General features: G+C 48.3%; 4 protein-coding genes across 9 annotated transcripts in view; 2 read left to right on the forward strand and 2 right to left on the reverse strand.

The window, feature by feature from the left end:
- Nucleotides 1-18,731: 18,731 nt before the first annotated feature.
- LOC309640135 (uncharacterized protein) lies at nucleotides 18,732-22,074 on the reverse strand. The gene is made up of 3 exons (XM_082418446.1): nucleotides 21,644-22,074; nucleotides 21,043-21,124; nucleotides 18,732-20,945 (listed from the first exon to the last, which is right to left on the reverse strand). The coding sequence occupies exons 1-3, from the start codon at nucleotides 22,003-22,005 to the stop codon at nucleotides 20,856-20,858; spliced, it is 534 nt and encodes a 177-aa protein (XP_082274572.1). The 5' UTR covers nucleotides 22,006-22,074; the 3' UTR covers nucleotides 18,732-20,855.
- On the forward strand, nucleotides 22,024-44,634 carry MSI1 (musashi RNA binding protein 1). Of its 4 annotated transcripts, none has more exons than XM_082418442.1 (15): nucleotides 22,024-22,135; nucleotides 22,305-22,345; nucleotides 22,908-22,989; nucleotides 23,088-23,172; nucleotides 26,051-26,092; nucleotides 27,568-27,660; nucleotides 31,258-31,306; nucleotides 32,471-32,553; nucleotides 33,045-33,162; nucleotides 35,732-35,812; nucleotides 37,028-37,084; nucleotides 39,890-39,958; nucleotides 40,758-40,945; nucleotides 41,398-41,461; nucleotides 42,818-44,634. In XM_082418442.1, the coding sequence occupies exons 1-14, from the start codon at nucleotides 22,077-22,079 to the stop codon at nucleotides 41,437-41,439; spliced, it is 1,089 nt and encodes a 362-aa protein (XP_082274568.1). In that variant the 5' UTR covers nucleotides 22,024-22,076; the 3' UTR covers nucleotides 41,440-41,461; nucleotides 42,818-44,634. The 4 variants fall into 4 exon arrangements, with proteins under 4 accessions (XP_082274568.1, XP_082274569.1, XP_082274570.1 ...); XM_082418443.1 differs by having other exon boundaries at nucleotides 40,791-40,945; XM_082418444.1 differs by lacking the exon at nucleotides 37,028-37,084.
- Nucleotides 44,635-49,977: 5,343 nt separating this feature from the next.
- Nucleotides 49,978-60,556, forward strand: PLA2G1B (phospholipase A2 group IB). The gene is made up of 4 exons (XM_082418447.1): nucleotides 49,978-51,867; nucleotides 54,502-54,661; nucleotides 55,156-55,283; nucleotides 60,124-60,556. Exons 1-4 carry the CDS (start codon nucleotides 51,834-51,836, stop codon nucleotides 60,240-60,242), a joined length of 441 nt encoding a protein of 146 aa, XP_082274573.1. The 5' UTR covers nucleotides 49,978-51,833; the 3' UTR covers nucleotides 60,243-60,556.
- Nucleotides 60,557-66,547: 5,991 nt separating this feature from the next.
- Nucleotides 66,548-69,403, reverse strand: part of SIRT4 (sirtuin 4) — a 10,073-nt gene continuing 7,217 nt past the window's right edge. For all 3 annotated transcript variants that reach the window (XM_082418450.1, XM_082418449.1, XM_082418448.1), the window contains one exon: nucleotides 66,548-67,838. The gene's annotated coding sequence lies outside the window, so the exon portion shown is untranslated. The remainder of the gene's footprint in view (nucleotides 67,839-69,403) is intronic.

The following is a 69,403-nucleotide window of genomic DNA, read 5'->3' on the forward strand; positions in this document are numbered from 1 at the left end:
GCCACCACAGTGAGAAGCCTGCACACCACAACAAAGAATAGCCCCTGCTTGCCACAACTAGGGAAAGCCCTCGCACAGCAACAAAAACCCAACGCAGCCAAAATAAATTAATTAATTAATTAAAAGAAAAAAAAAACCCTCACAGCATCCACTCCCATCTTATAGATGAAGAGACTGAATCTCAAAGAGGTCAGGAAAGAGGGGATTTGAAACTAAGGGGTCATTCAACAGCATGGTTGAATCTCCAAACTAGCATTTGAGCGAAAAAAGCCAGACACAAAAGAGTACACATTGTATGATTTCATTTATATGAAATTCTAGAAAATGCAAACTAACCTATAGTGACAGAAAGCAGATCAGTGGTTGCCTGGGAACCAGGGTGGGAGAGCGGGCACTGACTGCAAAGGGGCACAGGAGAACTTTTTGGGGAGATGGAAATGTTTTACATCTGACAGGGATGCTAGTTCCATGGGTGTATGCATTTGCCAGTCCTCATTGAACTGGACACTTAAGATGGGTGCATTTTATTTCATGTAAATTGTATCTCAATAAAGTTGATTGTTTTTAAAGGGGAAAAAATTGTGCACCAGACTCCGGAGCACTCCCGAGCCCTGCAACCCTTCTTATATTATTTGAGTGTCTGATTTCAAGCTCATTTGTGGGCAGAAACTGTATCAGATTCACCTTTAGGTTTTCCTCCCTCTTCCCTCTCCCAGGGCCTAGCAAAATGTTCTCAAACCCAGTAGTGCCGATCAACAAATATACCTTGGGCACCTTTATTTGTGCTGGGTGCTGAGGTCACAGACCTATCCCTCTAGTGGGGAAAACAGAAGAAAATGGGCAAATAGACACAATAAGACAGTGCAGTCAATGTTCTGAGGGGGTAAGTGAGACATCAGGGATGTGCCAGCTGGGTCACAGTAATGAATCCTGAACAGAGCCTGGAAGCTTGCACAGTGGGGAGGATGCCTGGGCTCTGGAATCTACTGCCTGCGTTCAAATCCTCACTCTGCCCCTTGCTAGCTGTGTGACCCTCAGTTCCCGCCTCTGGAAAGTGGAGATCATAGCCGCTCCCACCTAGAGGGCTGTTGTGAGGATAAAAGAAGACAGGTAACGTCACATGCTTAGCACAGAGAGCATAGTAAGCGTTCAATAATTGTCAGCTGTTCCTACTATGATGGAAGGCGGCACACACAGTGAGAGAGGGGGAGTCCCTACCTGACCTGGGAGTGGGAGGGGAGTCAGGGATGCTTTCCCAGAGAGGTGATAACTTGGAAGAAGAGTTTAAGTGGCCAGTTTAAATGGCCATGGGGGCAGGAGAGTGGGAACAGCTTGGAGCAAATGCTCAATAAATATTTGTTCAATAAATAAAAAAAAATAAAGACTGCAAGGCCTGCCTGTAACCAGGGAGACAGAAGGCCTGACAGGGCAGACTGGGGCATCCTCAGGAGACTGGATGTGGGTGGCAGACCCCACTGGCAGGCTCCACACCTTTCTGGGCTACGGCCTTCCTTGGCTTGGTCCGACCCCACCCTGTGCCCTGCCCAGTGCCCCTGAAGGGATCTGGACACCCCCCCAGACCTGAGGCCTGGAGCCCACAGGAGGGGGAACGGTGGGGCGGGCTGGCGGGGCGGCGGTCCTCCTGGGCCTTAGGGCCTCTCCCCCTAAGGAGAATGGGCCGAGTACCCGCGAGGCGCCGTGCCCCCGTTTGTCCAAGCCACAAAGGGTCGGGATCAATGGAAGGCGGGAGCGGCCGAGGGGCCTCCTCTTTGTGCGCCTGTCTCAGGCCTGTTTGCGCCGCCGTCTCCGCGCCCCCATTGATCAGGCATGTGGAAAGATTCCGCCTCCCGGACTCCCTTTGTGGCCGCGTTGCCAGGCTGCGCCCGGCGTGACTGCACCGCGCCGGGCGCTCCCGCCTGCGGTGGGCACCGGGCTGCGAGACCGGGTGGGGTCCCGAGAGGCTAGGGTTGCCAGATTTAGCAAATAAAAATACAGGACGCCCAAATAAATGTGAATTTCTGGTAAACACACAAAAGCAAAGAAAAAAAAAAAAATCAGCGCATGTCCCAAATATTGCATGGGACATACTTATACCTTAAAAGTGTTCGGTTTTTTATCTGAAATTCAAATTTCACTAGGCTTCCTGTATGTTTATCTGGCACTCTACGAAAAGGGGAAGCGGAATAAAACTTAGGTTGGATACTTCTCCCAACTTCAGTCACTGGAGTTTTTTTGCTTTTGCTTTTTGGCCATATCTGCATATGCCCTGAACTATTTATTCACTATTTTTCTTTAAATGAATTTATTATTTTTAAACTTAAATTATTAACAGTGATCTACTGGTGCAAACATTACATACATCAACTTGAATAAATATTAAATGTACCTCCAGATGCATTTTTACCTACGCAGACACCCATGTGATCACACCAGATCAAGATATACTGTATTTCCATCACCCCAGAAGGTTCCCTGTTGAGACCCTCCCCAGTTGGCAGCCACTAATCTGACTTCCCTCTGTTCTTGAACTTCATATAAATGGAATTGTATAGTATGTACTCTCTTGAATCTGGCTTCTTTCATCCAATATTCTGTCTGTGAGTTTCATCCACTTTGTGGCTTGGATCAGTAAGTTTATTCCATTGTATGACTGTACCACGGTTTGTTCATCCATTCTATTGTTGATGGATGTCTCAGCTGTTCCCCGGTTTTTGGCTACTATGAATAACACTGCTATGACCAGACTTGTGCAAGTCATTGTATGGATGTAAATATATTTAACCTAAGCAATACTATTTGTGAATTCATAGGCTTGAAATGCCAGTTTTATTATTTTTTTTCTCTTGCACATTAAATATATAACTATTACACATGTTTATGTGAGCATCTTTCATACCAACCAAGCTCACCTTCTGCACGGTGGATGGCTACATGCCAAACTGCAGAATAGAGGTTAAGAGAACAGGCCAGCTCGGGGTGGATCCTGGGCAAGTGAATTTGCTCCTTTGAGCCTCAGTTTCTTCATCTGTAAAATGGAGATGATAATGATAATTACCTCCCAGGATGGTTGAAAGGCAAAATAGGATAATGCCGTAAAAAAGGACTCAGCACAAGGCTGACACACTACACTAGGGCTACTATCAAGCTCTGGATTGATAGTAGCGACTGATGAGCTGGGTATGTTCAATGCCAGCTCTCATTCCATCTGCATTTCAATCCTTTGTGATAGGTACTATTATCATCAACCTATTTTACTGATGAGGAAACTGAGGCTCTGGGAGGCAGTCACTTGCTCATGATGGCATAGTTAGTAAGTGGCCAAGCCCCAGTTTCCAGATGGGGGGCAGGAAGGACCCAGGAAAGATGAGGCTCAGTGCCAGAAATGAGAGTGAGCTATAAGGAGGAACTGGGTACCTTCTCCTCCTGCATCTGCATCTCCCACCAGCACCCATTCCACAGGCAAGCAGGTGACAATAAGATCCATTTCTCTTTGGAGAGTGGAAAGAGCTGGGCTGGACATTTCTAGGAGAGGCCAAGCATCCCAGCCACCAGGCAGGGTGGAAGACAGACAGGGCGAGTCCTATGGGGTAGGTTGGAGCGGGGAGGCAGAGGAAGCAGGAAGCAGGAGGAAAAGGCCGGCTCCCTTGCAGAACTACAGCCACAGCCGCTGGGCAGAGCCCGGCATCACTACCTGCCATCTGAAGGGCACGGGAACTGCTGATCTCAGGCGATTAGCATAACAATCCTCGATCCCACGTCCTCAGGGCCCAAAGCTGGGTCTGCACAATCCCATTTCGAGCCAGCTCTTTCTTTAGCTGGCTAATTATGGGGGGGGTGGGGGGGGTGGCGGGCGCAGAGAGGGAGGGGGACACAATCTTCTTAAAGGGACCCTGCACCCAGGGCCCAGGCTGGAGCTGGGAGCAGGAAAAGGCCCCAATAATACCTTCAGCTCTGGCAAAGTGTGGGTGCCATCACCCCAGGCCATAGGGAAAATGATTATCCTCACTAGGGATTTCAAAGTGATTGTTTCAATCCTCCTTGGCTCCATTAGTGCACAACTGTAGGATATGTCCTGTCTGACATCCTGGTGCATGGCACAGAGTAGGTGCTCGAATACATAGCTAAAGCACAGAGCCCCTGGCTTCAGAACACAGGACTCTACCTACCCATACAATGAGGCCCTGAGCTGGTCCTAATTGAGGGCCTCATCTTTGCGCATCCCTCATAGTCTTTCTTCTGCCCATTCCTACCCTCAGGATGCTGAATCTCTCCTTGCCCCTCCAGCCTCCTGACACCGGAAGTCAAAGAAAGACTTTGGATGAGAATGGGCGGAGCACAGGGATAGAGCTGGTTTCAAATCCTAACTCTGCTGCTTATCGCCTGTGTGATCTTGGGCAAGTCTCTTAACCACTCTGAGGTTCAGTTTTCTCATCTGTAATATGGGGACAATCAAAACCTGTTTCAGGGGAATTCCCTGGAGGTCCAGTGGTTAGGACTCCGTGCTTTCACTGCCAAGGGCAAGTGTTCAATCCCTGGTCGGGCAACTAAGATCCCACAAGCCACCCGGCGCAATCCCCCTGCAAAAAAAAACAAAAAACAAAGCCTGTTTCAAACATTATTTATAAGCATTCACTAAAATACCATATGGGAGTGCCTGTCACATGGTTGGGGACAAGCAAATGGGAATCCTTTCTCCGCCTTCCATAGAAATATCTACTGTGCTATTACCTACGTGGCTATTTTTTTATCAGGTGCTCATTATATGCCTATCTTTGCTCAGTGCTTACATTCTCTCTTCAACTCTCAAAATACCCCTGCGAAGTGGGTTCTGTACTGTTTGAAGAAGAGGAAAATGAAGGCAGAGAGTGACTAGCCCAAGGCCACCCAACTAGAAAGTTTCAAAGGGAGTCATGAGCCCAGCTGACCCTAAAAACCATGGCTCTGGGGGCTGGGAAGTGACAGCAGCCACTGCCCCTTTCCTCAGGTCTCTTGATCATCTGCTGTGTGTTAAGTTTTGTGCTGAGTGCTGGGGACAGGGATGGGCACAAGATGGACATAGTCCATCATTCTGCTCTCCTGGAGTTGGAATCTGACAATAGGCAAGTAATTTCTGTAAGTGATAAGGGCCTTGAAGACAGTAAAACAAGGTGATGAGCTAGAATCATGGGGGTCCAAGAAGACTTCTCTTGAGGAAGTGATACTTGAACTTCAGGATAGCTGTGGGAAGATTGGAGGGGAGCCAGGTTGAGGGAAGAGCAAGTGCAAAGCACTTCCCTGGTGGTGCAGTGGTTAAGAATCCGCCTGCCAATGCAGGCGGACACGGGTTCCATCCTGGTCCGGGAAGATCCCACATGCCGCGGAGCAACTAGCCCGTGCGCCACAACTACTGATCCTGCGCTCTAGAGCCCATGAGCCACACCTACTGAGCCTGCGGGCTGCAACTACTGAAGCCCGCGAGCCTAGAGCCTGTGCTCCGAAACAAGAGAAGCCACCGCAGTGAGAAGCCCGTGCACAACAACGAAGAGTAGCCCCTGCTCGCTGCAACCAGAGGAAGCCCACACCCAGCAACAAAGACCCAATGCAGCCAAAAAAAAAAAAAAAAGAGCAAGTGCAAAGATCCTGGGGCAGGGTGGAGCTTGGGGTATCCCAGGAGCCAAAAGGCAGCATTGTGCCTGCAGCATGGGAGAGAGGGTGAGGGTGGTGGGAAGAGGTTGGGGAGGGAGGAAGGGCCTTAACCAGGCAAGGCTTATGGGATTTGGTAAGAAGCGTGCTTTTCTTCCCTCCCTCCCTCCCTCTTTCCCTCCCTCCCTCCCTCCTACCCTCTTTCCCTCCTTCCTTCTTTCCTCCCTCCCTCCCTCCCTCCTTCCCTCCCTCCCTCCCTTCCTTCCTCCCTCCCTCCCTCCTTTCCTCCCTCTCTCTCTTCCTTCCTTCCTCCCTCCCTCCCTTCCTTCCTTCCTTCCTTTTCTTCCCTCGGCACCTACTATTTTCCAAGCACTGAGCCAGGGGGTGGGAGCCTGTGAGTTTCTCCATGCTTCTCCCTCTTTTCCCATCTCCCCTCCTTTCCCCTCCCCCTCCTCTACTGAACTGCTCCCCCACCCCCACTGGTCCAGCTCTTCCCCCTCCACCCCACCCCATCCCCTCCCCCTGACAATGAGAAAGAACCCTGAGCCCAGCTCTCCCTTGCATTGTCCCTTTAAGGAATCCCTAAATCTGGACACCCCTCTCCTCCCCCACCTGAGAACCAATTAGGGTTCCCAAATTCAAGTAGAGGCTTTTGTGTGTCACGTGTTTGGGGAACAAAGCCCTCTCCGGCAGGAATAAAAGCTTCTATTCAGGAGCCAGTTTGTTCTCATTCTAATCGTTTCCACTCCAGCCTCGCCTCCTTCCTGGGTTCTCAGGGCCGCCCAGCTTGGCCTCACCTTCCCGCCTCAGCACCCTGCATTAGAGCCCTACCCAAAGGCAGGTGGCCACAGGCCCAGGGCTCAACCCACGTTTTCTTCCTGAAAGATCCTATGACGCCAGCCTCTGAGCTGGGTTCAGTGTTTCCCGTGCATCCTCCTGGAAGGCTGTTACAATCCTCAATGCAACCAGAGGAACCTGAGGCTCAGAAGGGTTAGGGAACTTGCCTGAGGTCACACAGCTAGTAAGAGGGGGAGTCTAGACTCTAGAGCATGAGCATTACGCTTCAGTACCCTCAGCTGGTCCCAGAGTAGGGCAGGGTGAGGGAGAAAGGAGCTGTCATTCTCACAAAGCCCACGGGGCCAGGCACCTGCTGGGTATTAAAGACTCCTCACAATGCTGTGTGAAGAAGCAACAACCAAGGTCAAAGTCATGGGCAAGTCTGTGGCAGAACGGGAGTTGGAACTCAGAACTCTGAAGATGGAGAGACGGGAGAGTACTTTCATATAATGGAGCTATTAAGAAGAATGTGTTGAGACTCATAGACATAGAGAACAGACTTGTGGTTGCCAAAGGGGAGGGGGGAGGAAGAAGAATGAACTGGGAGTTTGGGGTTGGTAGATGCAAACTATTACATTTAGAATGAATAAACAACAGGGTCCTAATGTATAGCACAGGGAACTATATTCAATACCTGAGATAAACCATAATGGAAAAGAATATAAAAAAAAGAATGTATATATGTGTATAACTGAGTCACTTTGCTGTACAGCACACATTGGCCCAACATTGTAAATCAACTATACTTCAATGAGAAAAACAGTACACTTAAAAAAAAAAGACTAAAAAGAAAAAATAAACAGCTTAGTTTCAAAAAAAAAAAAGAATGTATTGAAATGGAACAGTCATTGATATATTGCCAAGCAAAAAAGGCAAAACTGAGCATAACATAATCCCATTTGTGTAAGAGAAAAAGGAAACGTCTACACACACACACACACACACACACACACACGTACTGCACATTTCTATACGGGTAGAAAATATTTGAAGATGAATACATAATAAATTGTATCTGTGTTTATTCCCTTTGGGGAGCGGAAATGGGGAGTGGGAAGAGACCTCAGTACCATTCTGTCCTGTTGGAAAAAATATTTTCTTACCACAATCATGTATTTCTTTTATAATAATTAATTTTGTTTTATTGAGGTTAACTTAACCATGTAAAATATACTATTCCATTGCATTTAGTACACTCAAAATGTTGTGCAACATCACTTCTATCTAGTTCCAAAATATTTTCATCACTCCAAAGGCAAACCCCGTTCCTGTTAAGTAGTTACTCCCATTCCACCCTCCTTTGGCCCCTAGCAACTACTAACCTCCTTTTTGTCTCTATGGATTTGCCTGCTCTGGATATTTCACATGAATGGAATCATAAAATATGTGACCTTTTGTCTCTGGCTTCTTTCACTTAGCATCATGTTTTGTTTTAATTAATTAATTTATTTATTTATTTATTTTTGGCTGTGTTGGGTCTTCACTGCTGCACGCGGGCTTTCTCTAGTTGTGGAGAGTGGGGGCTACTCTTCGTCGCAGTGCGTGGGCTTCTCATTGTTGTGGCTTCTCTTGTTGCAGAGCACGGGCTCTAGGCACGCGGGCTTTAGTAGTTGTGGCACGTGGGCTCAGTAGTTGTGGCTCGCAGGCTCTAGAGTGCAGGCTCAGTAGTTGTGGCACACGGGCTTAGTTGCTCCGTGGCACGTGGGATCTTCCTGGACCACGGCTGGAACCCATGTCCCCTGCACTGGCAGGCGGATCCTTAACCACTGCACCACCAGGGAAGTCCCTAACATCATGTTTTTGAAGTTAATCATGTTGTAGCAGGTATCAGTGTTTCATTCCTTTTTATGGTTGAATTATATTCCCCCGTATGGATATACCACAATTTGTTTATCCATTCATTCCTTGATGGACATTTGGGTTGTTTCCATCTTTTGGCAATTGTGAATAGTGCTGCTATAGTCATTTGTGCACAAGTTTTGTTTGAATACCTGTTTTCAATTCTTTTGGGTATATACATAGGAGCTGGGTCATATGGTAATTCTGTTTAACTTTTTGAAGAACTACCAAAGTGCTTTCCACAGCATCAAGCCATTTTACATACCTATGACAATGCATGGAAGATTCCAATTTCTCCACATTCTTACCAGTACTTACAATTTCCCTCTTAAATTTTTTTTTTTTTTTTTTGCTGTAGCCATCCTAGTGTGTGTGAAGTGGTATCTCATTGTGGTTTTGATTTGCATTTTTGTTTGTTATGGTTAATGACGTTGAGCAGCTTTTCATGCACTTATTGGCCATTTGTATATCTTCTTTACAGAAATATCTAGTCATGTCTTCTGTCCATTTTCAATTGGGTGGTTTATCCTTTTATTATTGAGTTGTAGGAGTTCTATATATATTCTGGAGACTAGACCCTTATATATAATTTGCAAATATTTTCTACTATTTTGTCAGTTGTCTTTTCACTTTCTTGATAGTGTCCTTTGATGCACAAAATTTTTAATTTTGATGAAGTCTGTTTATTTTTTCTTTTGTTGTTTGTGCTTTGGGTGACATAATTAAGAACACATTGCCAAATCCAAGGTCACAAAAATTCACTCCTATGTTTTCTTCTAAGAGTTTTATAGTTTTAGGTCTTTGATCTATTTTGGTTTTTTTATTTAAAAAAAATTTTTTTTTTTTTAGTAAATTTATTTATTTATTTATTTATTTTTGGCTGCGTTGGGTCTTCATTGCTGCACGTGGGCTTTCTCTAGTTGTAGTGAGCGGGGGCTCCTCTTCATTGCGGTGCACGGGCTTCTCACTGTGGTGGCTTTGCTTTGTTGCGGAGCACGGGCTCTAGGCATGCAGGCTTCAGTAGTTGTGGCACGTGGACTCAGTAGTTGTGGCTCGCGGGCTCTAGAGCACAGGCTCAGTAGTTGCGGCGCACGGACTTAGTTGCTCCGTGGCATGTGGGATCTTCTCGGACCAGGGCTCGAACCCGTGTCCCCTGCATTGGCAGGTGGATTCTTAACCACTGCGCCACCAGGGAAGCCCCTTCGATCTATTTTGAGTAAATTTTTAAATATAGTGTGAGGTAGGGACCTAACTTCATTGTTTTGCTTCTAGATATTCTATCATAATTGTTTTTAATCCTTGTCCTGGCTGCCTTAACCAATGATCTCCAAACTTTTGTGATCATACATCCCTAAGAGGAAATCACCTTTGAGTCCATATCTCTAGTATATGTAGATGTACTTATTTTATTTATTTATTTATTTTTGGTCACGCCCTGGGCATGTGGGATCTTAGTTCCCTGCCCAAGGATGGAACCCGCACCGCCTGCAGTGGAAGTGCAGAGTCTTAACCTCTGGACTGCCAGGGAAGTCCCTGTAGATATACTTATTTATAAAATATACATGTACAAAATATATATATATATATATATATATACATGAACAATGATAATATCTATGTTATAAAACATACACAAAAGATAATTTTGAAAGATGAGATAGGGAATTCCCTGGCAGTCCTGCGGTTAGAACTCTGCGCTCTCACTGCCGAGGGCCCGGGTTCAATCCCTGGTAGGGAAACTAAGATCCCATGAGCCCCATGGCGGGGCCAAAAAAAAAAAAAAAAATAGATGAAATAGAACAAAATACATCTAGAAGGCCTGGTCTTCTCTTGGTGGATCATCTTCAGTGTTCCCAGGGCTCTCGCCCCTCTCTGGGGCCTGCTGGTCCTGATGACAGAGCAAGGTCAGCAGTCCTTCTAAAGGAACAGCTGGGACTGCTGGCGGGAAGGCCTGGGAGTGAGTGCTCCAGATTGGATCTGACTTCCCTCTTCTGGGTTACAAAATCTGATGTCAGAGGGGCAGGTATTTGAACCCTGGCTCTATCTCCTAACTGTGTAAACTCAGGCAAATGGCTTTGCTTTTCTGAGCCTCAGATAATATAGTTCTTACTTCGTAGGGTGGTTTGTGTTACAAGTGAGTACAGGGTCTGGCACCTGGTAATGTTTCTATAAACAATAACAATGATCATTATTACTATACTAAGGAGCCAGGCCCTAACAGACCTTTTGATCCTCTTCTTCTAGCTAAAGAATTCAAGGCAGGTACCCCTCGTTGGAGGAAGTGAAGGAAGGGATAGGGGAGGGATAGGAGAGGCAATCCTGGAATGGGCAGGCCCACACTCTGAGAAGCAGTGTTGTGTGATGGGTGAGACAGAGGTACCTTGAGTGGAGAGGCCTGGGTGGCCTGCTCTTTCTCTTACCAGCCATGTGACCTTGGCCAGGAATTATACTTGCACCATAGCGTTATCTACTGAGTACATGCAACAGCTTGTGAAAGTGCTTACCCTGCAAGAAGAGCTTGAAACATAACAGTGATTATTAGTATTCCTTGACACCTAAAGAGGGTAATGTGTCTACCACCCTATTTACCTATTTGTTCATTCTATCAAGATTTGTAGCGTGACTTCTATGTGCCAGCCATACGACGGGGAACAGAAGAAAACAGTCCTTAAAACAGCTTATGACCTAGGGATACACAGGTGTTAACCAAGCAATAGGCACACACAAATCCTCACTGTGGCAGGTGCTACAAGGGAGAAGGAGTGGGGAAAAGGCAAAGGAATAAAGGATCAGAGAAGTGATGAGGGAAGGTCTCATGGGGAAGTGACATTTATCCTGAAATGTGAAAGATGGAAAGGAAGGAACCAGGCACAGAAGGGAGGGAGGGATGTTCCTGGGTGGAGGAAGCATGATCAGGCTGGGGAAGGGTGTCTAGGCTAAGGCGAAGATGCTCCAGGTTAAGTAAAGGGTGCTGCAGGCTCAGAGAAGAGGGCTAAGGGCAGGTGCTCCAGGATGGGAACGGATGTTCCTGGCTGGAGGAAGGTGGTTCAAAGGCCCTCAGATGAGGAAGAACTTGGTGATTCCAGGCTCTGTAAGGCCAGTTGATCAAAGAAAAGCAGGGAGGTAGGGTGTGGGGGAGATGAAGCTGGAGAGGGAGGCAGAGACCAGTTTATCTAGAGTTTTCCGGGCCACTGTAAGGGTCTGGATTTTGTTCTACCAGTACAGGAAACTATTGGAGGGTTTTCAGCCAGGGCAGAGGGCAATAGTAGCTGCCAGTATAACAGGTATACATTACAGGCATCTTGCTGAGGGAGTGATACTTGGACTTGGTGGTGGATGAGATGATGCATAGAAGTGATTGGATTCTGGAGTGGCTAAGAACCAGCCTGTGTTAAAAATCTCAACTCCCGGAAATTCCCTGGCAGTCTAGTGGTTAGGACTCCGCTCTTCCACTGCAGGGGGCACAGGTTGTATCTCTGGTAGGGGAACTAAGATCCTCACAAGCCGTGAGGCGCAGCCAAAAGAAAAAACCACCCAGCTCCCTGTTTCTTTGCTGTGTAACCTTAGGATGTTATACATCCATTTAGTGTCTGGGCTTCCTCTCCTGTCAAGTGAAGTTAATAAATGTACCTACCTCAGTTTGGGAGGGAAGACAAAATGAGTCAATTAATGTAAATTGCTTAGCAAAGCACCTGGCACATTGTAAGCATGTGATAGATAAATGGTAATTATAGCTCCTACTCTTACTATTATTGTTGTTCTGTTACGTCGGATAAAGAGAGGTGGGCCTGGTGATGGTATATTTGACTCAAGTCCCAGGTAAAACATTTAGAACTATGCTTGGAACATAACAGACATTTAGTAAGTATTTGCTGAATGAATGAATGAATGCATCTTTCTCTCCATTTCTGGTGAGTGAGTTCCGTCCTGCATCAGTCAACCAACACTGCTTGAGCCTTAATGTAGACCCAGCACCGTGCTAGGCAGTGGGTGTAGGAAATGTATACACAATTTAGTCAACACGGGTGCCCACTGGCTCTCATTCAGGCAGTGCCCACTCCTCTATTTCTGCTTTCTGATCCAGCTCAAATGCCAGTCTTCCTTTTCCTCTCCAACTTTCTGTACTCCCCCTCTCCTGAGCCTGCAAAACTCTCTTAAGTTCTTACGGTCCTCATACTTTACTTGATATATGGTAATTTGTCCCTTTACTGGAGCATAAACCCCTCAAGGACCGGCAGCAAGTCTCATTCAGGTATAGATTCCTCCAAAGGACCTGACTCGGTGGAAAAGGCATATTGGATTAATTCAATGCAAAGTGAAGAGGCAAAGATGGAGCCACTGAGTACTTGGGCAAGACCCTTCTCTCTTTGGATCTCTAAATTTCTCCATCTGTAAAGCAAGAAGTAGATATCAGAGGCTCTTCATGGCAGCTGTTCTCAACCTTTGTGAAATTGGGACACTCCTGGTGGAATGACATTCCCATGTGACGCACAATTCCATGGACATTCAGATAAGACAGCCTGAGGCTCTATATAACCCCAGCTCTTCCTCTGTCTGCCAGGAGAGCAAGTCTGAAGGTCAGGGAGCAAGTGTGATGTTATTTATAGACATAACCTTGAGTCCGTTCTTCCTCATTTGTTTATTTCTTTTTCTTCTTCATTTTGTTCTTTCTTTTTTTAAAGCAAGTGGAGCGTTTTCAAGCTTCAGTAGAGGTATTGGTTAAGACTACCAGGTCAGAAGCCAGAAGGTCTGCATAGAAATCCCTTCTTTGCCACTTCTGAGTTGAGTGACCTTGGACAAGTTCCTGAGCCTGGGTTTTCTGGTCTGCAAAATGGGAGGATCATAGTAGAATCAACCTCAACGGGCTGTGAAGAGGAGTAAATGAGATCATGCAGGAAAGTTCTTAGCACCATCCGGAGCAAATGTCAAGGATTCAGTAAAATTGTCTATATTTACTTTTACTGTGATTAGTTACATGCTACACGTAACACACTAGAAAAATTAGGATACGATGCTGAAGACTGAAAACTAAGCACTTGATTAGCTTCTGCCAAAGTTAATCTTTTGTGGTTTTCTGACCCAGTCTTGAGGGTCCTGAGTACAGGTAGATTTCCCTGCTAAGATGGGAAATAGATTTATGGATGTATCTCATTCTTTCTTTGCCTGGTTACTCTATTCCCACTGTCTCTTCCTATCTTCCTTTTAATTTTTAAAAATTTTGGCTTTTTAGTAAAGTATGATTCTCTTTTTTATTGAGCTATAATTTACATAAAGTGAAATGTACAAATTTTAAGTGCATAGCTTGATGAATTTTATATATAACTACAACCCAAATTAAGATACAGACCTGTGTTGTCTACTAAAGTGACCTCTCACCACATGTGACTACTGAGCACTTGAAATGCAGCTGGTCCAACCTAAGAAGAGCCATAAGGACCAAATATACATCGGATATCAACTAATGTAAAAAATGAATAAAATATATCTTAACAATTGTATGTGGTTGACAGCTCTGGATTACATCTTAGTTCTATTGGACAGTGCTGGTATAGAAGAACATTTTCATCCTCCAGAAAATTTCTTGCTTCCCAGTCAATATCTGCTCCCTTCCTCCCACCCGAGACAAACACTATTGCAACTTCTCTCCCCATGGATTTGTTCTGCCTGTTCCAGAACTTCATATAGATGGAATCATACAGTATGTATTTTTAGGGGTTCAGCTTCTTTTGCTCAACATAATGTTTTTGAAATTCATCCATGTATCAGTCATTTGTCCCTTTTTATTTTTGCGTAGTATTCCATTGTATGAATGTATCATAGTTTATTCATTCTTCTATTAATGGACATTTGGATTGCTTCCAATTTCTGACTATTATGAATAATGCTCTTATGACCATTCTTGAAAAAGTCTTTAAATAGTCTCACCCAAATTACTTTTACTATGTTTTTTGACTGTTAAAATGAATCTGTACCCACAGGAAAAATCCATTCGCATACTAACACACAATGTGTGTCAACCCCCCCTCCCCCGCCCTGTTTGATGTTAATGGTTTATGGTTTGATGTAAATTCTTTCAGACGTTTTCCTCCACCTATAGAATCAAGTGTTATCATTTTTTTTTTTTTTTTTTTTTTTGACCACGCGACATGTGGGATCTTAGTTCCCTGACCAGGGATGGAACCATCACCCCTGCAGTGGAATTGCAGAGTCTTAACCACTGGACCACCAGGGAAGTCCCCAAGTATTACCATTATTAATAAAATTGTCACTTTGCTGCTTCCTCCCTTGGAGATGGCTGCATAACTCTTGATTCTTGCCCTCCTTGTTCTAGAGTCCCTAGAAGACCAAAACTGGAAGAGACTTAGGGATAGCCTAGGGAAGGCAGATATATAGCACTCCTCCTGTATTCCCGTATTAGCTCTATCCATGTCAGACATCGCTAATCAATCACAGCGTTCTATCCTTGCCCTGCCCCAGCCACTACTAATCAACAGGAAAAAAAAATGAAACCAATTTCCCATGTCTGAAATAATTTGGGCGCCGTCCATTTTGCTGATGAATAAACTAGGGCTCAGAGAGGGGAAGAACCTGCTTCAAGGTCGGAGATGGAGCCCCAGGCTCCTGACTCCCTGTCTAATGCTTTTTCTACTACATTCACTGACTCCAAAAACGATTTCCCTGGGATACCTGAAAACCTGGTCTCTAGGGAGAGGGCAATTCATTCCCCAGACAGGACTCATAGATGGGACCCACTCCTCTAGCCAGCCCTTCATCTTTATGCTTTGCCTGAATGTAACCGGAAGCCCCTGCCAACAGACTGGCATCCCTTCCCCCACAGTCACCACGGACAGACCTGCGGTTTCTGTTCTCCAGGTCTGCAGTTTCAGTTTCCCAAAATAAACATTTAAAAAAATAAAGGAGACATGCCCTTAGCATCTTTGTCTTCAGCACTGGAATTGTGGAATTATTAATTGACCAGACTAAATCAAATTGTTAATTACAGCAGAGAGGCGACTTCAGGTGCTGAAACCGTTAAACTCCAAAAGCATCCCCCTTTCACCAACACGTCAAACTGACTCTGGCTGTCATTGGAAGCGACAGTGAGAAAGTGGGAGAGTCAGCAGGTCTGGACAGACTGTGGGTGTTCTCAGCTGGGCAAGCAGAATAGTTTATTTAATTCTCTCCCTGCCCCGGCAAGGGGGAAAAGTCAGAGGGAAAAAACGCAGACAGAATGTAGCGTAACGTTTGAGTCAGGTTGAGCTGGGTTTAGACTGGCCCCGCACATTTGCTAGCCGCGGGACCCTGGCCATATCATTTCTGGTATCCAAGTCTCAGTTTCTTCATCTGTAAAACAGGCATGTTAATAGAACCTACTGCGTTGGATTATCGCAGTGATTAAAATGACTTGCTTAAAAAGCTGTAAATAAAACTCTTGTATTTGGCTCTAGATTATAAGCTCTGCAAGAGTAGGGATAGCTGCCTGTCTAATTCAACATGGTATCCTCCAGTGCTACCACACTGACTGGTTCTAGGCAGGTACTTATTGAACATCTAGTGTAAGGTATGGTCCTGAGCATGGAGATGATGGTGGAAGAGAGTGCAGAGAGGCTTAGCACAGAAACCCTGCCCTTAAGTAGCTCTCATACCAGCCTAACAGACAGTCCAGAACCTCTATAACAAGTGCATTGTTGTATATTAAATAGGTAGATAATATGATGTAGGGGTTCATGGTGGAAATTCTGGCATCAGACTTGAGTTCAAATCTCAGCTCCCCCACTTCCTACCAATCTGATCTTTATTAGCAAGTTTACCTCTCGATGCTTCCGTTTCGGGATCTGTAAAATAGGGGCCTGCCTTATAGAGCTGTTGTAAGGACTGAATGAGTTTCATGAAGCAAAGTGCTTAATACAGTGCCTGGAATGTAGTAATTGCTCAATAAGTCTTAGCTATTACTTTTCCCATTTACTATGTGACTTTGGACAAATTACTAATCTTCTCTAAGACTTGTTTTCTTGGTCAGTAAAATAAAAATACAAGAGTTCCTACCGTGAAGTATTGCTGGGAGAATGAGATGGGAAGATCCCTGAAAAGTGCTTAGCACAATGTCTGGTATATGGAAAGTACTTAATAATTTCTAGATGATAATAATAATAACAATAATGATAAAAACAAGGTGACATGGGGCAAAAGAAAGTCAATCTCATTTTGATGTATAGACACTGGGCTAAGAGAAAGGTTTATAATAGGTAAGGGATTTTTTTTGGTAGCAACTTTATTGAGATATAATTCACATACAGTACAAACTATCCATTTAAAGTTTATAATTCAATAGTTTTTAGTATATTCAAAAAATTGTGCAGCTATCACCATAATCAATTTTAGAATACTATCATCACTCCAGATAGAGACCTGTACCCACTAGCAGTCATTTCCCTTTCCCTTTCCCTAGATCTCCCCCCTCCCCTGACCTCCCGAACGCTAGACAATCACCAGTTTACTTCCCATTTCTGTGGATTTGCCTATTGTAGACACCTCATATAAATGGAATCATACATTATGTGGCCTTTTGTTTCTGGCTTCTTTCACTTAGCATCAAGTCTTCAAGATTCATCCATGTTGTAACAAGTCTCAGTACTGCATTCCTTTGTATGGCCAAATAATATTCCATTGTATAGAGTTGATAGATATTTGACTTGTTTCCACCTTTTGGCTATTATGAATAATGCTGCTATGAACTGTCATGTATAAGTTTTTGTGTGGCTTATGTTTCCATTTCTCTCTGGGGTATATACCTAGGAGTGGAATTGCTGGGTTATATGGTAACTCTATGTTTAACCTTTAGAGGACCTGCTTTTCCAGACTGTTTTCCATAGTGCTATACCATTTTTACATTCCCACCTGCAGTGTACGAAGGATCCAATTTCTCCAGATCCTTACTAACACTTGGTATTATCTATCTTTCTGACTATAGTTATCTCAGTGGGTATGAAGTGATATCTCATTTTGGCTTTGATTTGCACTTTCTTGATGGCTAGTGACGTTGAGCATCTTTTCAGGTGCTTATTGGCCACTTACATATCTTCTTTGGAGAAATGTCTATTCAGATCCTTCGCTCATTTTTTAAAAATTTATTTATTTTTATTTATTTATTTTTGGCTGCACTGGGTCTTCGTTTCTGTGAGCAGGCTTTCTCTAGTTGCGGCAAGTGGGGGCTACTCTTCGTTGCGGTGCACGGGCTTCTCGCTGCGGTGGCTTCTCTGTTTTGGAGCATGCGCTCTAAGTGTGCGGGATTCAGTAGTTGTGGCACACGGGCTCCGTAGTTGTGGCTCGCAGGCTCAGTAGTTGTGGCACACAGGCTTAGTTGCTCCGCGGCATGTGTTATCTTCCCGGACCAGGGCTCGAACCCGTGTCGCCTGCATTGGCAGGCGGATTCTTAACCACTGCACCACCAGGGAAGTACCCCTTTGCTCATTTTTAATTGTGTTATTTATCTTTTTATTATTGAGTTGTATGACTTCTTTATGTATTCTAGATACAAGTCCCTTATCAAATATATGATTTGCAAAATTTTTCTCCTATTCTTTGGGTTGTTTTTTTCACTTTCTTGATGGTGTCCTTTGAAGCACAGATGTTTTAATTTTAATGGTGTCCAACTGATCTATCTTTCTTTTTCCAGTTTTAGGTCTTTGCACCATTTTGAGTTGGCTTTTGTATGCGGTGTGAGGTAGAGGTACCACTTAATTCTTTTGCACGTGGTTATCCAGTTGAAGAGATTGTTCTTCTCCCATTGAATTGTGTTCATACCCTTATCAAAAGATCAGTTGATTGTAAATGTGAGGGTTTATTTCTGGACTCTCAATTCTATTCTATTGATCTATATGTACATCCTTATGCCAGTTCCACACTGTCCTGAAGAGAACTGAATCTGAACTGGACCAAGTTAACTGGACCTGGGAATGCACAGTCACAGTGTCTCCTTACCTCTCCACAGTGCTTCAGAATTTCTAAGGTGTTTTCATATGCATGATCTCACTTAAGTCTTGCAGCAACTCTGAGAGTAAGTGGAAGTCCAGAAGGCTGAGTGGCAAATCCCTAGACTCACCCATCCAGAAACAGTGGTGGTTCCAGGACCAACCTATGGATCCTTTGACTCTTGGTCAAGTGCTCTCATTACCCCCAGCCAATTGCCTGCTGGTCGAGTCCAGGAATTTGGGAAAAGTAAAAAGTATAGAGAGAAATTAGGGCAAAAATGGGGGGAAGGGTATAAAACAGACTGATTATAAATGTTTGGCTCCTAATCAGCTTAACGGTAAATTTTCCGTTCTCCTGCATGGACAAGAAATGGGATGTTCTGGGTAATCCAGTGTTTTGCTTGGGCATTGCATTTTCAAAGAATGAGAACACAGTGAAATACTCTCAACACCAAAACCACACAGGCCGTAATTTAATCTTTAATTTTGTTATTGTTGTCATTCTAGAAGACTCTTTAGTATATTTTAAAGCAGTGTTTCTTCAAGAGTGGTCCAAGGAAAACCTCAGCTATCAGCATCATCGGATAGAGGTGCTTGTTTAAAACTGCAGTTTTCAGAGCCCCCGTCTACTGAAAATCACTGGGTGATTTTTTTTAATGCATGTTAAAGTTTGGGAACCACTGTTTTAGAGCAGGGGAAATCAAATTATGAATATCAATTATCATTGCACTTAAGAGATGCAGAAATTCTGCTTAAATGAGAGTTCTGGATAACAGATTAATGGACCTCATTTCCTTCAATTCTTTGCTGAAACATCACCCTCCCTGTGAGAACTTTCCTGATTTAAAATTGCTTATCACCCTCTCCCCCATGCCTCCCACCCTCCCTAGCCCCCTTCCTTCTCCCCAGTGCTTACCAACATGTAACTGACAAATCACTAATTTATTTATCTATTTATTTATTATCTGACTCCTGTCTCTAGTAAGCAAGTTTCTCCAAGGTAGGTGGTAGGAATATAGCACCTAAGACAGTGTCTGGTAGGTAGAAAGTGTTCAATAAGTATTTGTGGAATGAATGAATGTGCCAAGTTGCATCTTGGTGCTTGGGCGGAATGTCATTTGCCCACTGTATTTCTCGAAAGGATTTTTTAAAGTATAAAGCAATTTATGCTTTAATTCTCTCAGTGATTTTCAGGGTGTGTCATACAAGAGAGAAAGAGCTGGAACCGAATCCTCTAATCTCCTAATTCTGGGGTTTGGGCCAGTTGCTCTAAAGATCGTTTTTTCTTAATACCACTGAGATCTTCAATTTACTGTGAGGATCATCCATTTACAGCTTCATTGTCCTGTGAGGGTTACCTCTAGAAGGACTCCTCACCCCTACTGTGAACAAAGTGGAAGGAAGCAATGAGACTGGGATGAGAACCTGCAGTGAGAACCTGCAGTGGGAGGGGACTTCTGTAAATTCACCCCACACGTGACAGGTAGTGACAACAAGTACAAACTTCCTCCTCTGAGGTCCTGCATGAGGATGCTAATAAATGGATCCTAACTCACCGGGCTTGGCTGGGTCTGCACAAATGACCCTTACCCATTTCCTACCCTCCCAAGAGCACCAGCACCAAAATCGATGCTCATGGGCGCTTTGGGGCTCCCTCCTCCCCGCACCTCCCCACTGGCCCCATTTTACACGCAGGAAGCCTGAAATTTAGACCCAGGAATGATCAGTTCCCTAACACCGGAGGTGCTCTTTGCTGACCCTTATCCATGTCTCTCCCAGGACACACCTGATGTCCCAGTTTGTATTAAGATGGTGAGAAATACCCTGTGTGGGGTGCCCCCCACCCCCAGTCCAGGGGATTCTGAGAAATTGTGAGACCAGTCAGATGATAAAAACAGGAAAAAGCAAGTTTGTTTCTAGTGTTATGCACACAGAGTGGCAGGATATACCTGCTGAGTGTTCCCAGAAGGTCCCTGAGGAAACCATTAACCTGAGTCTCTCCTGTTCTTCTACTAGAGGTGGCTGGGGTGGGGTGGGGGCAGGGAAAATATACTGAGAGGAGGGGGATGGGCATCCTTCCAGAGGTCAGGGTTACGTTGCCCGGAGCTCCTGCACGCGTTAATAAAAGGTGGCTAACTTGAAGATGGAGGTCAAGGTGAGCAAGGGGCTTGTCATCAGGGATTGTCACTGGGTTACACAGAGCGATTGAAGAGTGGGGGGGAAGGAGTGGGAGGTGAGTTGGGAGGGAGGGGTTTGTGTGGCACTGAGACCCCCAGCAGTGTTGGGGATTTGGGGAGGAGTGGCTGCCTTAGCCTCTGACTTTGACCCTTTCTTGGCTGGTTTCAGCCAAGGAATTGAGGAGAGGATATGGATTTGGAGAGGTGGCGGATAGGGAGAGTGGCCTGGGTCCGGAGGTGATCCAGGATGGACTTCCTCGGGGTTCCCAGGCTAGAGGAGGGAGTTTAAGGGGTGGATGAGATGGCCCCCAGGAGCCTGGGGCAAAAGCACTGGAGGATCTCAGAGACCCAGAAGATGGGGGTGTGGGGAGAAGGAAGACGGGAAGGCGTTTGCCTCCATGGGAGTACTCTAAATTGAGACGGACGGAGAGAAGTAACTCCAAACGCAGTGGGTAGGCAGCCTAGGTTCTTCCAATCCGATGGAGTGGGGCTTAGAACTCTGCAAAAAAAAAGAGGGGGGGTCATTCAGAGGGGAAGGTGCACAGCTGAGCCATGGGGCTCCTAACCTGGAAACGGGAGGCTCTGGAGGCGCTGACCTTTCCCCCAGCCTCGGTGGGGAGTTGGGCGGTGAGCCTCTGGAACCTGCTTTCCCGAATCCAGACGGAAGTCCGAGTAGGGCTGACACGAGGGATTGAGGAAAACGGTGGCGACTCCTCACACTGGAGGGGGTTGCGGGCAGCGGCAAACCAAGAACCCGGGCTCGGGGCAGGGGGTTTCTCAACAGACTATAGAGTCCACGGCTGAGGACGGAAAGGATTTGGGGGACCTGAGAGGGATTCTCAGAAAGGGTTGAGGGGAACGGACACGATTTCTACCGCGGTGCTGAATGAAGGCTCTCCGCTCGGGACGCGAGGCACCGAGAGGGTTCCCCGAATTGGATATGGGGGATATGGGACACTGGGAGCGGACTAAGGGCCGCTGAGGGGGGAACTCTAAATTAGGTTCGGCGGAAACTGGGGGCTCGGAGGGTGATTCTTGCTCGGACTGGGGGAATGGAGGGATCCTCACCAGTTGGAACGTGAGGGGATTGGGGTTCTATCTCCCTCCCGACCCAGGGAGATTGGAGACCTCTTAGATTCTGGATAGCGGGGACCTGAGAAGGAGGACTGGGGGGCCCCAGATCCGGAACCGAGCTACCTTGAAGGCACCGGGAAGCGCTTCATTCCGAGAGGGCGTTCCCGCGGCCCGGCCCCCGTGCCGGGGTGGATGGGGGGTGCGGCCGCGCCCAGGTCCCGGCCCGCCTCGGGATTCGGGGTCTCTCTCGCCCTCGGGGACCCGGGAGCCCGGCGGGAGCGGGGTCCCGGCGCCGCCGCCTCCGCGGGCGCCCGGGCGGACCGGCGAGCGCTGGGATTTATGCTCGCAGGGCGGCGGGGGGAGGAGCCGGCAGGTCGGCCCCCGGCGGGCCCTCCCCTCGGCCGTCCCCGCCCGCCCGCCCGAGCGGGGTCGGGGGAGGGGGCAGCATGGCCTGTCCGTCCGGCCCCCTTCGCCGCGCTCCTCATCTGCCCCGCGCCGAGCGCTGCCGCCGCCGCCGCCGCCGCCGCTCCGCTGCCCGCGCCGCCCGCGGCTCCCGATGGAGACTGACGCGCCCCAGCCCGGCCTCGCCTCCCCGGACTCGCCGCACGACCCCTGGTACGGCCCGGCCCGGCCCGGCCCGGCCTTACTGGCCCGCGCCCGCCCCGGCCCCGCCAACATGGCCGATCCGGGTCGGGCCGGGCCTCCCCGGGGCCCGGGCCCGCGCCCCCTGCGCCCGGGCGCCCGGCGCTCACGCGGGCCCTTTGTGTCTCTCCTCCTCCCGCAGCAAGATGTTCATCGGGGGACTCAGTTGGCAGACTACGCAGGGTGAGCGAGCCCGGGAGCGCCCGCCGGCCCGGCTGGGCACCCGGGACCCCCCGGCGCCCCGGAACCGGACACCCCAGCCCGGCCCTGCGCCCCGCTGACCCCGGGCGCCTCCGCGCCCTGTTTCGCGCCCCGCCCGGGGACCCCGAGAGCGCAGAGCGATCGGCTAGCGCGCACGGCCCAGCGGGTGGAGGGGAGGAGATGAGGGGTTCAGGGGGCATCGGGGGGTGGACTGAGCCCCCGGGACCCGCCGGCGGCAGCGCCAACTCCGCTCGCACCTGCGGCTCAAACTTTTGTGAGGCGGCTCCCGGAGCGGCGGGAACCCGGCCGGAGCCGTCCCCCCTCCAGCCCAGCTCGGCCCTCGGCTTCCTGGGGCCCCCAGTGGGCGCCAGGAGGCTCCACGGGAGCCGGGTGAGGACCGGGGGTGGGGGAAGCGGTGGAGAGCGTGCAGCCTGCTTGGCGCGGGGGCGGCCGGGCCGAGCCGGGGTCACTGGGGGCAAAGGACGCGGGAAGGGGGGAAGGGCGCGGGGCGCGGGCTGGTCCGAAGGCGGGTGTGTGGTTACAGAAGGGCTGCGCGAATACTTCGGCCAGTTCGGGGAGGTGAAGGAGTGTCTGGTGATGCGGGACCCCCTGACCAAAAGATCCAGGTGAGCCCCTCACCCCCTCCTCCTGCTCCCGGCTCGCCCCCCTCCGCCGCCACTCACTGCCTTGTAACCATCTGCCTCTCCCTCACTACCGTGCGCAGGGGTTTCGGCTTCGTCACTTTCATGGACCAGGCGGGGGTGGATAAAGTACTGGCGCAATCGCGGCACGAGCTCGACTCCAAAACAGTGAGTGGCCCTCGGGGCTTCGGGGGTCCTTGGGGAGAGGGAGGTCGTTGGAGGAGAGGGTCAGGCCTCTCCCCAGGGGACAGTTGGATGGGGTCCTGAAGGAAGGAGGGAGTTTTCTGAGTAGAAGGGCTGCCACACACTGTAACTTTGTCACTAGAGTTGAGGGGAGACGGAGCAGGAAAGTCCCAGGCCAGCTAGGAGATGTTGCATCCCCCCAACCCCTCCAGTACCGGTGAGGGAAGACGCAGCTACCATCCCCTCCCTGTACATACTAATCTTGATGCCTCAGAGAGGAGCTTGGGGTGGGGCTAGGTCCCTCCCCTAGCCCAAATTGGGTGAGTCAGGGCTGCAGTGACCCACCCGTGGCTTCTCCGAACTCTAACTAGTATTTGGCTCCCCCCACCCCATTACAGACCAATGGCAAAGCATCATTGAATCCCCCTCCCTTCTTCCTTCCCTCCCTCCTCCCCTGACTTTTGGTCAATGAGCTCCTTGCTTTGTGTGGAAGACGTGAACCTGCTTTGCCCATGAAGGGATTTATGAGAAGGGAGCTAGCTTGCCTGGAGACAACCCTTTCCAGCTAGATCTGAGGAGAAGCTGCTTGCTGGGCATTCAAACTCCGGGAACATTTTGCTGCTGTCTCACTGCTCCCCCAGTGTCTTGGGCCCTGCAGGGGGCGCTGGCACAGGCCCCAGCTCAAGGGGAGAGGGAAGAGGAGAAAGCAGAGGAGGGGTTCCTCTGTGATGGGGTGACTGTCTGCCAGGGGGCCGGGACAGTGCGATCTCTCACCACACTCCCCCACTCTCCTCCAGCCCTGGGCCTCCCTGCTTGGGTCAGTCATTGGCTCCTGTTTACCTGCAACAATAGCTGGTTGTGCCCAAGAATTTGTTAAATTACCTCCTGTCCCCAGCTCCTGTTATCTCTGCCCAGTGGCTCCCACTCCTGCTCGCAGTAATGAGCAAATGAGGCCAGGCCTCAACTTTGCCGGCTCTGAAAGGATCTTCTTGGCGCAGACTGAGTGACCCAAGCTGGGAATGGAGAGACAGTGGCCTATTGTTTTTGGTGATTATCTGCCATCAAGCTGCCTGTTCTCCTACCATCCCCTGTCCTCAGAATGCACTGATGGCTTCTGCAGCGCTCAGGAAGCAGAGATTTTGGGGCTGGGGCTGGAGCTGAGGGCGGGGGCATGGAAGATGGATAAGGGGAAGAGAGAGGTGAGGAAGGAGGATGAGACGGGCATCCTTCTGAGATTTGGGACTTGAAAAGGGCAAGGGCTTTGTGTTTGGCATTCTCCAGCCTGGGAAGGGAGGTTTATTGTGGGGAGTCTATTTTGGGTTCTGACTTTCACCTTTTATTTACTTGTTGGGTTTTATGTTGCCAGCTGTGAGTCAGAGTGGAGGTAGGGTGTGTCAGGGATTGGGTGTGCGTGGCTCTGCAGGGCATAGCTTGGGTACCATCTCCCCATCAGTGTCTGCACATGGGGACTGTCTGAGGTGTGCTCTGGCAGCCTCCAGGAGAAATAGAAGGACGAACATGTCCATCGAGGTACGAAATCATACCTTCGGACAGGAGAATGGGCAGCTGTGATTATCCCTGGAGCCCCTTGGCATTTGGGGAGAGAGGAGGCATTGCCCAGTGTGGATTTTGGAGGTTCCTTCTCTGTGGGTAGATTCCAGAGGGGGAACCAGGGAGGCTGGCCCTGGCTTGTGCCATTTGGGCAGTGAGGGACCAGAGCCCGTTGCCTAGAACTAGGCTGAGTTTTGAACGGAAGGAACTCTGGGGAAAGATAGATCTTCCCTGCGATTGGCTGGTGAACTTCTGAGTGGTTTCCACCCATGTGAGTGGCAAGAAGCTCTGAAATGACCGGGCCTCATAGATCGTGCATTGATCACAGTGTCTTGTGCTCTGGCTTTTGCTGTTTGTCAGTACGAATATAGTACCCAGGAGTACCCAGGTGCATCTTGCTTTTCCCCTTTGGTTGTTCACAGCCAAGGGCAAAGGTGGCCTGCTGGTAATAGCACCTTTGTTTGTGCAATGAAGGGCAGTTCACAAAGGAATGCTTTCACCTGCATTATCTCATTTGATTCCCTGCAGCTCCCTCTGGGAAAAGTGGGTGCTATTGTCCCCACTTTGCAGATGGGGGAACTGAGGCTCAGAGGGATCAGGCAAGTTACCAAGATCACAGGCTTGGCCAGGGGCCCAAAGTTTCTGAGTTCAAATCCCGTGTTCTTGCGTGTCACCAAACCTGCGCTCTGCTTCACCCCAAGCCGAGCTGTATTATCAGGGAACTGTTTGTTTGCGGCCTCAAGAAGGGCTGTTAGATGTCGATGGTATTGGGAAAACAGAATTGAGTCTACCCTTGGTGGTTTATGAACTGTTATCTTGAAGCCTTTTTCAGGCAAAGAGTGTTTCCATTCACAAGGCTTCCGAAGTCTGGATCGCATACCTCACCTGGACAGGTATCTGTCAGGCAGGAAGGCCCTCGATATACCTGGTGCTGGAAGGAATAACACTTTGTTTACTTTTTTCTGGTTCTTGCTGAGGGCTAGACAACAAGTGCTTTGTAAGCATTACCTCAAATAATCTGCAGACAGCCCTTTGAGGTGGATGTTAGTATTGGTCCATTTTGCTGGTGAGCTCAAGCCTGAGGCTCAGAGAGGTTAAGTAATTTGTGCAAGCTCTCACAGCTGGGAAGCAGTGTTAAGTGGGATTCGAACCCAACAGCCTGGCTCTAGGGCCTAAATGCTTAACTGTTACATTTTCCTGCCAGAGGCTGTGGTGGTTTCTGTCACCTCTGTGTCCTGGGATGAGAGAGGTCCTCAGATCTTCAGGCTGAGTGTGATAACCAACGCCCCTCTACCTCTTTCTTCCCTTTCAGATTGATCCCAAGGTGGCCTTTCCTCGGCGAGCACAGCCTAAGGTAGGTATGTGTGTGTCTGGGAGCAGCTGTGTACAACCGGCAGTGATTTTCCCAGCATTCCCTTCTATGGAAGAGGCTTCTGGTTGGAGTGTTAATGGCATGGACTGGGATGGGAGGAGGGAAGATTCTTCACGTCCTTGTTCTGTGAATTGCAGACACCATGCATTTTTCCATCTGTTGAGAGAAGGAGGAACCCCTCAGGTGATTCATTGCCCTGTATTTGAAGCCAGTACACTTTGGACCCTGGGTCTAATTCTGACTCTGGAGATCACAGCCTCTGTGCCCAGCACCTCTGGGAGGTCAAACACAGCCCAGACTTACCCTCTGAGGCTGAGCTAAAGTCAGGCCAGGGAGCTACCTCTGACCCCCCCAATTACCACCCCCCGCCTCTGGGGTGAGGTGTGTTGGGCTTGCAGAGTGGGAAGGGACCATGATGTCTGTCACCTGTTATCTTTCAAGTTGGGTGACTGTGGCTGCTCTCCCAAGTATTCTTTTTCCCTGGTGCTGTGGCGAGTTTTTCTGGGTGTATGGAAAACAGATTTCTGAGCAGTTGAGCTATACAGAACTCAAAACTTTTGGTGCAGGACAGGGGCCTATTCCAGGGCCCAGGGCAACTAGCCACATCTTAATTTTTAAGCAGTTGAAAACAGGAGACAGGCGGAAGGCTGACTACAGTACAGAGATCAAGACCCCTGAGACTGCTGATTTATCATGTGTCCTGGGACTAGGTCCCTCTCCAGAAGATCTCAATTCCCCCTTTGCAAGGGGTCGGTGGGAACTAGGATGCTTTAAGATTTTGAGTCATGGCGCCCAGCTCCTGCCACAGCAAAGGGAGAGAGGCAGGTTTTAGGAGACAGGAAAAGGGCATCACTGGAAGAGTCCAGCAGAGGGCCTGAAAGCAATTATGAAGCAGGTATTTGAAGGAAGCCGCACCAGGGAGCACATGGTCGGAATTGGGTTAATTCCATTAAGCAGTTTGGTGACAGAAGGTGCTTTAGTGTTAGGATGGGGCTGGGAATTGCCATGGATTAGCCATGCGCTCCTGGGGTAATTAGGACCATGTGTTCTTCCTAAAACAGGGCTGGGGCCACGGGGCAGCCAGAGGTTGGGTTGGGAGGAGGTTGATGAAGAAAATGTCGGTGTTGAGTTCAGGGGGACCCTGGGATGGGCCTTGGCCTCTCACAGGAGGGGCTGGTGGGGTCTTTGAGGTAGGCTGTAGGTCTGGGTCTCTAAGCCACCCCCTTCCTTACACAGACCCCAGGAAGCGAGCCAGCCAGGGTGTGGGGTACACAGCTGCCCGTTACAGGCCTAGAGGCAGGGGTCCAAGAGGGAGCTCGCGGGGAGGGGGAGCTTCCGAGTAGCTGGGGCCACAGAGAGCTTGTCAGCTGGCGCCCTGGCAGGAGGGCTGGAGCCCCTGCTGGTGGCGGTAGGCCACAGGACTCAGATGCCCACTTTCTCATTCCCTCCCCTAACAGATGGTGACTCGAACGAAGAAGATCTTTGTTGGGGGGCTATCAGTAAACACCACGGTGGAAGACGTGAAGCAGTATTTTGAGCAGTTCGGGAAGGTGGGTCAAAACTGGGGGTGCTGGCTGGGGGGTATGAAAGGCCTGTAGAATTTTGGTCAGTAGCAAGTGGAGCCCAGCCAGGTCATTCCAATTCCTGCAAGAGTTGAAAAGGGGGCTGGGTCCTTTTGTGGGTGAGACTGGGCCAACCCACCGTTCAGGCTCCTGGCCTATCTGTGGGCTTCGGACTCTGGACATGTCCCCAGGGAGAGAAGCCACACAGTAGCTGTCCCTGTTGTTGCCCTTCTCCTGCTTATCTTCATTCTCCTGAGGGAGGCTGTGCTCCCGAAGCCAGTTCAATCCAGTCACCCCTTGGCCTCCTGGGAGTTTGCACCTGTCCAGTCCACAGGCGGTTGTACCTTCCCCCACTCCTTCCTGGTGAGGATGATAAGGAAGCAATAAATATGACTCCCAGTTGTACTCAGGACCCTCCTTGCACAGGTGGGAGCTGAGGGGGAGGGTGCTGATCTCTTAGCTATTGGGGAGGGGCTGAAGAGACCACCCCAAATTCCTGATCAGTCCCGGAGGACTGCTTCTTAGCTCTGAGGTGCATGGAGCTTACATTTCTGGGCCATTTAGTCCATGCAGAAGCAGATGTGGTGACATCAGACAATAGGATGTCCCCAGAAAGGGGAGCAATGTGAACATCAAGGTCCCATGGAGAGATGGCTAGGAGGGGACCAAGTTTTAAGTCTGGGGCTGAAGTAGGGCTGCTGTGCTTAGTGCTGGGGTCCCTGGTCTTTTCTAACGTGAGACAGGCTGCAGGCTGGATCCCACTTTCCCGTCAAGGCTCTTTCAGTTCCCTGTTAGGCAAAGGGCACAGGAGAACGTGGCTTGGGAATGGGATGTGAGCTGGGGACTGGGTGGGTTTCCAGCCCCACCCCTCCGTCTCTAGGGTAGAGGGGGAGAGGGTGGGAGGTCCCCTGGCCAGCGGATGCTGGCTATGCGAGGGCCAGAGGCCTAGGCTCAGGCGCCTCAGCGGGGACCCGGGCACAGGACCCAGGGCAGGTCGGCCGCCTGGGCCCCAGAGGGAAGGGCGCTCCTGGGAAGCAGCAGGCCCCGCTCGGCTCCGGTGGGGTGTCTTTGTGTCTGAGCGCCGAGCATTAGAGCTCGCACTAATCTGATCCAGCAGCTGTGATTGGAGGCCGCCTGCCCCCGGGGCCGGCGTTGCCATGGCAACCGGGCCCCAGGAGAAGCCGTCAGCGGCCGCGTCTTTTGTTCGGGCCTAAATCGGCGTTGGCATGTGAAACCGGCCCGGGGAGGCCAGGGGGAGCTGGAGAATAGGCTGCCAGGGAGCGAGGGGGACAGCCGGGAATGCCAAGGGCCCCGCGGCGGGGGGCCTCCCGCCCGGATCGAGGGGCCGCCGCCGAGGGGGGAACAATGGTCAGCCGCCATGGCTGCCACTCAGGCTTAGCGGCCGCCGAACTTGGCGGCTCCCACTGGTCAGCAGGCCTCGGCCGCCTCCCCTCCCCCCGCCCGAGCCCCCCTGCCCCTGGGTTCCCATGGAGACCAAAGCCTATTAAGGACACTGGGCTGGGAGCCTCTCTCCCCTCAGCTGGCCCCAGGAGGGGGACACTGGTGGGGGTCCCCTGGACCCCCAGCCACTTTCCTTGCTCTGTGCCCTGGCCTCAACCCCGGTGCCCCAGTCTGGGTCTGTCCAGCCAAGGCCCAGGTTGAAGGGTCTGGGGGGGCCAGGGCTGGTAGAGTGGGAAGGTTGGGTGGAGGAAGGGCTGTGGATTTGGGCTGAATCAGTTATGGGTCCAGCAGGAGCTCAAAGCTGCAGGGTGGGGGAGGAGGGTGTGGCTGGTTCATCTACTCATTCGTTCAAAAAATAATCACAGTAGCACAAGTCCAGGTGCTCAGTAGGGTGGTCATGGTCATAACTGGCACAGGCACTGTCTTCATGGAACCTTCAAAGCCAGTGGTGTCCAGCTGTTCTGTCTCTAGCTTTGCCACCCTCCCCCATGTGACTGTGGGTAAGCCCCTCTATAATAAAAGTAATAATAATAATAATAATAATGGCTGTTATTCATTAAGCACTTACTGTATCCCAGGTACTATGAGTTAAGAGTGTTACATGCACTATCTCATTTAACTCCTCCCTATAAGACACTGTTTATACCCATTTTACAGATGAAGAACTTGAATCATAGAGACATAAAGCTGCTTGCCAAGCTTACTTTCCAATTCCAGCCTGTCCTACTCAAAGCTTGTGCTTCTATCACAAGGCTCCTTTCCGGGTTTCTCTTTTCCCTGTGCTAAACATGCATTGTCCTTCCAGTTTGGACGGTCTAGGTAATTTGGAATGTGGGCTCAGAATGGGTCCATAGCATGGGAGTTAGGGTGGCACTGTCCTGCAGGGCCCTGGGGCAGGAGGCTTCTTGGGAAGGGAGATGTAATTTCCCCCTGAGATTCTCCAGGGATCCAGCTGCCTCCTGGCTCAGTGGAGGTGGGGTGGGGGGTATGTGTGTCCTGGTTCTCCCAGGGGAAAGTCAGGGGCCCAGTGCCGCTTGGTGCCTAAGAAGAACTGGAGGACCACCCAGTTCAGGGGCTGCCCTTTCCACTTTAACAAGGCAGATGATGGCCTGGAAAGAGAGCAAAGGAGAGTGGGGAAGAGGCTGTGCCCCAAGGCCTCAGGAAGTTTTCCTTTATCCCTTGGGTGTCTGACCATTTGGGGGAGGGTCAGCAGCTGGAGTGGGATGTGGAGGGGGGAGAGGCAGTATCAGAGGCAGCCCTTGATTTCCACCGAGGATGAATCAGACCTTAGCTTAACCCCATGAGACAGCTGACACTGGCTGAAGAATTAAGAGGGCAAGGAGGGAAGCAGCAGATGTAGGCAAAGGGAAGCTGGGACTGCAGAAGGGAAGCGAAGGACTTTGGCTGTCCATGTATCCAAGAGGATGCCTTGAGGGAGTAGCAAGAAGAGAAGACTGGAGTCCAAGGGATGGGGGATAATGTAGACCCTCCTCCTTCCTCCACCCCTTTCCCCTCCCCCAGTCAGTGGGAGGCAAGAAGCCCAGGCACTGAACTCTACTTGCTTTAATTACAGCCTCTAGCAAAAGGAAACCTCAATTAGAGGAAAAGATCTGTACCATGAGAGGAGAGTTGGGTCTGGATGGAGTAGCTGCTGTCCTCCTGGCCTTTTGCAAAAAGGAAAGAGGTTTTCACTTCCCCGCCTCATATCTTACTACTATATTTTCCCCTCTAGCACCCATTCTATGCCTCCTCCTCCCAGGTTTGATCTGGGATTTGCTGGGTGACCTTGTGTAGGTGACTTCATGTCTCTGAGCCCATTTCCTTATCTACAAAATGAGGATCTTACCATGCAAGGAATATGGAGGAGAGGATGGTGGGGCAAAGTGCCAAGCATATATTTGGTGCTTAATATGTTCAGGCTGGCCCGTTGAGATTTTGGGGGTTGAATGGTAGTGCTGTGGCACCCAGTTGGGGTTGCAGATGGAAAGTTGTCCCCTACCCAGGGAGCAGGTTTAAGATAAAGCCTGGACTGGGCAAGAGGGGAACGGGTGTCGGAGCCCTTGCTCCTGGGTTGTGGTGGAGGCCCCTGTGTCTTGTGGGTCATCCACGGTAGCTCTGTTTCAGGTGGACGATGCCATGCTGATGTTCGACAAAACCACCAACCGGCACCGAGGTGAGTTTGGCCCCCTCCCCCTTCCCAGGCCAGGCTGGGGGCCTGTGGTCAGCCAGGGGGCTACAGGTCACAGCTGCCCTTTCATCTCGCCTCCTGACATCCTATCCCCGAGGATCTGCATCCTCTCCGGGGCCTGGCCTTACAGAAGGCTTTTGTCCCGCCGTTTCCTGTGCTAGAAACTTGCCGAATTGCAGACACCCGAGAGGAGCAGAGGAGCAGACCTCTCCTCCCCTTGCAGCTGAGCCCTCCACCCCCGCCCCAGCCAGTGTCTGCCCAGCCGGTGTCTGCCTGGGCTTACCTTGTCCCTGGTAACCAGAGCTTAGACCGGGCCACCCCCGGGTCAGGCTGACTCCACAGCCCCAGGCAGTCTGCTCCTGCCACTGCCCCCTCGCCCCACCCATCGGCTGAGCCCAGCCCCCAGGACCCTTGCCCCTGAACCTGTGAGCATCTGGGCCACTGGGTGTACACTGCCTGGTTGTTTTTCTCCCAAGGGCCTTGCCTTCTGAGAAATCCCATTCCAGCCCCTGGGGCACACCCAGGAGGAGGCGGGGTTGTTTCTCCAGTGCCTTCAGAGCTTTGGGCCTTTTAGCCTGTTTGGGGAGTGGGGTATGTGCTGGTGTGTGTGTGTGTTTTTTTGTCTGTGCATGTGAGGGTGTCTGTGTCTGAATAGTTTTGTAGATCTAGCGTGTCAGAGTAACTGTACATGTACACAGGGGCCTTTATGCATTTGTGAGCACTGGGGAGTGTCTCTGTGATATATGGGTACGTAGGTGTACCATATATCTGTGTATCTGTGTACAAAAATATATTTGTACACGTTCGTGTGCATTTTTAAAAGCATTTGTGTGTGCTCTTTTCCCCTCCTTGGAAAGCATCTGAGGAAGAGAAAAGGCATGTTGAATGTTGTTTGCATCATAGCTCTGCCTCTTTCTAACTTGCTACGTGGTCTTGGGCAAGTCATTTCGCTGAGCCTTGGTTTTCACATCCGTGATTTGGGAGTTGAAACCCTGTCTCATCGGGTAGTTGAGAGGTTGCTAGGCTGGAAACAAAGCTTCTTGTTAACGCTTAGACACTTGCCTGTGAGGGGGGGAGTGGTGTTATTGGTATGACTTGGGGCTGGGTTTTGACCATGAGCCCGGTTCTGAGCCTGCCTTTGCCCTCTAGGGTTCGGCTTTGTCACGTTTGAGAGCGAGGACATTGTGGAGAAAGTGTGTGAAATCCACTTCCACGAAATCAACAACAAAATGGTGAGCCGGGATTGGATGGGGTGGAGGTGCAGAGGGGGACTAGGGCTCCAGGCTGAGCCAGCCGGGGCTGCTTGGGGGTTCTGCAGGCAGGCAGAGGGGCCTCACAGTCAGTGGGGCAGAGCCAATTCTCCCACCCCCTGAAAATCTGGACAGGAAGACAGTGGCCCACAGCTGTGAGAAAGCATGGCTGGTGGGCTCAGAGGGACCCGGGTTGAAATCCTTACTCGGCCGCTTACTAGTCTAGTCATTGAGCAGATGACTTCCCCTCTCTGAGCCTCAGTTTCCTCATCTGTAAAATGAGAGTGGCAGCAGTACCTCCATCATAGGGTTGGTGTAAGCATTCGATGAACTACTGCTTGCAAAGCTGATCTCTAGCACTCTGTGATCCCTCCAGAAATGGTAACCATGAAATTAACAATAAAGAGGCCTGCCAGGGAATAGGAGGGTGACCTGTGTCTATAGGAGGGAATGACTGCCAGGTCTCATTGCAGGTGGAATGTAAGAAAGCTCAGCCAAAAGAGGTGATGTCACCGACTGGCTCGGCCCGGGGGAGGTCTCGAGTCATGCCCTATGGAATGGACGCCTTCATGCTGGGCATCGGCATGCTGGGTATGTGCTAGGCCTGCATCTGCGGCTTCTTCCTGCCCGAAACTGCTCCCGGGGCTACCAGGGGCTGCATGGGTGTTGCATCTCCTCGGTGGTCTGCCCTCCTGTCTGAGTGGTTGGGTAGGAGTGTGGACCGAGGATCTCAGGTCTGCCCGTCCTAATGAAGGTAGGCCAATTTGGTTGTAGGGTGCTGCCCTCTGGTGGTGACCAAAAGAATGGTCCAGCTGCTCCTCATTAATTGGTCCTTCCGTCCATCCGTCCATTCTATTTGTCCACCCATCTGTCCAGTAAACAGTTATTGAGCAACTATAAATGCCAGGCCCTATGCCAGGAACTACAACAGTGACTTTCCTTGGAGCTTTATGGTCTGGCAGGGGAAAAAAATAAGTAAGAACATAAATAAATGGCTTTAGGATGAGAATTATAGGATGCCAAGGGAGCATGGTCATAGCAAAGCTGACCAAGATTTGGAGAAGCTAAGAAAGAAGTCACATTTAAGCTGAGTCTGTGGGTTGAGTAGGAGCTAGTTACGGGAGGGCAGGGAGCAGGGGAGGGAAAAAGTGGTCAGGCAGATGGAACAGCATTTACAGACACAAAGGCCTCTGGGAAGGTAGAAAGAAGGCTGCTTCTTCTTGTTCATTCAACTAATATTTATTGAGCAGCTTCTGAGAGAGAGGACCTGCCTTCATGGGGGTTCCCATCAAGTGGGAGACAGAAGTGAATGGGCAGCGTCACCACAGTGATTGGAGGCTGTGGGAGGCCCAAGGAGGCACTTAAATCCACCTGGGGGTCAGGGAGGCTCCCTGGAGGAGGTCAAGGTTACCGTGAGCCTTGCAAGTTGAGCACGAATCATCAGTGCTTGGGACCCACGACTGAGGGTGAAAAGTCTGAGCTGGGCCCCCAGGAAGGTCACAGTCTCCCTGGAGAGACAAGATGTATATACACAGAAAGAGAACAGTACAAGGGGGTCTTTATGCTGGGGATGGGGGAGGGGTGCTCTGGGGACTCAGAGGAGGGGGTATAGCATGGGCTAGAGGGTCAGGAGTGGGATCACAGATAGAGGGGGTGAGGAATGTACCCACCAAGTGGAGCATTGTCTTCTCCTGAAGTTTTTTGTTTTAACTTTTTATTTGGAAGTAATTTCAAATTTTCAGAAGAGTTGGAAAAATAAAGTAGTACAAAGACCATACATATACCCTTTCCCATATTCACCTATCGTTTATATCATACCCATTTTGCTTTTATCATTTTCTCTGTATGTGTATGTGTGTACACACACACACACACACACACACAGTACACTTGTGATTTTTCCCTGAATCATTTGAGGGTAAATTACATGCATTATGGCCCTTTACCCTTAGATAATTCACTGTGTGTTTCCCAAGATTAGGGATGTTCTTTCATGAAACCACATTATAATTATCAATTCATACATTTATACTGATACAATATTTTAATCTAATCTATTATCTATTTTCTGATTTTTATCAGTTGATCCCGTAATGTTCTTTATAACTATTTTGTCCTCCAGAACAAGTTCCAGGCTAGAATAAAGTATTGAATTTAGTTGTTCTGTCTCTTTAGCCTCCTGTGGAATATTGAGAAAATTTTCTTTTCAAAGCAATTCATTAGCTGGTTTCACCCCATTTAAAAAGTGGGGGGGGGGGGCGGAAAAGAAAACCTCTAACCAGTAGTGAGAATTGTGGTTAAGAGACTTGGAGCCAGTCAGATCTGAATTTGAATCCCAATTACACCATTATTACTCACTAGGTGATCTTTCTTTCAAAGCTGCAAATATCTATTATAATATATGTATACTAAGTAGCAGGTACCGTGTTGGTGTTTTGGAGAGACAGAAATAAAAGATGGGGAAGACAGAAAATCAGCACTTAAAGAAATCCTGGGATAAGTTCAGATACTGGTCATCAGTGCTATGAAAGGGAAAAACCAGAGTGACATGATAAATATTGAAGGGGAAAAACCAGGGAGGGTGACATGATGAATACTGTAACTGATGAAAGGGAGGTCTCTTGTGTGATGACCTCTCTGAGGAGGTGACATTTGAGCTGCGTCTTGCACAATGAGAAGGACATAGTTATGTGAAAACCCGGGGAAGAGTGTTCCAGGCAGAGGAATCATCATGTGCAAAGGCCCCAGGGTGGGAAAGAGCTTTGTGAATTTGAGAAACAGCAGGGAGGCCAATGTGGCTGGAGCAAAGTGAGAGAGGGGCAGGGTGTATATGAGGACAGGATGGAGGCAGGAGCCAGAGCATGAAGGGCCTTGATAAGAGTTTGGATTATTCTCAGCTAATAAGTGTCACTTCTCTGAGCCTTAGTTTCTCTATCTGTAAAATGGGGCTCCTAATAGTACCTCTTGGGATTCTTATGAGGTTTAAGGAGAGAGTAAAGTGTGCAACAGGCTTTGCACAGGGCTTGGCATGCAGAAGGTATATGGTAAATATGACTGATTATTATTCATGATACAAGGTGGGGAGGGAAATGAGAGGCTCACATCCTTCCCCGCTGAGCTGTAGGTAAGGCATCTGACACTGGTCCCCTTGCCCTATCAGGTTACCCTGGTTTCCAAGCCACGACCTACGCCAGCCGGAGTTATACAGGCCTCGCCCCTGGCTACACCTACCAGTTCCCCGGTAAGTTCTGCCCAGTGTCCCTCTGCTGCCAGCATGTCCCTGGTTCCCGGGCAATCTGACTCCTCACGGGCGGTGTCTGGGGGTGCATGGCATGGGGGAGGTCTGCCTGCTGGAGGCTTGGAAGGAAGGGCATGTCTGAGGAAGGAGCGCCTCTCCCCACCCATCCCCCCTCCCCTCCCCAGAAGCTGGGGGGGGCTCCCCGTGTGGCCCTGCATGGCACCCCTCCCTCCCAGGCTGATCTCTGCCCGCCTCTTGCCTTTCTCTCCTCCCTACCCGCCTCCGGGGTTGCCACTTCCACCAAAAGGGCATTGGGCTTGTGGGGGCAACCTCCCTGAGGGCCAACATTGGTTGTGTCCTTACGGACTCACCGATAATGACCATGTGCTACTCTGAGCCCCTTTCAAGGCAGACAAGACCTTTGGAGACCCTGAACGCTGAAAAACAATTTAAAAGCAAGATGATCACCACCCTCATTTGTAATTCAAAATAAAAACAACACTAGGCCTTCTCATAAGTGGCGAGAAGCCCAACAAAGTTCTGAGCTTTCCCATGATGACTATTCAATGTTTTTTTTAATATCAAATTTCATATTTTTGCAAGGCTTTTGTTTGTTTGTTTTCTGGTCATTTTTCTAGAGGTCCCCTAAGCACTTGCACCTTGGGCAGTCCAGCTTGGAATTCTCTATACACATGTTGTTGTCTAGTCCTGACAGTAATCTCTGGGGGAAGGCATGGTGAGCCCCATCTTCTAGGTGAGGAAATGGGCTCAGAAGGGAAAAGTGACTGCAAAGATGACTCAGCTAGAAAGTGGCAGAGCTGCTCTAGGGTCATCGCTTCCCATCAATGCTACCTTCCCAGCTCCTCCCCGCCCCCCAAAGAAAATAGGAGGAAAGATGGATTCTGGGAAATATTTTAGTGCTATTTCAAGACTTTTCAGAAAAACAGCGGGAACAGAAGCTCCAGCATCGCCCGGTGCCCAGGGTATAGGTGGCAACTCTGCCCACTCTTCCCTTCTCTATCTGTCTCCCTTCTCTGTGACTGTGTCTCCTTCCCCACCCTTGCCTGCTGGGGACCATGCTCTCCCCATCCCCAGCTCTCGGGTCCTGTGCATGGCCTGTCCCCCCACCCAGTGTCCCTGTGGGTGCATTTGTCCTCCCTGGGCCATGCCCAAGAGGCCTCCCTGCATCTTCCTAAGCTGTTTTACGTTTCATTTTAGAATTCCGTGTAGAGCGGACCCCTCTCCCGAGCGCCCCAGTCCTCCCCGAGCTTACAGGTCAGTCGCTCGGATTTCGTACACCTCACAGGCCACATGGGGAGAAAGAGAATGAACCAGGGACCTTCCCAGGGAAAGCTAGTGGGACCCTTTTCTCCTGCCCTCCAGTCTATGAGGATGCAGCAGACTCGGGCACTGGCCAGTCTGTGTAGCTGCATGGCCCTTAAGGGTGGGGCATAGGGCCAAGCCCAGCAGATGGAGGTGAAGTCACTCATTCATCCATTTGACAAATATTTATCTAACGCCTCCCGTATGCCAAGCACCTTGTAGGCGCTGGAAGCCAGTGGTGAACCAGCCAGGTTCTCAAACTCAGAGCAAGGTGGGCCGGGTGGGGACGTCAGGACATGGCAGTGGGCACGGCTCCACTCAGTGCCAGCCAACCCTGCCGGGAGGGGATGCAGACCCACAACTTACAGATCTTATTTTCCAAGAGAAGCCCAAAACCCAGCTTTCACTTTCAAATGAATTTTTCAGTTATTTTCAAATGTTGGCAACCAATTTCAAATTTTTAAACCACTGCAGGCCAAATGCAACATATTTGAGGGCCGAATCCAGCCCGTTTGCAACTTCTGGGCAAGTAGGTGATGTGCTTGGCCATCCTGAGCCATTTCTCAAGCTGGAGTTTTTACTTGGGCCAGTCAGCTCAGCTCTGGAGCTGGGGCCAGGGCTGAGGCCCAGGCCAAGGGCAAGGGGCGGGGCGGTGTGGGTGCAGATGAGGTGGGCTGCAAGGGGTTTCTCTGTTCAACCTGCTTCTCCCCCCACCCCATCCCCAGACTCCCCCCAAACCTAGCCGTGTGTGGAGGACGTGAGCGTGGATGCTGCTTTAGATGAGACCTTCCTTCCAAGGGATGCTCAGGGGGGCCCCAAAATGGGGGAGGGGAAAGAGGAACCTGGGGTGAAGGAAGGGGAGGGAGTCCTGGTGGTGGGGGTGATAGAGGCTCTTCCCTGAGCAGAGTGAGTGGGGGAGCGAAAAGGGGTCTTTCCTACTCATTTCAGAACTCTTGTGTTGAGGACCTACTGTGTGAGACACTGCCAAGCCCTGGAGGCAAAGCAGGGACCAGACACCCAAACTCTGATCTGCAGAACTTGTGCTCTAGAGAGAGAGAGAAATACTTATTATACAAATGAGTAATGCTTTACTGCTGTGATAAGAGCATGCTGGATTTGCTTTGAGGAAATGCCTAACTGGGCCCCAGACCAGACCTCAGAGCCCAGCCCTGCCCTTAAAGAACCGAGGGAAGAAATATCCCCTCTGCAGACATTTTGGCCAGGGAGGACGTGGGTTCAAGGCTAAGCAGTTCTTGGAGGTCTGGGGTCCAGACTTTTCCCTCACCTTCAAGAGACAAGGGTGTTTCCTTCGTGCATTTAATCAATATTTTTTGGGCCAAATGCTGTTCCAGGCAGTGGGGATTCAGCAGGGAATGAGACAGACGAGACCCCTGCCCTCCTGGAGCTGATAGATAGTCTAGTGGAGGGAGACATGAATAAACAAGTAAATAAACAAGTATCAGATACTTTCTCAAGGTGAGAAGTTCCACAAGGAAAATAAAACAGGGAGACGTGCTAAAGTGTTAGTGACAGGGGTGAGGGGCTGCCTCAGCAGGGGTGGTCAGGGAAGGCTTCTCAGAGGAGGTGACGTCTGAGTGAGAAGGTGCCAACTCTATGAAGACCTTAGGCAAGTTGTCTCCCAGCGGTGCAGGAATGCTATCCTAAACTTTAATCCCCTGGCCCAATGGCCTAGCCAAGGACTTTCAGGGTTGTTTTTCAGGGTCCCTAGCGTCAGGTCCAGTTCAGGGCCAGGGTCACCAAAACAGCCCCCAGGGGCACATCTTGGGATGGGAGAGGGCACATGCAAACTCCCCAGACCCTGGCTCTGGTTGGGATTGTAGCCTCTCAAGGGCTGCAGTGGCAGAGCCAAGTGGCAGGGGGCGCTCACCCCCAGGCCCGAGGGAGCTCCAGGCTCACCCGACCAATTATTTAAGCAGAGGTCCCTCCTAGTACTTTTCCTTCAGCTGACACTTATTAAACACCAACTGTATACAAGGCAGGGTACTAGGCGCTGCGGAGGTGGGGTGGGTGAGGTAGACAGCAAACCAGGGAATAGCCAGATCCCTGTGTCTGAAGAGGGGGTCAGAGAAAAGGGGATGAGGAGACTTGGAGGAAGGAGTGGTCATTTCTGCCTGGGTGGTGGTCAGGGGCCCCTGAAGCAGGGAACTGCATGCACACAATGTATCGAGGACATGCTCACGGGAGAAGGGGAGCGAAGGGAGCCGGCCAGGCAGCAGAAGGAGCGAAATGGGCTTGTGGCCTGGACTGGAGTCTAGCTTCAGCCGGATCCCACCAGGGGGTGGGGGGGGAATTAATGCACCTCCTGGTCGGTCCCTTGGGGCGACAGCCTGGCTTTTGGTACCCGTGTCAGTCAGTCACTGGCTCCAGTTGACTGGGGTTGGGAAGAGGGACATAATCTCTGTGTACCCCTGGGCTAAGTAGCCCCCGTTCAGCCAAGGGCCCTCCCTGGAGAAGGGGGCAGCTGCAGGCGACGCTCAGAGCAGCTCGGGGGGGGGGGGTGCACCACCCGCACCCGCTATGAGGTCTGGTTGTTCAAGTGTGTCCGTCAAGTCCAGGGGAGAAGCTGAGGATCCCTGGGAGGCCATCCTCTCGCCTCCCTTTCTCCAAGGGAGTCTTTCTGCCTGACCCCAGGGCTGCACTGACCCCTCCGAGGTGGGGTAAGGCTGGAGAGGCTCTGCCCTCATCCCCCTCTGCCCCTCAGCCACCACGCTGAAGCGCCCATACCTTTCCTTCCAGCCATTCCTCTCACCGCTTACGGACCCATGGCAGCGGCAGCGGCAGCAGCGGCTGTGGTTCGAGGGACAGGTGAGGCCTTCTGGGGTGCAGGAAGCGAGGGAGGGGGACAGGGGGCAGAGAATTCTAGAGGGGAGGGGAGGCGGCCACTGCCACCCCTTTTCAGAGGGACTCACTTATTCATTCACTCAGCGAATATGAACTGAGCACCTGGCAGGCCGGCCAGGAAGGAGACCGACGTGGTCTCTGCCCTCCAGAGCTTACAGGCTGGTGGGGACATCAGGTATTAAAAAGGCAGTCACACCGAAGGATGGCACTGCCCGCTGGGGGACGTCAGCTGTCAGAGGAGCTCACAGGCCTCTCGGGAAGGCTTCCAGGAGGTTGCACCTCTTAACTTCCCATTTGAAGGCAAACAGGAAGAAAAGTATTCCTAACAGAGGGAAGAGCAGGTGCAAAGGCTTGGAGGCCAGTTAGCATGGGTGGAGTGCAGGAGTGGGGAGTGGGGAGGAGGTGGGAGGAACCGGGTCCTGGGGAGACACTGAACATTTTAAGCAGCAGAGTGATGTCCATTTTAGAAAATGCACGCAGCTGCAGGGTGGGGACAGGTGTGAAGGGGCTCCAGAGGGGAGGGGAGGTCAGTGAAGAGGCTGCTGAGCAGTCAGACAAGAGATGATGGGGGCCCGGGCTGGGGCTTGTGGGGGTCGTGGATGGACTCTGGGGGATTTCCGGGCGGCATCCCACATGCCCCTCTGGGTTGTGGGGGTGAGGCAGGGGGAGGGGCCAAGGTCAGGCTGGGTGGAACAGATTGGAGGGGTGCTGGGGGGTCACAGTGGGCACCGGGGCTATCACCGTCTTCTTTCTGGGTTGCCAGGCTCTCACCCCTGGACGATGGCTCCCCCTCCAGGTTCAACTCCCAGCCGCACAGGGGGCTTCCTGGGGACCACCAGCCCGGGCCCCATGGCCGAGCTCTATGGGGCAGCGAACCAGGACTCGGGGGTCAGCAGTTACATCAGCGCTGCCAGCCCCGCCCCCAGCACTGGCTTCGGCCACAGTCTTGGGGTGAGTGGCCGGAACTGGAGGACCCTGAAGTTGAAGGAGGGAGAGGCCTTGTCTGTCTGTGGGGGCAGAAGGGAGGCAAGAGATGACGGATGGAGAGAGTGTCACCAACCAAGGAACAGTGAGGGTTATCATTCAGTCATTCAGTGGACATTTAATGATCTCCTTCTGTATGCCAGGCATTAGATGTGCTCTGGGGATACTGTGCAAATGAGACTCACCATCTCTGCCTGCCTGGAGGCTAGATTCTAGCTCAGGGGTACCCTACTTTTAACCAGGGTACTGGTTAATGCAGATTCCCAGGCCCTACCCTGGAGAATCTTTTAGTGGGGGAGATACGGGCAGGGCTAGAGAAGGTCTGTGCCTCACCTGGGGCTCCTGTGAGAGACAGAAGGAGCCCCTGGGCTTTCTCTGCTGCCCCCAGGAATCTAGGAGTCAAATTCTTTTCTTTCCAGGGCCCCTTGATTGCCACAGCTTTCACCAATGGGTACCACTGAAGCAGGAGGCAGGTGGCAGGAGGTGAGGAGGCGGGCAGGGGCCTTGGGGTGGGGGTGGCACTGGGAAGGCGAGTACTGGGCAGCCTAGTCTGGGACACGGCCCCCGTCCCTGCCTTCACGGAACCCACAGCCCAGTGAGGAGACAGACCTTCATCCCAGCAGTGGTCAAAGAACAGGAGAAGCGGCTCAGACTGCTCCATAAAGAATGTAAATGATAACAACAATAAGGCAGCACGTGCTGCCTCTCAGGCGAAGATTTTTTTTTTCAGCACCCTTTTTTTTTTAAAATTTTTGGCCGCGTTGGGTCTTCGTTGCTGCGCGCGGGCTTTCTCTAGTTGCAGCGAGCAGGGGCTGCTCTTCGTTGCAGTGTGCGGGCTTCTAATTGGGGTGGCTTCTCTTGTTGCAGAGCACAGGCTCTAGGAGCTCGGGCTTCAGTAGTTGCAGCACGCGAGCTCAGTAGTTGTGGCTCGCGGGCTCTAGAGCGCAGGCTCAGTAGTTGTGGCTCGCGGGTTCTAGAGCGCAGGCTAAGTAGTTGTGACGCACGGGCTTAGTTGCTCTGCAGCATGTGAGATCTTCCCAGACCAGGTCTCGAACCCCTGTCCCCTGCCTTGGCAGGCGGATTCTTAACCACTGCGCCACCAGGGAAGTCCCCGAAGATTTTTTAAGATTGATGATGCCCAGCAATGATGAGGGGGGAGGACAATCTGCAAATTGGCTCAGGTTTTCCAAAGGGCAGGTTTATCCAGACTAAACATTCATGCTCTTAACACAACAATTCCACATCTAGGCATTTATTTTTAAAACTACAAATAACTGAAATGCCCATCAACAGGAGAGCAGTTAAACAAACTGCATGCATACAATGGAGTATTAGTCAACTGGTAAAACAGGATACTATCCACGTATATGCGTATACAGAGAGTGAGGGGACGGGAGGACCCTGCACACACAGTCATCATGCTGTGTATGGTGGGGCACCATGTGACCCAGTGACATTTCCTTTGTTCATTCATTCATTCATTCAAACAACTATTTATTGAGCACTATTCCAGAAAAGGGGGATGTAGAAGACAAACAAGGCCCCTCTCTCACTCTACAGACAAAAATCAAGTGAGCAAGTGAGATCATTCCAAACTGTGTGTGAGGGGTCTACCTACTTTAGGGGTTCAGAGGGCATCTCTGAGAAGGTTTGAACAAATCCAGCCATTCAAAAATCTATGGGAAAGAGGGTTCCAAACGGAACAGAAAATGCGAAGTGTACGAACAAAGCTTGCCTAGGAGGGGATTAGGGGAAGAGGCCTGCAGGAGGACACCTGTGTTCTGGGGGCCGCAGAGAGGCGCGGGGGCAGCGCGCCCATAACCTGCCGCTGTGTTCCAGCGCCCCGGCCTGCAGCTGACTGAGGACCACGAGTGAGCCAGCAAGGGGGCGGGGACACCTCAGCCGCAGCCGCCTTCCCCTCCCCCGCAGCGACTCGGACGCGACTGCCTGCCCCCCTCCTCCCCCGCCCCGGGCCCCGGCCCCTGCCCTGCTGCCCGCCCTCGCCGGACATCCATCGTCTGGCTCCCCTACTAACCTCCCCCTCTTCCCCAGCCTCCCCTGTCCTGCCCTGCCCGCTTTTATTTATTTTGGATTAGCCAGTTGCCCCCCACCCACCCTGGTTCTCCCCTCCCCTGTCGGGTCTGCACCCCGCTCTCCTTGCCGCGCCCCCCTAGGACTCCCGAGAAGGCTTTTGTATTTGTGCATAGCTAGAGTGAGGGCGGAGGGGGCCTGTTACAGGCCGCAGCCACAACCCTGGTTTTTTATTCCGATTTTCCCTTTTTCTCTTTCCTTTTTTTTTTTTTTTTTAAAGAAACCGTTTTTTAAAACTATTTCTAGGTTTGTGAATGTGAAGCCCCAGGCCGCAGGGGGCAAGGGGCCAGGTGCCCCCCCGCACCAGCTGAGAACAAAATGTCTATGTGGGTGCGGTCCCCTGGCCAGCTCCCTCCAGCCCTGGAGAGGACAGGGCTGCGTAGGCCAGGCCGAGCCCCTGGAACCATCCCGTCCTGTATCATATGTAAATACTGTGAGGTGAAGCCCACACCCCTCTCTAAGACCCCTTGGGGGTGAGGGCATCGCCTCGCCCCACCCGGCAAAGGTCTCCCCTCCACCGTGTTTCTCTACCTTCCTCAGACACCGTTACTGTAAGCTTGCAGGCCTCAACTGTGGCCGAGTCAGGCCCGCTCTCTCAGGCCCTAGGGGTCAAGGCCTTGGGCCCGCTCACCCCGAAAACCCAGTGTGGGAACGAGGGAAGAGAAGGGCTCACCTGGAGCCACTGCTGGAAAGGAATTAACTCTCCAAAGGTCTCCCCCTGCCCCCTACCTAGTCGGGCCTTCATGGTTTCTGCCCTGAGCCCCCCCGTAAGTGGGCATCGGGCGGGGGGGGGCACTTCGGGAAGGGGCAGACCCCAGGGGAAAGCAAAGGGCTTCTCAGGGAACCCCCAAATTCTCTCACTGAAGTTCCCCACCAGGATGGTCCCGTGGCCAGAGCCCCTTGGCTGCCCCAAGCCCCCCGAGCCCCCTTCAAAGGAAAAAGAGGCTCAGGTCGTGACTCTTCATGAACAGCGAGTGACCAGGCTGGCATGGCAGGGCTGAGGCCCCCCCCCCCGCCGCCGTCGTCCCCCCTCTCTGTGTCCTCTCCCCCAGGTCTGAGGCTGGGGTCCTAAGCTCCCTTCCCCATTTTAGTCCCTGCCCGTGAAAACCCCCTTTGGAGAGTTAATTGTCTGTGTGAGGTGCTTAACCTATTAGCCCTGAGAACACAAAGCAATAATCTTTGTTACCGAGATGCGCGGCTGTTTGTGTTTTTTTGGTTTTTTTTTTCTTTGTTTTTTTAAATGTTTCCTAATAAAAGAGAAGCTGCATTTTATTGGTTTTTATTTTTAATTTTCTACACATTTGAGCTGAGTCATAAGAGACTTAGCTTCCCTCTCCTCCCCTTCCTGTGATTCCCCCACCCCACTGGGCCCATCCATGGGCTCAGGGCCCTGGAATTCCGTTTTCTGATTTGTTTGGGAAATTTTTTAAAAAGATGTTACACGGTGTTTCGAAGCCAGCAAGTTACCACCCTCCGGTGTCTCTTCTCTCCACATCTGTAACTTCTTTTTCCAGGTTTTATTTTCAGTTTTAAATTCCTAATAAATTATTTGAAAACGGGCCTGAGCTTGTGAGTGTCGTGCATCTCTCTGTGCGTTCAGGTCTAGGTACCCCAACGATACCCTGTTTTCCCTTAACTTCTCCTATTTTCCTCCTGGAATAATCTTCACTTTCCACTCGACCCAGCTCCCATCTCCAACTTCTTGATCAGCCTCAAAAGCTTAGTGTTGATGATGAGATACCACTTCACACCCATTAGGATGGCCATCATCAAAAAAACAGAAAATAACAAATGTTGGTGAGGATGTGGAGAAATCGGAACCCCTGTGCCTTGCTAGTAGGAATGTAAAATGGCACAGCTACTATGGAAGATAGTTTGGTGGTTCTTCAAAAAGCTAAACGTTGAATTACGATCCAGCAATTCCACTCCTGGGTATACACCCAAAGGAATCGAAAGCAGGGACTCAGATACTTGTACACCAATGTTCATAGCAGCATTATTCACAATAGCCAAAACGTGGAAACAATCCAAGTATCCATCAACAGATGAATGGATAAACATGGTCTTTCCATACAGTGGAATATTATTCAGCCATAAAAAGGAATGAAGTACTGATACATGCTACAACATGGATGAACCTTGAAGAATTATGCTAAATGAAAGAAGCCAGACACAAAAGGACAAATATTGTATGATTCCACACATTTGAGGTACCTAGAATTGGCAAATTCATAGAGACAGAATGGGAGTAGGGAGTTATTCCTTAGTGGTTACAGAGTTTCTGTTTGGGATAATGAAAATGTTTTATAAATAGGTAGTGCACAACATTGTGAATATAATTAATGCCACTGATTGTACACTGAAAAGTAACAAATTGGTGAGGGGCTGTAAAAAAATGGTAAATTTTGTTATGTATATTTTACCACTTTTTTTTTTTAAGCTTAGCATCGGACCCCTTGCTCTGGTTTGCCTTTAACTCAGAGAATCCTAAGAGGGTAAGGTGGGAAAAGCAGCTCAGGTGGAGGTGGGTATCGCCAAATGGTTAGATGTGGAGTTTCCAACACCTGGCTCCTCCCCTTCCTCTCTGAGCTTCCTCTGCCTCTCTGAGCCTCAATTTCCTCATCTATTAAAGGGAATGATAAGCCAGACATAAAAGGCCACGTATTATAAGATTCCATTTATATGAAATATCCAGGAGCCATAGAGTTAGAAAACAGATTTGTTGGGGCTGGAGGGAGGGAGGCAATGGGGAGTAAATGCTTAATGGTTAAGGGATTTCCTCTGGGGTGATGGAAATATTTTGGAACTAGAGGCGGTGGTGGCACGACATTGTGGATGTGCTAAAAGCCACTGAATGGCTCATTTTTTTAAAAATTATTAATTTATTTATTTTTGGCTGGGTTGGGTCTTCGTTGCTGCGCGTGGGCTTTCTCTAGTTGCGGCAAGCAGGGGCTACTCTTGGTTGCGGTGTGCGGGCTTCTCATTGCGGTGGCTTCTCTTGTTACAGAGCACGGGACTCTAGGCACACGGGCTTCAGCAGGTGTGGCTCGCGGGCTCTAGAGCGCAGGCTCAGTAGTTGTGGCGCACCGACTTAGTTACTCCGCGGCATGTGGTATCTTCCTGGAGCAGGGCTCGAACCTGTGTCCCCTGCGTTGGCAGGCGGATTCTTAACCACTGCACCACCAGGGAGGTCCCAATTGCTCACTTTTAAATGGTTATTTTTATGTTATGGGAATTTCACCTCAAAAAATTTAAAAAGAGAACCATAAGAGTAACTCGGGTGGTTGTTAATTAAACGGGGAGGGCTGACAGGATTCAACACCAGGCAAGGCACAAAGTAGCTGGTTGGTAAACAGTAGCTGCTATTAATCCCAGGCTGCCCCAGGTGCCTGGAAATGCATAATTGGGGCTCAGCAATGGCTGCCCCCTCCCGAGTGGGACTGACAGCTGCGGCTCACACACTGCGGTTCCCTCAGTGTCTACTGTGCACAAGTCACTCTAAGGCACTGAGAGGATGACCAACTTGTCCTACTTTGCTGGGGACTTTTCTGGTTTGAAAACAGGAAGCGCTGTATCCCAAGAACCCTTCCGTCCCTGGAAGAAAAACAGAACGATTAGTCACCTGAAGGCACTGACTTCATTTCGGTTTGTAGTAGGGCGTCAAGTTCTGCTGAGATCTGAAAGAAGAGTAAGAATTAACTAGGCAAGGCTGGGGGCGGGAGGGGGAGGAGGAGCATACCAGGAGGAGACACCAGCAGGGGCAAAAGCCTTGAAATGGGAGGAAGCATGAGGACGTCAATCAAGGAGCTGAGAGAAGGTCCATTGCGTCTAGAGAAGAGGGTATCCCACCCCACTACAGGCCAGGAGGTAGGTAGGGGCAGAGCAGACTGGGCCTCTGGGCTGGTTTTGTTTCTTATATAAGAGCTGCTGGGAAGGTGTGAAGGGTTTTAGGCAATGGGGTGGGAGAGTGATGACATGATGTAATCAGGTTTGCATTTGAAAAGGTCATTAGCCTATACAATAGGGAACAGATTTGAGGGACGCCATTGTGGAGGGGAGCACAGAGACACTAAGGAGACTGCTGCAACCATCTGGGCAAGAGATGCTGGGGCAAGGACCAGGGTATTGGAAGTTGAAAGAAGGGTGTGGCTTGAGAGCTGGACTTGGGATGGGACTGGATGGGGAAAGGGGTGAGGAGAGGCAGTATTGGGGAGAGTTCCTGGGTTTCTGAAGACCTGGACTCTGAAGAAGGTCAGTTTTCTCGGTGGTTGAGCTCAGTTTGAGAAATATTCTCAGCTGAGCTCAGACGCAACTGGAGACAGAGATGGTGTGATAAGAGGAGGGATGAGAATAAGCCCCTTAGGGTGACTCCAGCCAAATTGAACCCAGACCAGTGTTACCTAAAGCCTTCTGGGAACCTCCCAACAGCCACATTACTGGGCTCAGTGCCGGACTAAGAGTCAGGAACACGTAGGTTCAAATCCTATCTCCACCACTTTCCAGCTGTGTGACTTTGAGTAAGTTACTTAAGCACTCTGAAACTGTTTCATCATCTGTAAAAAGGGGAAGATGATGATAACAATAACTATGCCAGAAGATGGTTGTTAGGCTGAAAAACAACATGACACTCTTAGCACAGGGCCGAGCACATAGACGCACTCAGCAAATGGTAGCTGGTAGCTGCTTTGGGGAAGCAAGAGCCGTGTCCTCCAGGGGCCGAGCAGGTGTGACCTTGCTGGAGTGTGGGTATGTCGCCACCTGAAGGAGTCAAGAAGCTATACTTAGCTGTTCTTTCCACTGGAGAGTGTGTTTTTCCCAGGCTGGGAGAAGCTGCACCGTACACACCTGTGCACGGGGCAGCAGTGGGTCACGGTACAGAGTATAGGGGCCTGGTGGGCTACTCAGTGACCTGCCAGGTCCATTCCTCCACCTCTGTGTCTCCTGCAGAGGTTTGGATTGTAACATTTGGCACATCTCTTTCCAGGGGGAGAGGGTTCCAGTAGTGGCCTGACCCCTCTCCCACCAGGTGCTTTGCCTAAGCCCTGGCATAAATCGCACATGGGAATTTGTCCAGCCTGCCCTTGTGGAAGGCCTCTAGCTGGCTGGGGGAGGGGGAGAGAAGGAGGGAAGCAGGCAGGACTAAACCTCCTTCTGCTCCAGGGGCCTTTGGCACTCCCACCTGCTACTACAGTTCCCTGTCATGGGGTGATATTGTGGTATCATAAGCAGCAGATCCAACTCACATCTTGGTCCTGCTGTGTGATATTGGGGAAGTCACTTAACCTCTCTGAGCCTCCATCATTTCTGTAAAGTGGAGTTTGTCATTGGACCTACCTCAGAGGTCTATGCCAGGTTCTTAGCATGCGACCTGGACTAGTTAATGGCCAGTAAATGGTAGTTAATACTATTAGCCTTAGAGGACTTTGTAGCACCAGCTAGTTCTCCTTCCTCAGACCACCCCCAACAGGAGCAGTGCCTGTTCCTCTGTTTTGTTCTCACCCCAAAGAACCCCACATAAGAGGAACTTAGCATTTTGCTGGCCATGCCTCCCCTTTCCTTGGGCAGCCTTCACTCATTCTGGGGGCTGAAGAGGCAGAACCATTTGTCAGGCTGATGTTGGGTCCCGAGCAAACCCTGTTCTTTCTCCAGAAGCTCTCACAGGCCTCCTCCCCACACCTCTGGGCCGGCACTGGGACAGGTGCTGTGCTATCCTGAGCAGCGTTGTCCAATAGAACCTTCTGTGATGACGGAGACATTCTATATTTGCACTGTCCAAAACAGCAGCCCCTGGCTACATGTAGCTATTGAACACTGGAAATGTGGCTGGTGGGACAGAGAAACTGATTTTCAATATTATTTGATAGTAATGAATTTAAATAGCTACTTGTGGCTAATGGCTACCATATTGGACAGTTGTAGAATATCTACAGGCAAGTATGAAGAGACGGGTGGCATGAACCCTGGGTCAAATAGGGGCTGAGTCAGGCCCAAGCAAATAAATCACTTCCCCTTTCTGGGCCTTAGTTTCCCCCATCTGCTTACTAAATGTTGTTTCAGTGTTACCGATTAGCTGAAGGACGTTTCCTGGGGCTCCTGGATTTGGGATGAAACAGAGAAGCCCTTCCAGATGGATTTCTTCTTTCTTGGCTCCAGTGCATGCTCAAGGAAAAAGTACAGAGAGCTGGAATTGTGGGGTGCGTGCATGAGCAGAGGTCACAGGGTCAGAATTACCGATTCTGCTCTGACTCACATACAACATAACCTCGCCCAAGGTGGAGGGAAGTGGCTCAGTGGGAAGAGGCAGGTGTGGGTTCAAGTCTTGGCATGGCCATTTCCAGCTCCACCCCAGGCTGAACCTCATCTAGAAGTTCTCATCTGGAAAGTGTCCTCATCTGGAAAGTGTCCAAGATGCATCCCAAGACAAGAGATGATCAAACCTAACACAGCCATTGGATGAAAATGACACTTTACCTCTGTGATCTTCCTTCCCCAAACCCATTAACCAATCCCCAGTTTTATCATGAGAAAAACATCAGACAAATTCCAATAGAGGGGCATGCTATGATACACCTGACCAGTAGCCCTCCAAACTCCCCAGGTCCTCAACAACAGGCAGTCTGAGAAATTGCCATGGCCCAGAGGGGCCTAAGGAGACAACTTAATATAATGTGCTATCTTGGATTGGATCCTGGAACAGAACAAGAACATTTGGTAAAAACTAAGGAAATCTGAATAAGCTATGGACCTGAGTTTATTAACATTATTTTTTTTTTTTTCCACACACACACACTGTATTTTATTTTTACAAGAGATAAATAGACTGTCACCAAGCATTGTACATGGATGACCACAACAAAAGCAACAATGATTGCAATTACCAAACATGAAACACACTCATACTATAACATTATTTTTGATAATGATAATATATCAATATTGGTTCACTAATCATAACAAAGTACCATACTAATGTAAGATAGTAATAACAGGTGAAACTATAGGTGAGGCTGTGGCGGGGTGGTGGCAGGCGGCAGGAGGGCATGAGGGAATTCTCTGCTCAAGAAAAATAAGTAAATGAATAGATAAATAAATGAAAATAAAACAATAGGGTCTCCGTAACTCACAGGGTTGTTGCAGAGACCACATAAGAACCAAATGGGAGGGGCTTCCCTGGTGGTGCAGTGGTTGAGAGTCCGCCTGACAATGCAGGGGACACGGGTTCGAGCCCTGGTCTGGGAAGATCCCACATGCCGCGGAGCAACTGGGCCCGTGAGCCACAGCTACTGAGCCTGCGCGTCTGGAGCCTGTGCTCCGCAACAAGAGAGGCCGCGACAGTGAGAGGCCCGCGCACCGCGATGAAGAGTGGGACCCGCTCGCCGCAACTAGAGGAAGCCCACGCACAGAAACGAAGACCCAACACAGCCAAAAAAAAAAAAAAAAAAAAAAACGCACCATAATGGGGGCGGTATGGGAGTGCAGAGGAAGGACGGGGCGGTGGGGAGGGGAATGGTAGTTTAAAAAAAAAAAAAAAGAACCAAATGGGAGAGCACCAAGTAAACCAATTATAAAATATTGTATATTATGTGAAATATCCAGAATAGGTAAATCTATAGAGACAGAAAGCAGATCAGTGGTTGCTGAGGGCTGGGGGAAGGTGACTGCTAATGAGGACAGGGTTTCCTTTGGGAAGAATGAAAATCTTCTAGAGTTAGGTAGAGATGGTCGTTGCACAACTCTGTGAATGTACTACATGCCACTGAATTGTTCACTTTAAATATAAAATGGAGGACTTCCCTGGCAGTCCTGTGGTTAAGACTCCCTCTGCGCTCCCACTGCAGAGGACGCAGGTTCGATTCCTGGTCGGAGAATTAAGATCCCACGTGCCACGTGGTGCGGCCAAATAAATAAATAAATAAAATTTTAAAATAAAATGGTTAATATTATAATAAATAACGGTATATAAATAAATAATAATAAAGTCTTACAATGTGAATTTCACCTAAAAATGTTATTTAGACCTTTGATATGACAATTCTAAAACCCTTTTTATTCTACAAGTCAGATCCAAGCCTTTAGAATTCCAAAGCCCAGGGTTTTCTTACAAGCCCACTGTGGGGAATGGGGAGAAGGGAATGGTATTGATGTAGTGGGGAAAAAATTAAATTTGTGCCTTAGAATCAGACATACCTAAGTTTGAGCCCCTGCTTTGCCATTTGCTAGCTGTGTGACCTGAGGCAAGTTGCTTCACCTCTCTGAACCTGTTTCCTCATCAGCAAAGTGCATAATTGATGGGAACCATTCAACGAGACCCACAGCCCAGACTCAAGCACATGAGAGGACATGGAGGCAACCGTCACTTCCTTCCCATCCCCCTTCTCCCGGTTGTTCAATGGGGTTGACAGCTTTGCCACACACACACCGCCCCCCCCCCCCATATACACACACATACACACAAATGATGAAGCTGGGCTGAGTGCAAAGGGGTGGGTGTGAGGGTCAAGATTCCAAGATGTGCACCTCCAGAAATAATCCCTTTCGTTCAAAAGCACTGATGACAAATATGTACACTACTTCCAATGCCCCCCGGCTGCCAGGGCTTGCTTGTTGTTAGGAATATTTCTGCAACAGACAGACTCAAGGCCAACCCAGAGTCAGCAGGGAGCAAAGCAAACACTACAGTCTTATCTTGGGGCGGTGGGGCAGCTATAAGAAGAGAGGCCACGGTGACATCAGTCTCTTCTCTTGCTCACCAACTGACAACAGGATGAAACTCCTCGTGTTGGCTGCTCTGCTCACAGGTAGGCGAGTCCCCCCAGCTCCACCACTTCCTGAGCTGAGATCTCTCTCCTCTGCAATGGGGCCCACAGGTCACAAGGCTGGCCAGACCTGGAGTCTTTTTCAGGGCTCACCGTGGGGCTTAAGAGGTCCCATATTGGGGTCCCCTCAAATCCCCCCCCGCAGCTGGCACCCTTTCAACCTTCAGGTCTGAACTCAGATGACCCACCTCAGAAAGGCTTACCCCTTCCATTCAAGCTAAGAGAGCCCCCTCTCCTTTTCCCCTACCATATGGCCTCGGTACAAGGTCTTCTCAACGCCTGTTCTTTGCCTGCAGTGTGTCTGTTGTTGATTCATTTCTTTCTTTATCCCACACCCACACCTAAGCATGGGCTCCATGGGAGCAGGAATAGTGCTGTTTGCACTACTTATTGAATAAACGAATAGAATCAGAATTCACTAGAATTCAAATCCCACCCCATTCAGCCATTGTTCATTCATTCACTCAACATTGATGATATCACAGCCTCTAAGGTATCAGGCTCAGGGTTGAGACTGCGGACTCAGAGATGAACGCGCCATGCTCCCCGTCCGAGGAGCACGCACGCCCGCGCACACACACGAGCAGTGGCTTTGTGCAGGTCTGGCCTCTGCAAAGAGCAGAGCTGGCTGGATCAGAGAGAAAGAAAGTGGAGGGAAGTAGAAGGGGGGGTCTGGAGATGGGCCAAGGTAGCCAGGCCACTCCCGTCTGAGCAGGCTCCAGGCTCTGCTCCTGGACGCAGCCTCTGTGGGCTGCCACCGTGGAGGCTGCTCTTGGGGGAGAACGACCAGCTGCCGCCCTTCCTTCGCCCTGGAGCTTAAGCACATGGAGCGGCTTCAGTGTCCACAGCAGATCAAGCACAGGAAGGGCCTGGTATGGGGCAAAGAGATGACACTGATGGCCGATTGGATAGTATCCCCAAATCACTTAGCGCCATCTTCTCTTTAGGGCACCAAATCTCACAGGTAGGGCTCTACACAGGAGGTAAAGAGGTCCTGCTTCCAAGTCGGCTGTTCCAAGCCTTGTGCTTGATTTGGGCAAACACTCGGCTAGAGGCTGACTTTGAAAACTTACCTAATAGATAATTATTGAGTATCTACTATGTGCCAGGCACTTTTAAAAATTCACATATTGGGACTTCTCTGGTGGCGCAGTGATTAAGAATCTGCCTGCCAATGCAGGCGACATGGGTGTGAGCTCTGGTCCGGGAAGATCCCACTTGCAGCGGAACAACTAAGCCAAATAAATAAGTAAATAAATAAAGAATTACTTTAAAAAAAAAATCACATATTGATGATTTCATTCATGTAACTCTTCATATATTTATTGAGTGCTTCCTTTGTGTCAGGCCCTGGGGAATAAAATCCATGAGGCCTGTCCTTGAGGAGTTTATGGTCCTATGAGAGGGAGGCATTAAATAGAGGGATACAGATTGTTCGAGGTACTATAAAGAACATGAAGAAAAGTGGTAGCAGAGGAGCCACTGAGCTTGAGTGGTCAAAGCACCTCTTTGAAGAGGTAGCATTTAAACCAAGATGTTCCAGCCTTTTGAAAATTGAGCTGACCAGTGTGTCGGGCAGAGGGAAGAGGAGGTGCATGGGTCCCGGGGCAGAAAAGAGGTCGTCCTGTTCCCTGTTGAGAACAGAGGCCACACAGGCCTCTCACTGTTCCTTACATTCCTGCCCCCTCCAACCCTGTCATTCCCCCACCCAACCCTCCGTTTAGATTCCCCTGCCCTACACCAATTTTTCCACCTTCTAACACAATATCCGATTTCCTTATTTATTACTTTTTATTGCTTATTGTTTTTCTCCCCAACTAGGACATAAACTCAATGAGGTTATAGATTTTTTTATTTGCTCAGTGATGTATCTCCAGCTCCCAGGGCAGTGACTAGCACATAGTAGGTGCTCAATAAATATTTGCTGGATAAATAACAGGGATAGTTTTAAACTATCATATGTTCACACAAAAACTAGTACACAAATGTTCATAGCAGCATTATTCATAATAGGCAAAAAGTAGAAACAACCCAAATGTCCATCAAGTGATGAATGGCTAAAAAAAATGTGGTCTATCTACACAGTGGAACATTATTCAGCCATAAAATGGAATGAAGTACTGATACATGTTATAACAAGGATGAACCTCAAATCATTATGTGAAGTGAAAGAAGCCAGTCACAAAAGGCCATATATTGTATGATTCCATTTATACAAAGCGTTCAGCATAGGGAAATCCATAGAAACTGAAAGCAGATTAGTCGTTGCCAGAAGGGAGGGGGGAAAGGGGAGCGATTGTTAATGGGTACTGAGTATTCTTGTGGGGGTGATGAAAATGTTCTGGAATTAGTAGCGATTGTTGCACAACTCTGTGAATATGTTAAAAACCACTGAATTGTACACTTTGGTTAAAATGGTGAGTTTTATGTTTTGTGAGCTGTTAAGAAAATTCCTATTCACTTTACCAGGTTCCTGTATCCAGCTCTTTTCAGGGAGGCAGCTGGCCGGGGTCAGGGGGACGGCGTGGGGTCTGAGAGAGCAAGCAGGCAGTGGGGTCCCTGGGGCGCCGGCAGCCAACCAGGACGTATCTGAACTCTGGCTGTGTCTTCCTGCAGTGGGCGCTGCCCAGAGCGGCATCAGCCCGCGGGCGTTATGGCAGTTCCGCGGCATGATCAAGTGCGCGATGCCCAGCAGTAAACCCTTGATGGATTTCAACAACTACGGCTGCTATTGTGGCCTGGGTGGATCAGGGACCCCTGTGGATGAACTGGACACGTGAGTTGATCTGCCGGGAGAGTATTCCTGGGATGGGAGGAGGGCACAAGCCAAAGATCTCACGAGGCACAGAAAGGAGATTTGCCTATTTGCTGAAGATAACACACGTTCACCTCGTATAAACTAGAAAAGCCTGAATCCAATGCTCCCTGTCGGGGATGGAAAGCAGGTCAGGGATGTAAAGTAGTGGGTGCTGCTGCCCTCTAGTGGCAGGACTTTGCAACACAAAACAACACTGCAAGGGTTCAGTCTTCTGCAGTGGTGAAACCCTCACTGCATCTTCAGAATACAGGCTTGTACTGTATTCCTGAAACCATTTTAAAATCTCCTTCAGTAAACATGAGAAAAGGACTTAATTTTTTCAAGCTGCAGGACCAGTACCTCTCAGAGCAGGTCAGCTAAAACATCCCCACCTGTTCCTGAGGGAGCAGGTTCAGGCTGACCTGCTGCCCTACCCCTGCTCCTGCCTCAGCTCTGTCCCTCCCCCTCTCCAGGTGCTGCCAGACACACGACAACTGCTACCTAGAAGCCAAGAAACTAGACAGCTGTACATTCCTCCTGGACAATCCCTACACCGAAAGCTACTCATACTCGTGTTCTAACACTGAGATCACCTGCAACAGTAGGTTTACCCCCTTGTTGGCTCAAAGGCCCTCAGTAGGCATGGGGAGAAATAATTGTAATGATAGTCACCACTGATTGATCATTTTCTTGGTGCCGGGCAGTGTCTCCTTTAATCCTCGAAACAACCCTATGGGATAGGTTCTATATATTATCCCCCTTTTGCAGATGAGGAAACTGAGGCTCAGAAGGCTGAGCTAATTGCCCAAGGGCACACAGCCCATAAATGGTGGCATTTTGTTTTTTACATAATTTTTTTAAATTTATTTATTTTATTTATTTATTTTTGGCTGCATTGGGTCTTCGTTGCTGTGTGCAGGCTTTCTCTAGTTGCGGCAAGTGGGTGCTACTCTTTGTTGCGGTGTGCGGGCTTCTCATTGCAGTGGCTTCTCTTGTTGCAGAGCACAGGCTCTAGGAACGCGGGCTTCAGTAGTTGTACCGCGTGGGCTCAGTAGTTGTGGCTCCCGGGCTCTAGAGAGCAGGCTCAGTAGTTGCGGCGCATGGGCTTAGTTGCTCTGCGGCATGTGGGATCTTCCCAGACCAGGGCTCAAACCGTGTCCCCTGCATTGGCAGGTGGATTCTTAACCACTGCACCACCAGGGAAGCCCCGGTGTTTGGTTTTTGCACATAGGTCTATATGACTCCAAAACCTCTGCTTTTAACTGCCATGCCATACTGCTTCATTGTTTCATAAAAAGAGCTAAGAACTAGCACATATCAGGTTTTCATCGCATGCCAGGTACTAGGCAAGGTGTGTATATGAGATAGGTTTTATTAAGCCCATTTTACAGTTTAGGAAGCTGAGGTTCAAAAATAGTCACTTGCCCCAAATCACACAACTTATGAGTGGTAGGGCCAGCATTTGAACTCAGTTGCTTCTGATTTTAAAGGCTCTGGTCTTAACCACTAAGTTATGCAGCGCTCATGGTGAAATGTGTCTCTTCATGAAGGCGGTTCTGAAAAGCAGACAATTCAGAGAGGTGTAGGGTATTGTCGTGTGAGACCAGCATTCTAAATTTTCATTGCCCTTCATTTTGCACTCACAGATACATCCCACTTTTTAAAAAACGTACCAACAACACTGGAATAACCATAATCCAACTCCCCAAGTGCCAAGAAAAAAATTACCTGGCATCTCATCATCCTAATAAATAAATGGTTTCATGCCTCTGTGTTCCTTTTCACCCTTATCTTTGGAATAAGGCTTATGTCATTTTAACTTGGCTAGGCATGTGCCCATCTCAAGTCCTTTGCTTCTTCTGCATGAAACACTTCCCACCAGATATCTGATTGAGTCACTCCCTCTTTCTAGATCTTTCTTTAGATGTTGTTTTCTCAGTGAGGTCTTCCCTCAACATGTTCTTTTATTTATTTTTTGTTTTTTGGCTGGGCGCCGCGCCCGACCAGGGATCAAACCCAGGCCCCCTGCAATGGAAGCTCGGGGTCCTAACCACTGCACCGCCAGTGAATTCCCTCAACGTGTTCTTTTAAATTGCAAACACACTCCCTCCATCTCTCCAGCATTATCCTTTTTCTCTCTGCTTTATTTTCTCCACAGAATTTCTGAACGGCTGATATATTTATGTTATTTCTTCATTTGCTATCTCTCCAACAGAAAGTAGGATTCACAGGGACAGGGATTTTTGTCTGTTTTCTTCATTGCTGTATCCCCAGAATCTAGAGCAGAGCCTGGCATCCTGCTGGATGTAAATGTTTGATGAATGCACAGTCTAGATACAATCTTGCATTCTGCATTTTCTCCCTTATCGCCATGTTATGACCATGTTTCCATATTGTTTCATAGTCTTCATTGTTACTTCTTTCATTGCTGCATAAAATAGCTTAATTTGCTTACACAGTCTCCTGGTAACAGAGATTTTGGTTGTGCTCCACTTCAGAAAGCCAAATACATGGGAAATCATATTTTTGCACTGCAACTTGATCAGCAAGAGTTTCTTTCTATGGATTCTGGACTCCTTTACGAATTTGATGAAAGCTATAGACACTCTCCCCAGGAGAAACACACACACACACACCCCCCACATTTTTGCAAATAATTATTTTTAACTGCAACTGCCTTCTCCCCCCAAAAGCAGGTCAAGAAGCCTGCAGCAGCAGATGTTTATTCACATGATTAACAAGAACTTGCTACATACACACTATTATATATAAAATAGACAACAAGGACCTACTGTATAGCACAGGGAACTATATTCAATATCTTGTAATAACCTATAATGGAAAATAATCTGAAAAAGAATATATATATGTATAACTGAATCACTTTTGCTGTACATCTGAAGCTAACACAACATTGTAAATCAACTATACTTCAATAAAAAATTAAAAGAAAAAAACAATAACTCACTAATTATTTCATTATGCACACTTCATAATCTAGTTAAGCACTAATTTATGCTTTAACGGAGTGGGTGAGGAAAACATTCATGATTTTTAAGAGAAAGGAGCAGAGAGAAACAAAACCTTAATAAGATTATTGAAGGTAAGCAGATATACATAATTAAATTATGGATAATAAAGCTGAAATTTATTTTTTTTATGTTTTGCATTTTTTTAACATCTTTATTGGGGTATAATTGCTTTACAATGTTGTGTTAGTTTCTGTTGTATAACAAAGTGAATCAGCTATCTGTATACATATATCTCCACATCCCCTCCCTTTTGCGTCCCCTCCTACCCTCCCTATCCCACCCCTCTGGGTGTTCACAAAGCACTGAGCTGATCTCCCTGTGCTATGCAGCTGCTTCCCACTAGCTATCTATTTTACATTTGGTAGTGTATATAAGTCCATGCCACTCTCTCACTTCGTCCCAGCTTACCCTTCCCCCTCCCCGTGTCCTCAAGTCCATTCTCTACGTCTGCGTCTTTATTCCTGTTCTGCCCCTAGGTTCTTCAGAACCCTTTTTTGTTTTGTTTTGTTTTTTTAGATTCCATATATATGTTAGCATATGGTATTTGTTTGTCTCTTTCTGACTAACTTCACTCTGTATGACAGACTCTAGGTCCATCCACCTCACTACAAATAACTCAATTTCGTTTCTTTTTATGGCTGAGTAATATTTCATTGTATATATGTGCCACATCTTCTTTATCCATTCATCTGTTGATGGACACTTAGTTTGCTTCCATGTCCTGGCTATTGTAAATAGTGTTGCAATGAACATTGTGGTACATGTCTCTTTTTGAATTATGGTTTTCTCAGGGTATATGCCCAGTAGTGGGATTGCTGGGTCACATGGTAGTTCTATTTTTAGTTTTTTAAGGAACCTCCAAACTGTTCTCCATAGTGGCTGTATCAATTTACATTCCCACCAACAGTGCAAGAGGGTTCCCTTTTCTCCACACCTTCTCCAGCATTTATTGTTTGCAGATTTTTTGATGATGGCCATTCTGACTGGTGTGAGGTGATACCTCATTGTAGTTTTGATTTGCATTTCTCTAATGATTAGTGATGTTGAACATCCTTTCATGTGTTTGTTGGCAATCTGTATATCTTCTTTGGAGAAATGTCTATTTAGGTCTTCTGCCCGTTTTTGGATTGGGTTGTTTGTTTTTTTGATATTGAGCTGCATGAGCTGCTTGTATATTTTGGAGATTAATCCTTTGTCAGTTGCTTCGTTTGCAAATATTTTCTCCCATTCTGCGGGTTGTCTTTTTGTCTTGTTTATGGTTTCCTTTGCTGTGCAAAAGTTTTTAAGTTTCATTAGGTCCCATTTGTTTATTTTGGTTTTTATTTCCATGAAATGTATTTTAAATGTTATTTTTGTTGTTTCTTTTGGTTACAAAAGTAAACAAGGTCAAAGTAATGTAATTTCAAATTCTACAGTAATGTATGTCATGGAAAGAAGAAGGCACCTATATTCCTAATACCCAAGATAACCAGTTAGATGTATTGCCCTTCAAATTTTTTTGGCATATACTATGTATTCTTTCCCTTTAATAAAATATCTTGGGGGCTTCCCTGGTGGCGCAGTGGTTGAGAATCTGCCTGCCAATGCAGGGGACACGGGTTCGAGCCCTGGTCTGGGAAGATCCCACATGCCACGGAGCAACTAAGCCCGTGAGCCACAATTACTGAGCCTGCGCGTCTGGAGCCTGTGCTCCGCAACAAGAGAGGCCGCGATAGTGAGAGGCCCGCGCATCGCGATGAAGAGTGGCCCCCGCTTGCCGCAACTAGAGAAAGCCCTCGCACAGAAACGAAGACCCAACACAGCCAAAAAATAAATTAATCAATTAATTTTAAAAAAGTGAAATTCTTTAAAAATATATATCTTGGAAACATTTCCGCATATAGACATAATTATTTTAAATGTATAATATTGTATTTTAAGGCCATTCTGTAATTTTTAAAATATGCGCTTTAGAGAAATTGGCTTATGAAACTTCACTAAGTTGAAATGTACAATACTTTGCTGCCTTGAGTATATGTCATAGTATTTTCCATACGGTTTGCAATTGCTTGCCTATGTTATCAGAGTTCTGTGGTTATATGGGTTTTAAAAGCAGTGAGTACATTTAGAGGTGTGAAATAGACAGAACTTTCCAAAAAGCAGCTATCACACCTAGGATCACCAGATAAAACAGGCTGCCCAGTTAAATTTGATTTTCAGATAGACAAGAAATGATTTTTTTAGTCTGTGTCCCAAATATTACATTCATTGTTGATCTGAAATTCCAGTATTTTTATTTGCTTTATCTGTCAACCCTAAATTTGCACCAGTGGAATGGCCACCAGGTCATTTCAGTTAATTCTTCCTGCCCCTGGATTGTACAAAGCATGAACCGCCTTGGCTCAGTCTTCTGTTCTTGCCCTTTTCCAGGCAAAAACGACGCCTGTGAGGCCTTCATCTGCAACTGTGACCGCACTGCTGCCATCTGCTTCTCAAAGGTCCCGTACAACAAGCAGCACAAGGACCTGGACACCGATAAGTACTGTTAGGACTGAGTATCGTCCCAGGAAATTGTGATTCCCTACCTGCCCCATGGCTTTCACCTTACACCATGCCCTCCAATAAAGTATCTTGTTGAAAGGTCTCCCATTTGGAGATTCTTTTATTCTCTATCTACTGAACACGACTAAATCACTTCCTGGTCCTTTGTGAGCATCATTCCTTCTAGCCTTGGAAGTTGAATTAGAGGGATAGTTCTAGGAAGTGAGTACCATGAGACTTTAATAATGATTAACAACCACTGATAATTTACTCTGTGCCAGAACTGTGTGTCTCTAAATTCCATGGACAGCCCTATAAGATTTTTTTTAGTTTGTTGCTGCGCACGGGCTTTCTCTAGTTGCAGTGAGCAGGGGCTAGTCTTAGTTGCGGTGCGCGGGCCTCTCATTGTGGTGGCTTCTCTTGTTGCGGAGCACGGGCTCTAGGCACGTGGGCTTCAGTAGTTGTGGCACGTGGGCTCAGTAATTGTGGCTCTCAGGCTCTAGAGTGCAGACTCATTAGTTGTGGTACACGGGCTTAGTTGCTCCAAGGCATGTGGGATCTTCCCGGACCAGGGCTCGAACCCGTGTCCCCTGTCTTGGCAGGCGGATTCTTAACCACTGTGCCACCAGGAAAGTCCAGCCCTATAAGATTTAGACACTATTAGCAAATCCTATTTTTCTAAGCTGAACTTCAATAGGCCAGGTCACCTACCCACCAAGATTCATCTCGTAAGTAGCAAAGAAGGGATCTGAACCCAGCAAGTCCAACAGAACACACGCTCTTAACCATGACCCTGCCCTGCCTGAAGTGGTGGGCTCCTCAGTTTGAGCCGAATCTCACCCCCTTATTTCTCTGCCTCCGTTTCCAACTGCGTTAAACATTTTTTCCTATAACTCCTTTCTAAACCCTTCAAAGCCTTCACCGCACTCTACAAGCTGATTTTTACACTGTAGTCATGAAATATAATTAACAATAACAGCTTCCACATCTTGAGCACCTACCACATATCACTGTGCTAAGGGCTTTCCGTGTCTCATCTCATTAAGCATTCAAACCAGCTCTGTGAGATCGATGTTATTGCCCCCATTTTATGGATGAGGAACTAAAAACTCAGAGAAATCACTTGCCTGAGATCACACAAATGGCAGAGTCACGATTTGACCAGATCTGTCTGCTTGGCAATGCCTGAGTTCTTAACCACTTAAGTCACTCGGCTAAGTTTCTCTACAAAGGTTTATGACTGCACTGGTACTGAAATTCACCAGAAAGAGTGGGGAGGGACACAGAGGGAACTGAATTGGAAAAGCAAAGAGATGAGAAAGGACGATGTGGACTATGAGAAGCCATCACTGAGCAGTTTTAAACCACTGGAAGCTCCGGGGTGTATGGTGGGCAGTAAAGGAGTGTGTGCAGATTTGTCTTTTGGCCCAATTTCTCCTTCATTTCATTCATCCATCCAATGAATATTTATTGAATACTCTCTCTGGGCCAGACACAGTACAAAATGCTGAGGACACAATGTATTTGGGACTGGCCTGAAGACAATGATTTATTGTTAGTAGCTGCCTTCAGTTTAGTCTTCTCTGAAACTTTTTTTTTCTTGCTGTCAAACTGGCATATGCTACATAACATATGCTCTATGTTATATGCTATGCTCTATGCTCCAGACTGTGCCAAGCATTTGGCACAATTACCTCATCATCCTCACAACAGCTCTATAGTTGAAGGTATTATTACCTCCCCATTTTACAGATGAGGAAACTGGCTCAAAAAGGCAAGTGATTTGTCAAAGGCCACCCTTTCATAGATGGGATAGCTGAGGTTGGAACCCAAACCTGGATAATTTAGAGGAAAAGTGCCATCACACCATGAATTTGCTGAAGGCAGAATGAGGTGTCTTAATCACTTTTGTATCCCTATCTGCCTGGTACTGTCCTTGATACATGCGGCAGTCGATAAATAATTGCTGAATGAAGTGTTGGTCATTAGCTCTCAGGACCTTTTGGCAGGCAAGAACGGGACTATTGTCAAATGCAAATTCATCAAACCTAGGTAGAATGGCTAGTCTATACGTACTGTGCTACAGTATGATTGCAAGGGATACACAATTAAGTTAGACCTGGCCTCATCCTTCAAAGAACTGGAAAGGTTATAAACGTCTTTCTTCTATGAAAGGAAACTGCAAGCCCCTGTTTAGGTGGGAAAAAAATGGTTTTTTTTCTTTCTTTTTTTTTTTTTTTGGTTGCGTTGGGTCTTAGTTGTGGCATACAAGCTCTTAGTTGCGGCATGCATGTGGGATCTAGTACTGGGCCAGGGATCAAACCCGGGCCCCTTGCATTGGGAGCCCGCAGAGTCTTAACCACTGCGCCACCAGGGAAGTCCCGAAAAATAAGATTTTAGGGGACTGTTGCTTATTCCTATTTTTTTCGGTTGATAAACAACAGAGAGTCACCCAAGTACTCCAACTGGGCTCTAAAAATATCCTTTGACGTAAAAACCTACCTCTTTTTATCATCCCAAGTGTTGGGGGAGAGAGAACAAATTCCTTTAACGGTCTTTAATGAGCATCTGCGGGGTGCTCACTACAGGAAACGGAATACGGGAAACACTGGTACAGTAGCTGGGATGATTTAAATGAATAAAATGGACCGAGAGTAATGCAATGTCGGGATTACGTACATGCCAGAAGCCACAGTATCTTCACAGTGCTTAGCACATCACACATGCTCATTAAATAATTGTTCAACTAAGGTACAGCATCGCACAACGATTTTCCGCAGGCGAGGAAAAACCGCGTTGCCTTATTTATCTTTTCGGGTCACGTGACCGTGCGCACCCAATCCTGTCAATTCGCTGGCCACACCCCAGGGACGGAGTATTATGGAGTGGGAAATATGATTGGGTATCTTTTGGGCACGTGGCTCTCGGTTCCTCTTTTCTATTGGTGAACAGCGGCCCAGTCCCCAGCCTACCTCCGCGCCTCCCAGGTTCAGGCCCCGCCCCTCTCACGCTCTTTAGGAGGCGGGGGTGGGAGGGGAGGAGGAGAGTCAGCGCAGGCGCAGTGGTTGGCGTCCTCGGAAGGTGGGAGCCGGTTCGGTCTTCTCCAGAATCCGGCAGGAAGGACAGAGTGGGCGAGTCAAGTGTGAAAAGACAGTGACCTCCTGTGCGTGTGACGTTGGGGTCAACTTTCCTACCGTGCGCGTCCCTCTCTGGGTCTCTCATTCCCTGCACACACGCACCTCTTCCCCCAGCTCCCTCTACTAGTTTCCGGCTGGTAACTCCTCCGTTTCATTCATCCTGGGGAGGCACCGAGGGGACCAGGAAAGTGGGGTGAAGGAAATCAAAATGGGGCGAAAAGGAGGAATGGCCAAGGAGAGAAGCGAGTAAATTTCGGACGAGCCAAAGGCCTCTGGGGCGTCCCAAGTTCTCACTTGAGTCCCCACCCCCGCCTTCGAGAGAAAAAGAAAAGGTGAAGGAATTTGCAGTTCTGACCATGTTTTTGCTTTTGCTGTTGCCTCCGTTTGGAATGATCTCCCTCTCCCTGCTTGGTGATTGCCTATTCATATTTTAGGACCTAACTGGGGTCACTCTGAAAGTTTCTTGAGCCTTGCCCTTCTTCCTTCTCAAAGTACAGTTGCTTAGTTACCCCACGGAATTTCGAGAACATTCAAAAGAGAGAGCGAGTTCAAAACTGGACTGGCTTTGATTACTGGCCTGGTCACTTTAGGTGACCTTGGGCAAGTTACATAAGGTCTGTGAGCTTCAGGATCCTCATCTTTCAAAAGAAATAACAGTGCGTGGATCTTAGGGTTGTGGGAATAAGGTGAGTAAATGCGTTGTAAAATGCTCCCTACAGTGCTTGTTGTAAATGTTCAATAAATACTATTTCCGAAACAGAAGGAAGGATACTCTTTTTTTAACTTTTTGAATGAAAGAGTCTTTAAATTCTATAGTGCTTTACAATTTTCAAAAGTTTCATACATGATTTCATATAATCCCATCATAACTCCCCACCCCTATATTGCCCTTCCCCTCTTCCCTCTCCCTACTGGTAACCACTCGTTTCTTCTCTATATCTGCGAGTCTGCTTCTTTGTTTTATTGACTAGTTTGTTGTATTTTTTAGATTCCACATATGTGATATCATACAGTTTTTGTCTTTCTCTGACTTATTTCACTAAGCATAATGCCCTCCAGGTTCATCCATGTTGCTGCAAATGGCAAAATTTTGTTCTTTTTTATGGCTGAGTAGTATTCCATTGTATATTTATACCACATCTTCTTTATCCATTCATCTGTTGATGGACACAGGTTGCTTACATACCTTGGCAATTGTAAATAATGCTGCTGTGAACATTGGGGTGCATGTATCTTTTCGAATTAGTGCTTTTGTTTCTTTCCAATATATACTCAGGAGTGGAATTGCTGGGTCATATGGTAGTTCTATTTTTAGTTTTTTGAGAAATCTCCATACTGTTTTCCACAGTGGCTGCACCAATTTACATTCCCACCAGTAGTATAGGAGGCTTCTGTTTTCTGGAAGAATATGCTTTATTTTCTTTAGAAAGGCTTTATTACATCAAGCAAAGCTTGGCTTTTGTAATTTTTTTAAGACAAACAGGTACACAAAAAGGAAAAGTGGCTCTGGGGAAGATCCGAGTGAGTCTACTCAAAGGAATACTCAATAGGAGACAAAGGTTTGGCAGGTAGGATGGCTTCCCCTCCCACATCCTAGTGGTAATGGCTGACATCTGCTTACTCTGTCAGGCACTGTGCTGTGAGCTACACATGCATCATTACTTTGTTTAGTCTTCGTAACCACCCAATTGGGTAGCTCCTATTATCCTCATTTATAGAGACTGAAGTTTAGATAAAACAACTTGCCCAAGTTCACCTAACTACTAAGTAGCAAGACAGGGTTGGAAATCCAAGTCTGTCTATTTTCTAAAAGTTTCAATGCTGTGCTATATTCCTTTTCTAATAAATCGAGAAGAAAAAAAACAACACTCTGCTTTCTTGAATGAGTTTAATTTTTTTTTCTTCATTAAGTGGAATTGATCTATTTTGTGACATAGAAATTATGGAAACAATCTGGATCTCAGAGCACCGTCTTGAATCTCAACAAGAATAATATATCTGGAATTAACTATTATAGCTGGTGGCAACCTTTGCTATTCCTCAGAGCAAGGTGACCAACTCATCTTTGTTTTAGCACTGCAAGTCCTACATCAGGAAAACCCCTCAGTACTGGGCAATCTGGGATGGCTGGTCACCCTACCTAGGAGTGTCGAATTTCCTATCCGTCCTGACTTTGATCCTCTCAGGAAACATTTGGCATTCACTGAAGACTGACCTTTATGCATGTCCAAGCATCTCATGTGGGATTAACTCATTAAGTGAGCTGACATGTTGTAAAATATTTTGCACAATGCTTGGGATGTAGTGTGTTCAACAAATGCTATTATTTTATTTCTTATTATTTATTTTTTGGCTGCACCACATAGCACATGGGATCTTAGTTCCCCGACCAGTGATCAAACCCGTGCCCCCTGCTGTGGAAGCACGGAGTCTTAACCACTGGACCGCCAGGGAAGTCCCAACAAATGCTGTTATTTAAGGGAGAACTGAGAGGATATTCAATTTATGACAGCATGAAAGAAGGAATATGAGTTAGTGGGAAGGAGATTCGAGTATTCTGTACTTGTTTGCCTTCATGACTTGTACTTACTAAAACTGTGATAGCAGAGCAGTTGTGGAAGCAACAAGGAAGGATATGACTGAGAGTCACAGCCAAAGCTGGGCTTATGCAGTTACAACCATGTCACCAGGGCAGTGAAAGCTGATAGCACCCGCTAGTAGAAGTCTGTTATTCCAACCGAGGGCACTTACAGCGAGTTGGGGACTGCTGTGCTGGTGGAGAGCAAAAGATGTAAAGTAAGGAGACCTGAGAAGCATCAGCTTCAGGAAATACCAGGTTCCTCTTGAGACAAACTTTTTGCAAAGAATTCCATCTCAGGAGGAAATATGAACAAACCAAACATTCCTAAGGCCCTCAAGACTCGGTTTCATAAATCGTGCCAGCATTAGGTGATGAAAGAGCCTGCCTTCCCTCCCTCGCAGCCTAACCTGCTCTCCACTGCCCACATTTTAACCATTCCTGGCCGGGTGTACTGTTGGCTTCTACTTCTACTTCAGGGTGACTTCCTTCTAACTATAATCTTCAGACAAGTAGGAAGCGTTGCTGTCTAAAAGAACTGGGAGGAAGATCTACTCAGATTCTCGTCCTGGCTCTGAAACTACACACTGTGGCCTTCGGTGAGTGTGGATCTTAGTTTCCTCAAAAATAAAATGAAGGGAGGATGGACTAAATTTTCTCTCCTGTCATTCCATGCATGACTCTGTGGCATATTCTGGTAAAGGATGAGGGTAGGGGAGATAACACATCCTCTGTGAGCCACTTGAGAGCAAGAGTTGTATCTTTGTAGCCTTAGTACCTAAATACAGTGTTGGTCAGTAACCGTTTATGAGATTTGTGGATGAGAATGGCTTGGGATTCAAAAGACCCAGATTTGAATGCAATTATTGGTGGTACTGACTGTGGGTAACTGAGCAAATCTGGTTCAGAGCATCTTAGCATCTCTGTCTGCGAAAAAGCTGGAGTGAGATTTACCACAGCCTTACGCCTCTCCAGAATTAATGAATGGTTGTGAGCGAACCTACAGCTGTGCAGGTGAAAAGAACACTGTGTTTTCAAGATCTTGGGTTATCCCAGTCAACTGAAATTTGCTTCCTAGGCAGATGCAGGATGAACATGTATTGCTTGCCCTGATTTTAGACAAAAGACTACCCAGAATAGGCTGTGATTCTTTCATCTGCTTCGCTTTTTGATGAGATCGTGCAGAAAGCTTTAGCCTGTGACAATGATTCTCTCTGGCTAACACAGTAATCAAACAAGTCTTGCTGCTTCCCTCAGCAGAAACAAATCAATTTAAGAACCCACTTGGGAATTCACTGTTTCCTCTCTGCAGACCAGGTTCAAGGCCAGTCTCATTCTGGCAGCTGAAATCAAGCAGAAATCCTTAGAGAACCGTGTCATAAAGCCACATTCACTTTTAGCTGATTAAAAAATATAAAAGTACAGCCCACATACCTAATGTGCTATTTAAAAAAATGCTTCCTCTATTCCTTGGTTTATAAAAAATTCATTCATATCATTGTTCGTCTTTTCAAAAAATATATCAGAATGGTTCAGTTAAAGACATTTAAGCATTCAGAATTATAAATTAAGTCGTTTCCTTCCCCCCTTACCCACATTAGTGAGATCCCTAGGTTAGTACTCTGGAGGTACATATTTCCTGGGCTATTTCTTCTGCCTGATGAGAATAAAAGGGAGAGAAAGAAGTTTTCCTATCAAAAGAAGCTGCAGTTTTGAAAAAGTCCTCTTCAGGGGCAAATCTCATTAGCCGGAGGATTTTAACTCCTGGGCTCTGAAAGCTGCGGGGTTCAGAGATGGGCTGGCAGAGAGATGTCGGTTTGCTGCCCTCTGCAGGCGACAGTTGGTACGCCTGGATCAGTTAGAGGAAGCAGGGATGAATCCTTAGGGATCTGAAAAGAAATGAAACAAGTTAATGCCAAAATAAGCTGCCAGTGGGGTGGAGAAAATGATTGTGTACATCAGTCTACCATTCAAAAAAACCACAGCATTTAGGGCATGTCAAGATGGCCACTCTGTACTGTTAGGTGCAAACAGGATGTAATAAAATACTGTACTGCTTGATTCAACTTTTGTAAGAACAGATTTAGATTTAGTTATACCAGAATGTTAGATTTTGGTTATCTCGGTAGTGGGATTATGGGTAATTTGTATTAAAGTCCTTTTTACTTATCTGTATCATCTAAATTTTCTGTAATAAATATGTATTATTCTAGTAACAAGAACTAGTTAAAAAGTGATTTGCCAAGGGGACTTCTTGGGTGCTAGCAGTGTTCTGTTCCTTGATTTAGATGCTCTACATCTTCATCAAGCTGTCTACTCATGATGCCTGCGATTCTCTGTATGTCAGTATACTTCATTTAAAATGGTTTTTAAAAAGTGGTTTTACCAGAACTCTCACATATTGTTGGTGGGAATGCAAAATGGTACAGCCACTTTAGAATACAAAACTAAACATACTTTTATCATATGATCCAACAATCTCACTCCTTGGTATTTACCCAAATGAGTTGAAAACTTAACATCCACACAAAGACCTCCACATGGATGTTTATAGCAGCTTTACTCTTTTTTTTTTTTTTTTTTTTTCCGCTGCGCTGCACAGCATGTGGGATCTTAGTTCCCCGACCAGGGATCAAACCCGTGCCCCCTGTAGTGGAAGCGCAGCGTCTTAACCACTGGACCGCCAGGGAAGTCCAATGGCTTTATTCATAGTTGCCAAAAAGTTGGAAGCATCCAAGATGTCCTTCAGTAGGTAAACGATAAATACCATGTTAGTGAACAGGGGCAAGGAGTACATGGGAACTCCCTGCACTTTCTGCTCAATTCTGCTGTGAACCTCAAACTGCTCTAAAAAAATAAAGTCTTTTTCAAACTGGCTGTACTCCTCTGGGAATATATTAAAAATTATTGAATTGTATGCAATAAATGAGTGAACTGTATGATATGTGAATTATATCTCAAAGCTGAAAAAAAAAGCTGTTATATTTTTTTAAAGTGGTTGTACTCATAGGTGACAATATCAATAGATATAACTACTGACACATGCTACAATATGGATGAATCTTGAAAACATTATGCTAAGTGGAGAAGCCAGACACAAAAGGCTACATACTGTATGAAATGTCCAGAATAAGCAAAAACAGAAAGAAGATTAGTTGTCAGGGACCAGGGGGTGGGGAATGGGGAATCACTGCTAATGGGTACAAGGTTTCTTCCTGGGATGATGAAAATGTTCTGGAATTAGTGGTGATTAATATGCAACTTTGTGAGTGTACTAAAAACACGTTAATTATATACTTTTAAAGTGTACTTTTAAAGGGTGAACTTCATGGCCTAGGAATTATATCTCAGTAAAGCTGTTATTTTTTAAAAATGGGGAAAAAGGCAATGGCAGATTTTGGAACATTGTCTTAAATAGCTATGTGCCTAGAATTCAAAAATCAGTCTTTCGAAC

The sequence above is a fragment of the Balaenoptera physalus genome (assembly GCF_965194825.1).
Source record: "Balaenoptera physalus genome assembly, chromosome: 12".
Taxonomy (NCBI): domain Eukaryota; kingdom Metazoa; phylum Chordata; class Mammalia; order Artiodactyla; family Balaenopteridae; genus Balaenoptera; species Balaenoptera physalus.

What these genes read in the sequence shown, in the direction of transcription:
- LOC309640135 (XM_082418446.1), bottom strand. Translation starts at nt 22,005, where the DNA reads ATGAGGAGCGCGGCGAAGGGGGCCGGACGGACAGGCCATGCTGCCCCC. An exon ending in CGCTTCCCGGTGCCTTCAAG is followed by an intron (nt 21,125 to 21,643) that starts GTAGCTCGGTTC and finishes CCCTCGTGTCAG; the next exon opens with CCCTACTCGGACTTCCGTCT. An exon ending in CCACCGAGGCTGGGGGAAAG is followed by an intron (nt 20,946 to 21,042) that starts GTCAGCGCCTCC and finishes TTTTTTTTGCAG; the next exon opens with AGTTCTAAGCCCCACTCCAT.
- MSI1 (XM_082418442.1), top strand. Translation starts at nt 22,077, where the DNA reads ATGGAGACTGACGCGCCCCAGCCCGGCCTCGCCTCCCCGGACTCGCCG. An exon ending in CCCCTGACCAAAAGATCCAG is followed by an intron (nt 22,990 to 23,087) that starts GTGAGCCCCTCA and finishes TACCGTGCGCAG; the next exon opens with GGGTTTCGGCTTCGTCACTT. An exon ending in CTACACCTACCAGTTCCCCG is followed by an intron (nt 35,813 to 37,027) that starts GTAAGTTCTGCC and finishes GTTTCATTTTAG; the next exon opens with AATTCCGTGTAGAGCGGACC.
- PLA2G1B (XM_082418447.1), top strand. Translation starts at nt 51,834, where the DNA reads ATGAAACTCCTCGTGTTGGCTGCTCTGCTCACAG. An exon ending in GTTGGCTGCTCTGCTCACAG is followed by an intron (nt 51,868 to 54,501) that starts GTAGGCGAGTCC and finishes GTCTTCCTGCAG; the next exon opens with TGGGCGCTGCCCAGAGCGGC. An exon ending in CCTGTGGATGAACTGGACAC is followed by an intron (nt 54,662 to 55,155) that starts GTGAGTTGATCT and finishes CCCCCTCTCCAG; the next exon opens with GTGCTGCCAGACACACGACA.